At 36.5% G+C, this 72,089-nt stretch overlaps 3 protein-coding genes across 11 annotated transcripts; all 3 read right to left on the bottom strand.

Annotated features, from left to right (window-relative positions):
* Positions 1 to 5,843: 5,843 nt before the first annotated feature.
* On the bottom strand, positions 5,844 to 6,785 carry LOC109677370 (olfactory receptor 10D3). The gene has a single exon (XM_020153368.2). It carries the CDS (start codon positions 6,783 to 6,785, stop codon positions 5,844 to 5,846), a length of 942 nt encoding a protein of 313 aa, XP_020008957.1.
* A 22,625-nt stretch (positions 6,786 to 29,410) lies between these two features.
* On the bottom strand, positions 29,411 to 30,369 carry LOC109677371 (olfactory receptor 10D1B-like). The gene is given in 2 exon segments (XM_020153369.1): positions 29,411 to 30,246; positions 30,249 to 30,369. Coding segments are annotated over 2 exon segments (957 nt in total).
* A 14,747-nt stretch (positions 30,370 to 45,116) lies between these two features.
* Vwa5a (von Willebrand factor A domain containing 5A) lies at positions 45,117 to 71,236 on the bottom strand. 9 transcript variants are annotated; one of them, XM_020153364.2, is made up of 21 exons: positions 71,177 to 71,236; positions 70,167 to 70,208; positions 68,063 to 68,120; positions 67,744 to 67,946; positions 67,212 to 67,434; positions 66,918 to 67,093; positions 66,520 to 66,634; positions 62,837 to 63,006; positions 62,511 to 62,599; positions 62,214 to 62,358; positions 61,703 to 61,782; positions 55,432 to 55,546; positions 54,554 to 54,718; positions 54,191 to 54,291; positions 53,710 to 53,963; positions 51,831 to 51,911; positions 51,626 to 51,736; positions 51,064 to 51,194; positions 48,070 to 48,196; positions 47,421 to 47,535; positions 45,117 to 47,304 (listed from the first exon to the last, which is right to left on the bottom strand). In XM_020153364.2, the coding sequence occupies exons 3-20, from the start codon at positions 68,103 to 68,105 to the stop codon at positions 47,456 to 47,458; spliced, it is 2,409 nt and encodes an 802-aa protein (XP_020008953.2). In that variant the 5' UTR covers positions 68,106 to 68,120; positions 70,167 to 70,208; positions 71,177 to 71,236; the 3' UTR covers positions 45,117 to 47,304; positions 47,421 to 47,455. The 9 variants fall into 9 exon arrangements, 6 of the variants coding, with proteins under 6 accessions (XP_020008953.2, XP_073922523.1, XP_073922522.1 ...); XM_074066422.1 differs by having other exon boundaries at positions 51,638 to 51,736; XM_074066421.1 differs by lacking the exon at positions 71,177 to 71,236 and adding an exon at positions 71,020 to 71,157.
* Between the last annotated feature and the right edge of the window lie 853 nt (positions 71,237 to 72,089).

The raw sequence follows: 72,089 nt of genomic DNA, 5'->3' as shown, positions 1-72,089 counted from the left end.
TATCAATCCCTATCTCTATGCTTCAAATTCCTCAATTAAAAAGGCATAAAGGTTATTAAATATTTCTGAAGATCCTTAGATTCTGTAACAAAAATTAGCTGATATGACTTAAGTATTTAACACAGGCTAGAAGCTCTAGCATGTGATTTAAAGATACTTCCCAATGCAGTCTTCACAATCATTCAATAAAGTAGTAGATTCACTATCTTGATTTTCCCCGTAACAGAGCAGTTCTTGGACCCAGGTCCTTTTTTTCTTTACAAAATCTATAATTTACACATGATCTCAAAGATGGTGGTAATAAGTAAGAACCATGAAGGGAACATTTTAACCTAGTTCACTTGTTTTGAGCATCAGCTACTGTTGTGCCTCAAGGTAGTCCAGGTATGCTAACTTCTTAGCTGAGGGGATAAATTACTACTGACATCAGCAGCCTGCTGTTGTGTCCAGTCTACTCTTTTGCGTTCTTAGAGTTGGGACTGTGACTTGCAGAGTCTCAGACAGAATCTACTACAATGGGAATCATAGCTTCCAGGAGAGAAGCCAGCACCTGGGAGGAAATGTCAAGACTTTCTCAGATGCTGCATGAAACTCCTATGACCACTAACTTCAATTCCTATTTTAGAATACTTGTGTTTCTCACAGAGTGAGAAAACAGTGTCTTCTGAGGTCATGGGGACAGAGGCAAACTCTCCAAGGTAACCTGAGTGTCCAGTCCCTGCTTTAACCATCAATTGACCCTGAGACCTGGGCATAGTTTCCGTTGTCACAATGACACTATTGAGTATGTGGACTCTCACAGTGCCGTGACACAGGCAGAGCACTTTCCTAGCAAGTGTGAGGCCCCGAGTTCAATCCCCAATAACATAAAAAGGTTTGAAATATTCATTACCTGCAGACATATTTTCCTTCAGATAGTCCCTCATATGACTCAACCCAGATCTACTTATTCCCTTCTTTTAAAATTCATATAATTAGATGAAGTTTGAGGCAAGTATGGAAACAGAGTGACCTTCTTAGAGAAGCAAACAAGGATACAGATGAGAGAGATGATAAGAGATATGAGGGTACTGATGAGAGAGAGGTGGGAAACTGCCAGCATGAGGTAGTGTTATGAAATCCAGGAGTGAAGAGAGCCTTCATGTTTATTTGTTGGAAGAGGATGGAAAGAAAAATTTTAGTAGAATGGACAGAGAAGGATAAGGAGATCTGGTTTGGTAGTACGAAGAGGCTCAGAGATAACAATCAGTGGTCTCTGAGCAGATGACTTGAGGTTTTCAGCACTTTCCTCTGTCACATGTCTTATGAATATGTGTGTTCACCACATCCTACTGACTGAGAGAATCTCCACTCAAAAAACCAGAACATATCTTTACTGATTCTCTGTCATAGAGGTCATTCTGACTTTAGAGCATGCTTCCTTGTATTTGTTTCCTTAACCTCTAGTCACTATCACATAATACCTAGGAAGATTAGCCTGCACTAGGACTTAATCATGATTATTTAAATTTTGGAAAATTAATAACCCATGATATATATGAATTTGAGAGAAACAATATAATAAAATAAGACATTATTTATTCACATTTGAAAAAAAGATTTAAGCAATACATTCGACAGAATTTAGGAGAGAGAAACTAGAGTCCTTATCCAGCCCCTGCTATGAAGGTCCTGTATGACTTCAGATAACGGAGGACAAAAAATTCCTGGAGCTAAGTGACTGGACTGGGACAGCCAATATCTGATGGTGGAAAGATCTTTGGGTGTTATGGGTTAAATAATTCCCAAGGAAGTGAGAGTTCAGGATCCTCTCTATTCTTTTGATGAAGTACCCCTCCCACTCTGCTCTTGGCACTCAAACATGGAACTCTCATCTGACCTAGGTCATTCTCAGCCTCAGAATTTTATCAAATCTCCCTTGCCATGTTCTGCTTAACTTCGTAGAGAGGTAAGGTGTCCATATAATTTCTCTTACATATCCACCACAGTTTTGAGCATGTCACACTATTAAAACTCATGCATGATCTCTCCAGGCAAACATAAACATAAGTGTGGCCTTGCAACTGCTTACTGGTATGAAACGCTCCCAAATTTGATTAATCTCCCTTCCATCACCCTCTTCTCTCTCCATACTTTCTCACTCTTAACTTCCACTTTCAATTCTGGTTTTTCTCTCTTCTACCAATAGAGTATCTCCCAACATATTATATCTCCATGTTTCCACAAATGTCCCCTTCTCTCTGGTTCTGCTCAATGTTCCCTTCTCTCTTTGTCTGACCTCTACTAGCCCTTCAAATTCACTCTTTCCTCACAGCCCAGCTCACATGACTCCTTTTCTACAAAATCTTCATAAAGAGCTGAAGCAAAAATAATAGCTACTTCTCCCTGTTCTTATTGCTTCTCTGAATCAATGCTGCTGATGCTGTGATGAAGTTACTAAAGGAAAAGAGACTAGAGTTAGCCTGTAGGATTATTTTTGTGGCAGTACAGGGTTTTAACTCAGGGCCTCACACTTACCAGGCTCTATTACCTGAGCTACTCCGCCAGCCCTGGCCTATAAGTTTCTTAATTTTAGCCTTTTGAATTACTACCTGGGAAAAGTAGTACTTTCTCTTTACCTTGTTTTCCTTATGTATAAAATGAGAAAAAACTATTGTTAATACTTTTTGAGATTTTGGTCAGGATTAAATGAGAGCATGCGTAACTTACTTAAGAATACTTCCTAGCACAGGCTAAGCCCTAAAATGAAGTATGTTCTGTTAACTGTTGCATTTTATTATGAACAATTCTATTACATCTGATTGTAAGAACATAGATCTATCATTATATACTATGGTGGACTCCTTCAGGGAATTGGCCTTCTTTATCTTTATGGATTTAGCAAGATAACAGCACCTGCTATAAACAGGAATTTAGTAAATACCCACAGAATTACTTCTGCAGTGTGTCTGATAGGAAAACAGATTTGAGATAATTCTGTATAACATCCACTATAATATCTGACAAGTCATAAAGACTCTGTAAATGATCAACTTCATGACAGAATCAAAACCAGAAATCTGAATCACAAATTAGTGAAGCAGTTCTTTGAAACAATGGTAAACTTGGTGGCTCCAAAGAGTCATAGGATTTTGTAAAGAGACTGTTATGCAGGTGTTATGCCTAGGGCTCCTTGAGAAGGAGAATGAAGAAAACCGAGCAGCTGAATTTGCTGAATATAACAGTGAATCAGACAGCTGACTATTTGAAATTTCAATAGCACAGTGCTTAGAATTTTGATCAGAGGTACTAAAAGTTGAAATAAAATTATGTGTGCCTTACCCACTTAATATAATTGATCCAGCAAAAGGCAAATAATTGTTATTTTCTATGGCATTATAAATCCAATGCAGTGGTCCCAGAGGTCCCATGTAGCCATTTGTGAACAAAAATAGATGTGTTTGTTGCTTATAAAAGATATGAGGCAGTTGTACGAGGCAAGTATAATACTGAATATTTCCTTGACTCTTTTTGTAAATTGGTAGATAATGAAATGAACTTTGTGGTTTATATAGTCTAGCAAGCCCATGCGAATCTCAGAGAGATAAGGTTGAGATTCAGGTGTAGAAAAATGGCCCCACAAGGTACCATACAGATTACATGGTCCAGAGTGTTTTGAACTTGTTTCCATGGATTCTTGCACAGAAATATAATACATAAGATAAAAAGGGATTCTTACTAACTATAGTTAACATGAAAATCTTGGAAAAAAATTCACTAGATTCATGAATGCTTGCAAAGTGACTGGATTAATCCCATAATCTGACCTGACAATCACATGGTTAGCTGGTAGTGAGACATAAATGGATATAAGTACCTTATACTATTACATTTCATTTTATTTAGGGTGGGGCTAACCCTATTTACATAGGAACCTTGAGGCAAGAAATTAAGAATGGGCAAAGCATGGGATTGAGGGAAGAGCACCCTTAATGGAAAGTTTTTCCCTTTTCAGTTTGGGAGGAAGAAGAAAACATTTTATCTTGACTCTACAATTTAGTCTTATAATATTATTTTAAAAGATGATTTTATTAACTCTCTCAACCAGTTACTGAAGGAAAGGTAAAGAAGGATATTTTAGTGTATTTATTTGTTTGGTCAGAAAATACAACACCCTGATATGTATATGACTTTCAAACTTCAAAAAGAAAAAAAAAAAAAATCACATAGCAAAGTGATGAATAGGCAAATCCAAAATCATATTGAGGTATTTTACTACTGTTCTCTCAGTGGGTAATAGAAAAAACAGAATAAATAAACTTCACAAATATAGTAATATAAGTGAAGTAGGATGAAGAAAAATGGAATTTGCTAATTGGGATACTCTCAAAGTTCATCAGCCGTTTCATTAAAAACTTCCAAGGACTTCTTCTGTTAATGAATTCAAGTTGTTTCATCTTATTTGATTATATCATATTGATTTAAGCTTATATGATCTCTCAGACAGTTACTGAAATTTTTTTCTTCTGTTTTTTTGCCTTGCTCCATGAGCTTATCTCACATGTGATATGGAGGGTGTAAAGCAAGAAAAGAAGGGGAAATTGTATGATGGGAAGGACCTTCCTTCCAGGTACTTCAAAGAAGGCAAAATAACAAACAAGATTAACTAATCTGGAGATGGATGGAGAGGGAGAACCTAGATAATCCAACATTATAAAATACACAAGTCAGCATACAATAGAGATACTTGCATGATCATAGCCACAGACATGCAGATTCTAGAGTTTGTGATGACTGTGTAGTACAGAAGGTAACAGATGGAAGCAAAACAGTCATAAGACATCATGGTGTATCAGAAGCACTCAATGATCCCAAGGAAGTGGAAGAAAAATTGGGAGACACAATCTTGTTAGGAGATAAGTCTGCTCAGTCCCATAATGTAGAGCAGTATTTTGGGACAGGTCACAGAGGAAAACACTTGTCAAACACCGACAAGTTCCACAGGGAAAAAACACATTTCTGCTTACCTTTCCTCTATTCTTTGTTAAGATAGATTTGCATCAACTATGTCAGGGAATACAGCTGAAAGAGAAACAATCTTTTCATTGTTATTAGCGTTTTGGATTCTGCTTTTCATATTTAGTGTCTGTACATTTAGATACATATGTTTACAAACAATTTATAAATATAATTTCCCAATATCATTTTAAATTTTATAGAATATCTTAGAAACCTTTTTATATAATTATTATTGAGATCTGTCTTTTAAAGTTTTATAGTATTACTAGTATGGAAGGTTAACAATTTACTTAGCAATTTATGTGTAATTGAACCATTAGGTTATGTCTAGATTTTTTACAATAATGAACAATGTTGCAATGAAAATATTTTCCCCACTTTTTTCAGTAGGCATGTGGGGTTTTTCCTAAGGTTGATTTCAGCAAGGTAGAAAGAAGGCTACATACAGTTTAAAGTTTCTTACATGCATCCACATTTTTTCATAAAACTTCTTTAACAATAACATCAACATTTTTTTAACCATATGGTAAAGGCAGCCCTTTTTCCTACATTTACAGTCCATTTGAGTGCACTTTTCTGTGAATTACTTGTTTATATATTTTGTTCATTATTGTATTAAGCTGTTAGCCTCTTTCTTATTCATTTTAGAAAAATGAGTAATCATTAGTAAAATATGTATATTTGACTAATTTTAAAAAGGCAATGTGTTATGATAGAGTGGTCCACAGAACTCAGCATTTGCTAAAAATTCTAAGTCATTGCAATAGGTAAGGATTCTGGAATTAAATTTTACATCTCAAGGGTAAAAAGAATCCCAGGGTTATGTATTTACCCATCTGTGAATTTTAACTCTTACTAACTCTCATGAATTGTCCTGTTCTTTGCAATATTTTTTTCAGTGCTGTCTTTACTTCCTTATTCCTCAAGGTATAGATCAAAGGGTTCAACATTGGTCCTACTAGATTCATCAGAATTTGTACCACGGTTCCCAGCATAGGGTTGGGTGTGGGCTGCAGGTAGACAGTGATGATTGGCCCGTAGGCACAGAGGATGGCAATGAGGTGGGCACTGCAGGTAGAGAAGGCACGGCGACGGCCCTCAGTTGTACTGATACTCAAGATGGAGACTGTGATTCTAGTATAGGATAAGAGAATCAGGAAAAAGCAGACAAGAGATACCAGCCCAACATTTGTGAAGCTTACTCTCTGCGCTAAGGATATATCAGCACAGGCTAAGGGCAAGAGTGCTGGAATATCACAGAAGAAGTGATCCACTTCATTGGGACCACAGAATGGCAAGGTGAAGGTAAGGAAGGTTAAGACACTGGAATGTATGCACCCTAAGAGCCATGTGCCAGCAGCCAGGGCCACACAGATTCTAGGTCTCATGATGACTGTGTATCGCAGAGGGTAACAGATGGCAGCAAATCGGTCATAGGCCATCACAGTGTACAAGAAACACTCCATGCTTCCAAGGAAATGGAAGAAGAAGAGCTGGAAGACACAGTGTTGATAGGAGATGAGTTGGCTCTGTCCCATAAGGTAGAGCAGCATTTTGGGACAGGTCACAGAGGAGAAACACATGTCAAACACAGACAAGTTCCCCAGGAAGAAATACATGGGTGTATGAAGGCGAGTGGAAGAAATAACAGCCACCAGGATCGACACATTTCCCAGCAGGGTACATATATAGAAGGGCAGGAATAAGACAAAAAGCAGACTCTCCAATCCCTCTGTGTGTGGGATTCCCAAGAGGATGAACTCAGTCACCACTGAACAGTTCCTCATATCCGTGAAAGCCAGTCCTGGGGGATGAAATAAGTGGAAACAGAAGACATGGAGGAATCCCTCGCTTACTGCCAATGGAGCAGACATACTGGGAAATAAAATTTAAATGACTGTGTTCTGTTTCTAATTTATGAAAAGGGTGCTTGTGATATGTTATAGGGCATTATAACTGCAATGGAACATTCAAGTTAACTGAAAATTCTACAGAAAACAGTTTTGTTGTGCTGATTCCAAATGCAGATGTCCCTTATTAAAGCAATATTAGAAGAATATGTTAGAGAAATGATTTTCAAAGGAAAGGATAGGATCCACACAAATATATGCTGTTCCTCCCCAATGGTGGAGAGCTAGTGAGACTCAGAATCATTCTAGGGTTTTTTCTATACTACTGGAAATAGGAGCTACAACTTGAGAATCACTGAATTTGTTTTCCACAGTTGTTGACTGTTGTTACATTTTATCCTTTTTTTTTTTAGTGAGTCATAAATGTTGAACAACACTTCGTTACAGTTCAAAATGCTTATAAATCTCAATTCATTTAATTCTAACAGCAACCCTAGGCTGTAAATCTACAGAAAAGAAAGCAGGTGGGCTGTTGAAGTGCTATGCAACTCTTCTAAATTCAGGCAGCTAATGAATAGCAGAACCAAGGATGTAAATCCTTCATTTTTCTTTCTCTTAAGACATCAGTCTGTTCACTGACTGTGCTGTACCTGTGACGGAGTGCCAGCACTGCCGGCCTTCTCAAACTTTGCACAAAAGTTATCCATGTTCCCTCTCCTCCTCAGTAAGCAATGAGAAATCAGCCTGTCTTTCCAGCTATCTTCCATCCCTGTTTCCCCACACAAACAATTGTAAAGGCCAGGGGAGTAAATAGTTTTTGATATTCACAACTTTATCCTCTATGAAAAGAGCAGTTTGAAATAACTCACTCAATGACTGGCAAGAATTGCATATCCTTCATTTGTGTTTATAAGGACTTAATGGGAAACAAGCAAATAATAATCACTCAAGACAACCTTGTAAAGAAGCTTGATCATCTACCTACAACTTGCTCTTTTTGATGAATTTTGATAAATACATAGGTCTATTTATACCTCCATGGCATTTTGTCCTGGAGGAAGCTCTAACACTGTGCTATAAAAGATGGGTAGATCCAAAGCAATAGTTACACATAGTCTGTATTGCTCTAAGAAATTTTTGTGTATCACACATTGCAGAAAGATTAGAAATGAAGGGTTTTGAGTATAGCGTCATTTAGAATTTTCTTTCTTTTAAGCATTTTGAATCAAATTCAAATTCCTGTTTATCAAGGGAAATGATGATGGGTTTTGTGAGCAGCTAAGTCAGCATGAGGGGTTAAAAAACAAACAAAGCAAATAGTGGCCTATTCTTGTGCCCAAGAGCACAATGAAGTAGCATGGTAGTTTGTCCTGAACTCTGAGAGCATTTTTAAACCAAGAACTTCAAATAGCTCTTCACTAAATATATAAGACATAAAACAGGAGAACAAAAAATAGAAGAAGAAGAAAGGAAACCAGATATGGTGTGGATTAAGCCTGTAATTTGAGCTAGTAGATTATGATTCAAGGCCAGTTTGGACAAAATATTCATAAAACCCCATTTAACCGATGACTGAGATTGCTGGTGTGTGCCAGGCATCGCAGCCACACATGGAAACAGAAATAGGATGATCACAAAATGAGACCCTATCTCAAAAATAACAAACAATAAAGAGGGCTGGCAGAGGGGCTCAACTGATAACATGCCTGCTTATTAGCAAGCACAAGGTCCTGAGTTAAACCCCCAGCACTGCCCAAAATGAAGAGAGAGAGAGAGAATATGAGACATGAAGATGGCACTTACATGACATACAGGGAGGAAGTTTGAACTTCTACCATCTGTCCATCTGTTTTACTAGGATCTTGAATCCAAATTTGCCTTTGATATCAGAATATAAACCAGGGACAAGAATCTCTTCTCATGACCTAGAAAGCACTTTCTTCTTAACCAAATAAACTCAGATAAATGTCCTAAGGTTGAATGTGCATCTGCCTTCTGCAAAGATGCCTTCCAAGTCTCTAACATCTACATTGTGTTCATATGAAGACGTCTAAATGCTGTTAGAGCCCTTGGGATGCCATTCCCGGAAAACGTCCTATTCAAGCAGATGACTGAGCAAAGGGAATAATTAGAAGTTAGTAAATGGTCTAGTCAAAGTAGAATATGGTATTACCCTTGTAACATTGCTAAGTTGTAAACAAGATGAAATCATACCTAGACTTCATACTTTTACAGTTAACCTGGGAAAAAGAGAGAAAAGTTGAGGGGCACAGCCTTATCTTAGGACATATGTGGAAATCATTCCTCAATTTGAGAATATATTATTAGAATGAAAAATAACAAAACATTTGTCTCATTATTTTAAATATACAACTTGAAGTGCTTAAAGTTCAGCTTCACCACAGTTCTTGCTGTGAAATGACTTGTGTTGAAAATTTAGTTCACAACCCTCCACCTCAACACCACTAGACTATACTAAAGGCCTTCAATAAAGTTACTAAAATTAAGTGAGATTAAAAAAGTGAGGTCCCAATCTGATAATGATGGGGTTATTACACAAGAGGAATAAACACCACATATCTTTCTCTAGCTGTTTTTCCCTCCCTCTTTCCCTCCTTCCCTTCATGTAAGGACACAGTAAGAAAATGGCTACCAGCAAGCTCTCTAACTCAAACCCTACTGTGAAAGTTCCCTTGGACTATACAGTCTTTAGAACTATTAGAAAGTAAATTGCTGTCATTTAGTCAAGTAGTCTGTGGGAGGTTTTTATGACAGCCTTAGTGGACTTAGAGTTTTCTAATTCTTAGCCTATGTTTCCTACTGTTTGATTTTGGAAATATAGTTTATTAACAGACTCCTAAACAAACCGTTTTGTCAATTGGCAAAGTTGCCTTCCTTGAACTAGGAATTGTTTCTCACATGATATTTCCAGAATCAAATACAGATATATTGAAGCATCATTCAACAAATATTAAGGTCCTATACACCCATAAATGGGAAAAGTTTCCTGAACCTGAATCTAAACTTTCTTCAACCATTCTCAAGATTCCAGATGTTTGTAACCTGGAAATTGTTCACCTTTCATATAATACCAGATTTGTCATCGAGGAACTGAAAATATACAAAAGCATAAATTAGAGAAGACAAAAGAAATTAAAGCAAAAATTTGAAATGTTCCTCTATAAAGATAATTTCTGCAAACAATAGAGAAGTCATATGCAGGCATAATGAAGAATGAAAGAGAAGACAAAAACATATGTGCACTAAGCCGATGGGAGGAGATATTACCTTATTTGTCAGTAAATTTGAATGATCAATCAAAACAAATTATCAAAAACATACCAAACAATTTATAAAAACTGACTCAAAAACAAGCTATGAACATTCATCTGCATTAATTTCTATTCCTTGCTGTGTAACCAGTTACGCCAAATCATACTGACTTAGAGACATTTGCCCTCTCAGTTTTGTGGCTCTGGTATCTAGGCATAGCTTAAGCAGATGCTTCAGGTTCAGGATCTCTCGTGAAGTGCTGTCAAGCTGCCAGCTGGGGCTGCTGGAGCCCCAACTGCCCCACCTGGGGAAGGACCAGTTCTAAGCTTATTGACATGGTTACTGGCCAACCTGGGATCTATCCAAAGGCCTGATCCACAACAAAGGAGTGACTTCACTCAAGGCAATGAAATCAAGATGCAGCAAGATAGACAGTGCACACTAGATGGATGGCATGGCCATTTGTAACCTAATTTCTAAAGTGATATTCCTTTACCTCTGCCACATTCTATCACTAAATCCAGGCAACGATTACACAAAAGCTCGACTCTGGGAAGTGAGAACCTTTGGAGACATTATAAAGCAGAGGCAGAATAATGAACTATTAAATAATTATCCTGGGGCAATTGGATACTTATATTTTTTAAAAAACAAAGGGGAATTGAATTCTTACCTCAATCATAAATAAGACCTATTCCAGGTGGCTTAAGAATTGAAAAACAAAAAATAAAACCATAAAAATTTAAACACATAATTAAGGGTGATACAATGCTTTAAATAAAAGAAAATAATCTCTAATCTAAAAAGAAAGGTTTGATAAATCAACATTAAAAGGAAGATTTGCTTTTATCAAGAAAATACTTTAAAGTTAATAGAGGAGTTGCAAGCTAAGAGAGGATACTTGCAGTACATACCATCAACAAAAGAATAATATCCAGAATGTACACATAACTATCATGAATCAATTTCATTCAGAAGACAAAATATAAAAAAGGAAATGAGCTAAATAGTAACATAATTTCTCAAAGGAAGAAAACTAAGTGTCATTAAATAATAGAATATGTCTAACTTTATTAGTATTTAGGGATTGAAATTTTAAAATACAATGGATGTAACGATTTAAGACTACCATATTGGTAAGATATACAGTGAATTCTCATTCACTGAGGCTGTGAATGCATTTGTTCTATTGTCTCATTTTGGGGAAGCATTTTAGCTTTTCACTCCTAAATGTATCTCCTAGGGAAACTATTGTACCTGTGCACCAGAGAAATATCTCACTATCTGACAATGTTAGAATGAATGAAAAAATACACAAGACATTGAATTATTAGTACCTAAAGTAAGATATAAAATTATAGTTATGCCCATCAAAATTAATAAACACAAAAACAAGCTTAAAGGAAACAAACAGAATTGTGTCTGAATCTACTTTTTTTCATCTGTATTAAGATATATTCATTGTACAGGGGAGATGCATTGTGACAATTCTGAATAGCCTTACATTGCACATTGATTAGGTGGTCCCACCAGCTCCCTTCCCAACCCTTTCCCCACCCCACTTAAAGCAATTGCAAGAGCTTTCATCATTCTATTTCATATATGAATATGAAGCCCATCAACCACATACTCTCACCTTCTTCTCCGTCATTCACCCTCCCCTCTCCCACAAGTACGTCCACACATTGTACCTATTTTACAGTCCTGTCTTTCATTATTAATTCCGCAGTCAGTGTTCAAGGGATTTCTCTAAGTATCTCCGCTGAGAGTATACATTACTTTGGTGAGTTCAACCTTGAAACCTTTTTAAAAGCATGAGTGAAGCATGTCGGTGCTCTTCTATAGTCCCAGTGAGAGGCGAGGAGAAGGAGGATCGTGTGTCTGAGACTGGCCCCAGCAAAAGTGAGCCCCTTCCTGAAAAATAAAGTTAAAAGGGCTGTAGACATGGCTCAAGTCGTAAGGTGCTTGCCTAGCAAGTGAAAAAAAATCATATAATAAGTTAATTAATGTCTTATTCTAGGGATTAATATAGGTTGTAAATATATAAATAAAACAAAGGTATTTTCTTAACAAAAATTCAGACTGCTAAAACTGAAGTACTAAATCATATTCTATTTCCCAGACTAGTAAAAAAGTACAAATGTTTATTAATATTCACATAATATTAGTATTTGGTATTTGGTACTTTAAAAATTTGCAGGATATTTTAAATATTTAACAATTTTAATTAGATGTAGTAAATGTAAAAATGTATTACCAAATTTATTTAAAATGCCACAACAAAATACTTAGTACATAAAAAGATTTTTTATCTCTGATCAATTAAAAACGCAGTCTACTTAATTCATCTTGCATTAATTATGGGTAGTATAATTTGTTGGCATAACTTAAAAAGTGGTAAATAATGCAATATTTTATTTGACCACCAAATATAGATTAAAATTCCACTACATATTAAGGAACGAAAATTGAAAAAAACAATTTTCAAAGCTTATTGATTAGACTTTTATCACCTCTTACTTAGATAAATTAATAATGTTGGGTATCAACGGCTCATGCATGTAATCCTAGCTACTTAGGAAGCAATATGTAAAAATATCTACCCTAGTTACTTGGGAGGTTGAGATTGGGAGGATCATGATTCACAGCCAGCCTGAGAAAATAGTTTGTGAAACCCCATCTGCAAAATAACCAAAGCAAAATGGACTGGAGGTGTGACTCAAGCAATAGAGGACCTGCTTTGCAGGCAAGAAGCCTTGAGTTTAAACCCCGATCCCACCAAAATAAATAATAGTAATAATAATACAAATGTTAAAAAGTAAAGATCCCAGCTTCTATTTGTAAGCACTTATATATATATTTTTAAATACAGGTACAGAGTTTACATCCTCAGAAAAAGCAACTAAGAGCTTGGATATAATTGTCACTATATATTTTAATACCACTTTGAAATTCCAGTTTTTGAGGAGATGAATGCATTCCTTAAGCTCAATATGAACCAAAATGTAGTACTAATGCCATTCTTGTTGCCTTTATTAATTTTAATCTCAATAACATTTTTCTTCATGCTTTCTCTTTTTAAGCATTAGTTCAATATAGGTGTAAATTACATTTCAGTGGTTAAGAAGACAAACAATTTAAAACTGTCATGGTTAACATAAGCAGTAATTTTTACATATTGCCTCTAAATCAGTGACTAAAATACAAACCTATTTCCCCCAGATCCTCAAATGCACTCGTTCACTTCAACCATACACAGAAACATGCTCAGAAAGTTTTATTTAGAGGACAATAAAATGTCTTTCTTAGGGTTTTTAAAATTATATATCATTGTTATTTTTGATGACGTGAAGTATTCAGGTCACTTTTTGGAATTTCCTTTTAAATACTGCTTTGCACAATTCAGAACATTCTTTGTAACATTCAAGATCTGCTCCCACTTTCCAAGGACAACAATGTTACCCTTTCGGGGTGGACCATCCCATTGCTAACCATCAACTTCCATTTAAGTGTCCCCCTTGAGTTCTCTGGAAAATGTTCCTTGTTTTGCTGTTTACAACCAGCCAAATAAATATCCCATTTTTCCCTCAGTATCTCTTTAACAATTTTAGGTCATCAGATCTAAAATAATAAATCGTATAATTCTTATAAAATAGTTTAATTGCTAACAACTATTCCTTATATGTCAGATTCTGTTTGGATTCTGGGTATTTCACCATTTCAGATTGTCAATCTTCCCTTTACATGTCATCTCAGGCTTGAAGGAAATGTTACAGGTGTAATGACACTTAGATTTAACCATAGGAATACTCAACAAATGCTGATTGAATGAATGACTCCTCTTTTCTCCACTTACTGTATTTCTTTGTATTGGAGTCATTTTGCTCATCTGTCAGGGAATGTGATACACCTACACCATGTGACACTTCTAGATGAAAGCAAGAAAAATGACAGCTTGGCTTACTCCCTATACCACATTTTCTGAAGAATTATCTTTTCAGGCCAATCTTTTTGCTATCACACTTTTGCATATTAAAGTTGTATTCTTTTTCTTTCCCATAGGGAAGGTAATTTCATGAGGCAGACAGATTCTTCTGAAAGAATGATACCTGGCTTTATAAGTAAATCATTTACATGTTCATATAGTCATATTTATAGCCCTTTTGTTTCCTTTAATATCCATTTGCCAACTCATTTTGTTTTTTTAAAAAATGTCAGCCTATCACCAATCAGCTAAAAGAAATCAGAGAACAAAATTGTTTTGCTTAAATCAGGTTTGGTTGCCAATTGTTAGCAATAAGCTGTGCATACGTGATTGTAGGAATATTAAAGTGTGAAAGCCACAGAAGAAAATAAGGCATTTGTTACATAGTTGAGACCATTGTAGAATTGGAGATTTTCCTTCCCAGTGTCTAACCTTGGATACCCTTAGTTTCATGTTAATAAGACACAGGAAACTCTATCAGTCCCATGCTTCTAGGCACAGCATGTATCTCTGAGGTAAACAGCATCTCCTGCTGGGACGATGATATGGGTGACATGTGGTTGGAGAAATATGCAAAGTACCAGTTTCATATGAAAAGGACAGAGGATGGTACCCCCACCAATGAAGGAGGATGGGAAGCCTTGGAAAGGAGTGTTAAGATTCTCAACAGCTCAGTTCATTAGGGTGGGAGATGCTGAGTTCTGTGACTTCTGAGGTGAAAGGGTTTGCATTTATGAGCAAGAATATTGACCCTTTACTCTCTAAATCAATTGACTCATGCACACGATATGGCAAAACATGCTCAGGACTCTTGGAAGAACTACCAGATTCTTGAGAGAACATTCAACTTAGCACAACTGGACAAATGTTAGTTCAAATATTTTTCTTCTTTGCTCTTTTTTCAAAATTATCACCTATTGATTGTTCCCCAAACCAATAATTGCTGCATGAGAGCCAGAGCATAAGATTTTGAATGATAGGAACTGGGCTCAAATACTGACCATGTGATTATTGATACATGAGACTGTACCGTTTATACAATCGAGGATCATCAAGTTTCTTTATCAATATATTTTCTGGACTTGAAATGAGGTAAAGTGTATACAAGGTTTTTCCTTAAAAACTTAAATCTCTATACAAATGTGAAGAATTGACAAAATTTTATCTTTACTTTATAAGTACTATTTTAAAAGTTGGGAGACTGGCATGATAGTTCAGGGGCCAGGCATGATGGCTCACACATGTAATTACAGCTATTTGGGGAGGCTGAGATAGGATTGTGGTTCATGTCTAGCCTCGGCAAACAAGTTAGCAAGATCCTAACTCTACAAGTAAACTGGGTATGGTGGTACATGTCTGTAAGCCCTGCTACATGGGAGGCATAAGCAGAAAGATCTCTGTAAAAAACAGGCTCTAGGTGAAAGTACAAGACACTATCTGAAATATAACCTAAAGCAAAAAGGCCTGGATATGTGGTTCAAGTGGTAGAGCACCTGTTAAAGCACAAGGCCCTGAGTTCAAATCCCAGAACCACCAAAATAATTAAATGCAATAAACCCAAAATGTTACTATAATGTTTTAAAGACACTTGGGTTACTAGTATTTTAAACTACAGTTTGTTTAGATATAATTTAATTCTATGATAATGTAAATTATCTTTTTAAACTATAGAATTAAAAACAATAGTAAATGTTCAGTTTTGCAATCACAATCCAGTTTCAGAATTTTTCTTATCACTTCAAAAGGGCTGTTACCCATTTGAAGTTGTTCCCTATTCCTATCCTAACCCTAGGTATCCGCCAATATGCATTTGTCTCTTTTTTTTGTAGTAGTAGAATTTGAACTCAGGTCTAACCTTGAGCCACTCCACAAGCCCTTTTTTGTGATGGGTTTCTTGAGCTAGGGTCTCACAAACTATTTGCCTGGGCTGGCTTTGAACTGCAATCTTCCTGAGCTCTGCCTCCTGAGTAGCTAGGATTAAAGGTATGAGCCACTGGTGCCTGGTATATGTATCTGTCTTAACGGAGTTATCGTTTCAGATGTCATATAAACAGAATCATATGATATGTGGCCTTTTGTGCCTGGTGACTTCCTATTATTATAATGTTTTCAAGGTTCGTACATTTTAAAGAATCTATCACTTCTTAACTCCCTTTTGTGACTGTATAATATTCCACTGTATGAATAGACTACATTTTGTTTATCATTCATTGGGTTATAGGTATATAAATTTATTCTATTTTTAGAAATTAATAGTGTTCCCATAAAAATTTGTAAGTTTTATTTAATATGTATGTCTTTAATTCTCTGGGATATATAGCCAGAAGTGAAATGAATGCTGTATTTAAAATGTGATGAGTGAATTTGAAGTGCATTTGAAAAGGAAAATCACTCACATTGACTTTTGGACTTGTTATCAGAAACATAAAGCAAGATATACTCCGTTGCTTTCAATAATAAAACAAAAATTAACTAATGAAAAAACCCACTACAAAACTAGTAAAATTCAAACAAATAACATTAATTTGTTCTAAAAGATTACAATAGCTTTTTAAATCAAATAAGTGACTCTGAATTTAATAATAAAATATTTTTATTTGTGAGTCTTCTCATTGATGAACTGGATTACATAGTTCAAGGTATCCTTGACCATGTTGAGTCATCCTTCATATCCTTATTGTAATCTTACTTTTAAAAATGACTTTTTAAACTTCAAAGTATTCAAAGTATTTTTACTGGCTAAACAATTAAACCATGAAGGAAATACAATTTTAAAGGAAAAACAATCAACCCAGAGTTAATTTGTGATCAGAATATTTTCCAAGGGAGAATAAGTTAATGCCAGCTGACGTGGGGATAGATCCTGAAGACCCAGTGGCCATCACAGGATGGACATTAAACTATGGCTTCCCAAAAGAAACAGCAATGGTATCAGCTGAACCTCACACATCTCTTTGTGTGATCAAGGATCTGACCCTGTGATGACTGGGAGCAGAATTACGAGTTGAGGATAATATCCCCCATTACATTTAAAGGACTTAAAAAGTATTTGATCAGTGTGTTGTTCAGTGGCAACAATTGCACTGACCTTACTGCCCCAACTTCATTTCAGAGGGCCCTGTGAACTAGTTTTGGTCTGTCTCTGACTCACCAGATCCTCTCTAGAAACATTTCCATGGCAACCAAATGCAGAGGCAAAGAAGAGCACAGAGAGAGATAGCCTGTGAATTCATTTTAAGCCTGCTGTTTCCTTTGCTTTTTTCTGACAATAGACCCAATGCTTTCAGCATGGCCTACACCAAAGTCATACAAATCTGTTACATAATACCATGATGTGAATAATATGAATGCTGTAAAGTACAATCATATAATAATAGCATAGAACAAAAATAATGCGCAGTCACGAGTCACATAACAATGACGATATGTCCTGAAAGATTCATCTTCAGGAAGTTTTATCATTTTGCAAAGGACATTACAGAGTGTATTTATACAAACATAAATGGTATAGGTCCAGATCAAGGGCTCCATGTAGCTTCATGATGCAATTGAAATGGAGGAAAAAACGGGTACAGGAGAATGATGGAGAGGGCAAATTATGGTATGATATACTTGATATATTGTAAGAACTTTGGTAAATATCACAATGTACCCCCACAACTACAATAAAAAAAGAAAAAGATGCAATACAAATGAGATAAAGGTTGCTGCTGGTATAACACAACTTTGGTTTACAGTGAACATTTTATTTTTTTATTATTTATTTATTTTTTAATGCAGATTCCCAGTGCCTTGTCTTGAAGCATTTGTTAAAGAAGGCCTAGGGAAAGGTCCTACAGAAATATTTAAAATTTTTTTTTCAGTACTAGAATTTGAACTCAAGGCCTCACACTTGCTAGGCAGGCGCTTTATCACTTGAACCATTCCTCCCAGCCCATAAACTTTTGATTTTATAAGTGGAAGAAGTACATCCTAAAATACCAATAAAGCACGTAGTATGTAAATACTTAAACCACTGACATAGGTAGTCATTAGCACTATCCAGCGTTCTATACTGTACATAATTGTGTGTGATATAATTTATCTGACTGGAAGTTCACTATGTTTATTTATACCAGCATCACCACAAACATGAGAACAGTGTGTCACTTTTTAATGTTAAAATGCCTACAAAGTCACGAGATGATAGGAACTTTCCAGTTCCACTATAATCTTATGAGACCATATCATATTTGTGGTCTGTTGCTAACTGAAATTTTGTTATGTGATGCATGACTGCATATGCTCTATAATATTTAATGGTTAAATACTACATCAAATGTACTGTGCTATTAGATGTTCTACAATATCTTTTAAGCCAATGAAAATGTATTGGTATTTTTCTCATTTTCTTTCCATATCTGTGTCTTACCCCTCTTAGAGTTCTCCTCCATTGCCTAAAATTTTTTGCTTTTTCTAAATTTTCCCAAATCTTCAAATCATATCAGCCAATAAAACTTGATTTGTATGTTTTCCCCTTTTTCAGGCCTACTCTGACATTTCCAAATCAAATTAACTTCCCTCATTTAACCAACTTCATATTTTACAGGGTTTGTCACATGATTGACAACTCATAATTAATTTCATGGTTAATTTCATAAAGAATTCAATCTGATTTATCTTTTTACTTTCTATAGCTCTTAGTTAAATGACTTAAATCCTCAGTAAATGTTTTCTAAATTAATGCATCAGTTAATTAAAATAGATAGAAATCTATTTAGGCCTGGATTTCCTTGATGGAATGCAAAATTCTCAATTTATTGCACCAGTTTATATGCACTCATTTCAGGGCTTTTTCCTTGATTTGGGGAAGTGTTTGCATTAGTCATGTCTGAGTACACAGTTCTCATTCTAAGTTGAAAGTTTCTGTTCAATAATTAGGAATCAAAAATAAGACAATTATGGTGCATTCATGCTGACTTTAGTTTGGGGCCCAGTCTAAACATTTTTCTTTAGTTTTCATCACTATTGCATTGCAAGTGGTTGCATGTAGCTCTATAAGTTATGGAACTGGCAGAAGACTATGGGCTGGCTCCCCAAAGATATCATTTACAAGAACATATCTAACTCATTATTACAAATATTTAAAGACTTTCAGCTATGCTAAGACTTCTTGGGCAACCCATGGTGGGAGAAATGAAGATGGAGTTAGTGGTAAAAGGACTGTGGATGTGAACAGTGCCTATTCTTGGGGAATTTTCAGCCTCTGAAGTAAATAAGTACCAAGTCAATTATGAAATTTTATTCTAAAGTTGGAAAGATTAATAGAAGATTTAAATCTTGAGTTAGATTCCAATCCACTTCTTGGGTAGCAGTGTACCTCACTTTGTTAACACTTGTTTTGTGTTATTTTATGATGTTGTTTGACCTTTCTGTGTCCTGTTGGTTCATCACCTAAAATAATTGTTTTATAGGCATTCAAGAGTCTACCTATTCATTTACATCTAAAAGGAAATAAACATTTATTCCTCTGTTTTGACACGGATGTTTTGTTTATTATGTATCCTAAAGGATTTTTGTTAGGTTTTTATTCAAATAATAGATTCCATTCTATTTGTGTACTATTACAATCATTGTTATTCCCAGTAGTCATATTATATATATGCCTATATATACTTATGCACATACTCTTTGGATGTGTTTAAAATAATATATAAAGTACCATGAATAAGAATACAAACTTAGTGTCATGAAAATATGTAAGAATCTAAGCCAGGATAGGGAAGGAATGAAATGACGTATGATATGTCTTCATAGCATGTACTGATGGAAAGAATTAGCAAGTGTCTGGTTAATTCAGAACATGAGGACTGTCATAGTTTATAAACTGAGCCTTCTGCATTCCATCTTGAAATTCACTGAGTCTCAAATTGCTTGGCCTTGCCTTGCTGCTTGGGTAACTGCCTGGTTTTAATTTGCTTTCTGGGCAAAGCTAGTTCTGATTACTGAAACATAATTGACAAATTCCAGTGATGCTTCTTGGCTCTGAGAGGAGTCTGCACTCACAATATGTAGCCATTTGGAACTTTGAAATTAATAGCTCCATATTGTCACTGCTCTGTCAATACCAGTCAAAACTACTTAACTGCATTATAATTGTCAAGTGGCACTTTTATCACTAGCTCCTGTAAGAGGGGTAATGTCACAGGAAGAGTTTTTAGTGGTAGTTTAGGAAGAATCAGCTTTATCATAGAAATGCTGAAAAAAGCTGTTTATGAAATTGTCCACAAGCATGTGTGGGAATGAAGCTGTTCATTAGTGTACATATGTTACATTCAAGATTAGTTTTTCCCAATTGCAGAGAGAATCTAAGACATAAACACCTTAACAAGCTTTTGACATTACCAATCCCCAGTCTTAATCCACTTTTCCCCATGATACATCTCACAAATGAGGACCAAAAATTAGAAGGAAAAGTCAAAATCATAATGAGCACAAGAAGCATCTCAAAAGCTCTCAAAGGAGCGATACCTTTGAGATTAATTAATTTTACAAGCTTTCTTCTCAGTGATTCCCTTTGAGAGATATATTCGGTTGACTCAAGTGGTAAGAAAACTTTTTGCAAATATGTTTCTTATTTAGGAACTTTCCATTACCTAACTTAAGAAATAAGGACCATTTTCTGAGTTTCAGGAAACTAATGTTAACAGGCATAACTGAAGATCAAAACCATATGCTGTTACCAATAGTGCCCATCACGCATCACACATGAAAGGCAGGAGAACAGAGCAGGATTTGGAAGTGGGTTTAATTTAGGCCAGAATGCAGCAGAAACACATCACAGATTTTGAGCAAGTTGCCTAAGCTCTCAGTCTCATTTTTCCAAACTATAAAATAAGGATAATAACAATAAGATTGCATTTCATAGGCTTATTATGAGAATTAGATGAGATAAATGTAAAGGAGTAAGTGTAGAACTCAACTTATATTAACTGCTCTATACATTTTAGTTAGTCACAACAAAATTTTATATTTTTTTGGTGTTTGAAGCATTTCCTGGTGGTGGCTTTACTATGTCCTCTTCCATCTGCAGTTATCATTGAAGAAGTCTATAAACTGGTTCTTCTAATCAAAATATTATTTAATATAATATAACCTTTAATCTTATAGTTTTGTTGCTGTTAAATTATTTTGACAAATCCTTAATTTCTGGTAGTAGTTACAAGTCATTTCTGATGTTTCCTGAGAATTTGGGGCACTGGTGATCAGGGGCCTTTTCTCTACTTGTTTTACCTTACTAAGTCTTTGTATATATCTGTGCATAATTTGTTAGTTGTAGCTTAAGCCCAAATATGTGCTGTGTTGACATAACTGTAATTTCCATACTAATTCCGATACCTATTACTTTTATTGTGTCATGTGTTCCAGAATCGATCATTTCAGTAACCTTACATGAAGGAAAAATAATTATGAGAGCTCTAATATGAAACAGCTTCATCCAATTAATTAATTATTTTAAATTAAATCAAAATGCTGTATTATACCACTACTATATGTAGTGGTTAACTTTTTGAGCCAATTTGATTGGCTCAGAGTGTTCAGACACTTGGCCAAATATTTTTCTGAGTGTTTGGAAAGGTGTTTTCAATGAGATTAACATTTAAACTAGTACACTAAGTAAAGTACATTACTCTCCCTATGTGGGTAACCCTCTTCAATCTCTTGAAGGCCTTATAGTATAAAAATACTAAGTAAGAGAGAACTTTGGTGGTCTGATTGCAGAGGGACATGTTTCTTCTCCTGCCCTCAGAGTGGAACTTACACCATTGGCTCCTTTGATTCTCATGCTTTCAGGGTCAGATTCAGAGTTAGACTTAATTTATATTATCAAGATAGGGCTCCAGTTTGCCAACTGCAGATCTTGAGATTCATTAACCTCCATAGTTGTAAGCCTAATAATAATACACACACACACACTCCTCAATTTATGGTTTCAATAATGATTTTTAATTTGACTTTACAATGATGTAAATGCAACATATATTCAGTACAAGTTGTATTTTCATTTTTGAATTATAATCTTTCTTGGACTGGCAATATGCATTATGATACTCTCTGGTGATGCTGGAAAGTGGTAGAAAGCTCCAGCTCCCAGTCAGTAACCAGTCCACAAGTGTAAGCAACCAACACTCCACTGTGTTGCTACATTATAATGGTCAATTAGATAGGAATATTAAATGCATCTTCAATTTATAATACTTTCAATTTATAGTAGGTTAGTCACCACATAACCCTATAAATCTAGAATTTTATATATGCATAAATTGGATCTGATTTTCCAGAGAACCCTGACTAACATGACCAATATATTCTCTACTATTTGTTAATTTCTAACTATATGCTAAGCTGTGAACCAAGTTTTTGCATGGATAATATCATTTAATCCTCATGGTGACCGTCTGAGTTAGGTGCTTTTATCTTTTTAATCATTCCTTTAACAAGACTGTACTCTGAGAGTTCTCCAATGACACATAAAAGATAAAAGGCTGAGTAGGAACTTATCTCACGTCTGTTTTTGATTTTAAACCCCAACACATTCTTAAACAATTTGTAAACATTGTTGTATACCATTAGAATTCTTGAAGAGCTCTTTCTAAAGACTTGTAAGGTGAAAACTGCCTAAAGAAAAAAAATTTTTGAAAAATAGAGGAGACGGAAGCTACACATTTATCAAATCCTTTTTATCTTCAAGATACAATGTTAGGTACATTAAAGAACTACCTAAATCAATCTTTACAATTCAACAAATTAGGTTCAAACATTTCTGTTATATAGGTTAAAATCTAGCAATTTAAATTAGCTAAATAACTTGTAAAAATACTTAACATTCATGTACACTCACTTCAAATTCAGCTCTGTCTGCCTGGTTCTGTTACTTCTGTCAACATAAACTATCACTATTCTTCTCAAAGTAAAACATGAATCTGCTCCTACCAGATATTTAATAACTTCTAACAAATGTTTAAGTGACAATTAAGAAAAGCTGTCTGGAAGTTATACCTTCATTTATTCCTTTAACAAATGAAACATTGAATAATTCTGAACTGTGATTACCCATTTGTCATGTTTTTTCATCTCCTAGCACCTAGTTAACTGTTATGCTTGAAAGTAACATCATAAGTCATATTTTGACATGATATGATACTTTATCTATAATTTAAAACTAAAACACAGAGAAATTAGAACTTAACTATTTCTTTATTTATCAAATTACATTATTTTATTTTATTTTATGTTCTTTATTGTTGTTCTGGGTGGGGATACATTGTGGCATTTACACAGGTCTTACAATGTATCAAATATATCATACATGAATTCATCCACTCTACCTGTCTCCTTTATCCCCTGCTTCCCTGATTCCTGGAGTAGTTTCAATAGGTATCATTTTTGCATTTGCATACATGTGTACACATTTTTTGCACCATATTCACCTCCTTTCTCAACACCTCCCTCCTCCCACTGGTGACAGCTTTCTCCCTTGGGTAGGACTTGTTCTGCCCTCCTGTTCTTCGATTTTGTAGAAGAAAAAAAGAGAAAAGATCAAATGAAAAACATGACATTTTAGCTTGTTTAAGATAAAGGTAGCTACACAGGGAATTTCCTTGTGATATTTCCATGTATGTATGTACGTATTATAACCCCAGTTGGTTTATCTCCTCTAATTTTCTTCATTCTACCTTAGTCTCTTTCTTGTGGTAGTTTGGTTGGTTTGAGATTTCTATCTTCATTCTTGTTTTAGGGAGTATATCAACCATATTCAAGTCCTTAGTTTCCCATGTGTGACCTCCCCTTAGTGTGACCAGTGTTTCATATTCTTAACTGAAGTTAGCCAGACTCAGAAGGCCAAAAGCTGCATGTTCTTTCTGATATGTGGAATATAAACCTAAACAAATGCAACAATGTCATGAAACACTTAATTATTTCTTTAAGATAGGGAAGTTTTGCAAAGAAAATGACCTTTCAGCTTGGATCTTTTGGTTTTGTTTTGTTTTGGTGGCTCTGGGGTTTGAATGCAGGGCCTTGCACTTACTATGCAGGCACTCTACTGCTTGAGCCACTCCACTAGCTTGCAGCTTAGGTCTTGAAAAATGAATGGAAGTTTGTCCAGCAGAGGAGTTAGGGAAGAGCACCCCAAAATCTGAGAATAAATTTTATAAAAATACAGAATGGTGAATAAATCTATTTTAGATGTTTTCTGAAATAACTTTCCACATCTACACATGACTAATATTTTCTGCTTTCATTTTACTAGTCTACATTTTATATATTTTAATAGACATTTACATTTTATTTTATGTATTTCTATATCTGTCTCCCATGCTTAGCTGTGCAGAATATGAAAATAGAAGAATGAAACCAGTTGAAACTGTTCTAAGAAGGGAGGAGGGAGAAAGAAGAAGTATGATAGAGGGGGTAAATCTACTTAGGATATAGTGTAAGCACACATATAAATATCACAACATATCCCCCTGTACAATTGTTATACCCTAATAAATTTTTTAAGAGAAAAGGCTGAAAAAACGAACAAGATTTGTAGATCTATACAATTCTAGTGCTTAGCATTGTAAGAAATTAATAAGATAATGTTTTTTTATAAGAAAAAATCAATGAATGAACTAAAACTACAAAGTAGTATTTTACAGAAGGACAAGGAGGAGAGAAGTGTATATGTTCCTGGGGTCATGTGTGGATTTGAGGAGACTAAAGAGGTGGATTGGGTCTGATTATTGAATCCATAGCTATTATACTATTTTATTAAGCTTTTTAAATTCAACCTAAAAGCAACAATCAATTATTGAAAATCCTAAAGAATGATTACAATATCATGCTTTTACATTTTAGAGAGACACTACTGTATGAAATGATTTAATTATGAGCATAACAATTCTTGAGACTTCTGTCCACATCTCTTTAACCCACTTGAGATATCAACTTCAGAAAGTGTCTGTGTGGACTAAGAGATCCCCTTATCCTCTACCCAAGGGCAATCTCTTGTCTTTCTGATTTCTCACAGAAAGAATTTCAGAATTATATGATAATTAATACTCCCAAGACACGCACTGGTAAATTTGAGGTACTAATTGCTATAGAAATATCTCGGCTTTCTTTGCATGCTACTTGAACAATTTGGAGGTTTCTCTGCACAGTCTCTCAGGGAGTGGGATGGAACTCCAGTTCCCCTTGGTGGTAAGGAAGTAACTACTTGCTTAACTGTCTGTCCTTTCCTATGTCACTTTCCCACTCTCTTACCATGCTTCCTGGGGGCATCCTCCAAATGAATTGCTTATACTTAAACCTTTGTGCTTACTCTGGTAAGCTGTTGGAAAATCCAAACTAAATTAATTTTTTTATTTATCTTATCCCTAGAAGAAGGAAATCATAAGGAAATGTGACATCTTGTATCAAATGTATAAATATGATTGATATGAATAACTCAACAAAACATTATGGCTATCTAAAAAGTTTTCTTATAATTTGGAAATTCATGCTTATTTATTTGAGAATAAAAGCAAAAAACTGTTGATATAGTCATAGAATGGAACAAATAATGTCAAAGATGACCCATTTTTATACTGGACTGTAACACTTTGATAATAGTGAATTAAATTAATTTCAGACACATGCAAATAAATAACTATCAAAAAGTAATATTAAATTGAAAAAATAAAATTTCAGTAGAATTACATCAATATAAAGTTCAGAACATTGCAATCTGGTGTTCGAGGCACAAAAATATCAAGTAACATTCAAAACTCAGGAGAATGATGACTTCTAGGGGAGTGCAGGGTGTAAGATGAGGGCAGAATCTACTGGGAACCTCCACAAGCACTAACAGCCATTACTCTTTTCCTAAATGTGAATATTGGGACAGACATGTCCATTGTATCATAGTCTTTTATACTTAACGTTGTTTCTATCAATATTATTTTCTAATTGCTAAATATTTGATGCACACATATTTTTCTGACAGTTGAATTTTAACGGTGTCATTATATCAGTGAAACAAAAAACAATTTTTTAAACACTGCAATGTAAAAGGTAGAAATGATAAATAATAGGTTAGGTTGTTTCTCATCAATTTAGCATTCCAATAGTTACAGGCATCATTGTCCTTCAACCCTCAGTGGACTTGTACAACATATAGTAATAGGATAAGGCTTTTCTCTTAACTTAAATAATAATTTTTGTAAAGACAGAATCAGAATAATGACCAAAATATTTCAGGATGATTGAAAATATTCATTTCTGATTTGTCATTGACTAATTTCAACCTATTTGATATAGAACAAATTGTCAGGATCTCAGGGAGAGCAGGAAATGAGAACAGGCTTTAGTCCCTTGAATATCCTTTGTAAATCTCTCTCCACAATCTTCCCTATGCCGTGTCAGCAGCATCACATCAGTTTTGCTTCTAGTGATGATGTTGGTGTCATAGGTTCTAAGGAAGACCATATGATAGTTTTGCTCTCTGGGGGCTAGGCTGTAGGCAAAACAAAAATCATAGGTCTAATTCAGAACAGGCATCAGTTTTGTAACAAATCTGGGAAGGAGGAAAAGGAAGCATGGATGCAGTGTACCTTGGTATCTTGCAGAAATTACTGCAATGAACAGCAATGAACAGAGAGCTCTTTAAGAAAACTAGAATCTATGTAGAGTCAGGTGTTGGATGCCCCTTAGCACAGGCTTGAAGCCAATGTTTTAGGAAATGTGTCTGTTGCAGCCATCCTGAGCAAAAATGTCCTCTGAATTTCTGCTTCAATGTTCTTGTTCTTTGGCCTTTCTGGACTTAAACATTTATTCCTTGTCTTGCTTTGGCCCTATGAATTAAACATTTTCTTGGATGGGCTACCTGGTAATAGGTGTCTCTTACTAAAACTTTCTTTCCAAATGTTTCTAATGCTGCCCCCTAAACTGTAGTACCCATAAATACCTCAACTGACCACCAAATCCAATATGGACTACTATGTCCCACACCTAGCATTTTAGGCTCCTGCTTAGGTGGAGATAGACCTCAGACTACCTGAAGACATTACTGCTTCCAGTATTTCTCAGAACAAGTGGGACAAGCAGAGAAATTAATTTATTTAAGGAGATATTATTGAACCATTTTGTCCAAGTATTTCTCGATGGCAAGAAGAATGGAATGTACTGGGTAAGAACCATATAAAAAGAAAATGTAATGAATTTAATGTATCTAAAAAAATCATTCCATCCTAAATGGCAAATACTTAAGTGGTACCAGCCAAAGGAATTGTCTCACTCACCCCACCTCAGCCCCCACAATTGAGAAGTATGTTTCTTTTCCCTAAGTAATAATCCTCAGACAATCTTTATGTTTTGTTTGGTTTTGTTCTTGCAGTGCTAGGGTTTGGACTCAAGGCCTATACCTTGAGCCACTCCACCAGCCCTATTTTGTGATGTTTTTTTCCTAGATAAAGTCTCAAGAACTGTTGACCACAGCTGGCTTCGAACTGCTATCCTCCTGATCGCTGCCTCCTGAGTAGCTAGGATTACAGCTACCAATGCCTGGCTCTCTTCAGAAATTCTTCACCTGTAACAAGGGAACAAACAAACAACTTCAATTCTAAAGACCTCTTCTGTGAAATCCTTCCCCAACCCAGGAAAATACACTTCATACTTTCTGCTTTATTATATACCCCAGTCACAGCATTAGTCTCAATCTGCTCTAGTTACTTGTATGTCTGTTTATTTGCAACAACAGATTCTTACTGCCATTGGATGGGTCCTGTCATTGGATGGGTTCTGTCATTGTCACTGTTGGATTTTCAAGCCTCTGCACAATCATTCACCAAATGGCATCGAATGAGTGAAGATGTAAAAGGAGTAGGACGCCATCTTTTATTCTTGAAGATTATTGTGTTGTGTTTTGACTGCCTAAGCAGCTACAGCATAAAACTGAGGGAAAGGAAAAGATTATCAGAATATAGTGTGAGAGGATTGAAAAAGGTTTGACATACACTAAATTGAAATAATTTGAGATGCATTTCCAGATTCCCTTTTATGCTCATTTTTAAATGAAAAACAAAGGGAAAATGGCACCAAGAGGGGATTTTTTTTAGGAGCTTAAAAGTAGTGACCAAGTAAAAGTTTACCTACATTCAAGGAACACTTCCCAGCTCACCTCAGTAGCTGGAAGCAGAGACACGGCTTTACTGATTTTATCTGACACATTCCTTAGCTGGTCTCTGATTCTGAGAAGAGCAGACTGAAGAAGATTACTAGCCTATACCTCTATCCCCTCCTCTTCCATTACTTTCTTGCCAGTGTCTTTTCTTTCTTATTCCATTCTTAGAACAAACTTCATAGCAACATGCTTCCCCAAGAATGGTATATGGTTAATAAAATCAGTCATAAAATAAAAGCTTCTGGGATGGAAATAGTACATTTGTCATTTGAAGCATATTTAATCCAAAAAAAATCAAGAAACACAGGAAGGTAAACCAAAGTCAAACCTTTTCAGTAAACAAAGAAGCCAAAGACAAAATAGAACAGTAACTTGGGCCAAGTACCCACATTGTACTAAGCAAGACTAAGACAAGTCCAGATTTTAACATGGAACTATAATGCAATCACTTCTCCAAGGATTGTCTTTATTTGTTCTCTACTCATTCATATGCTATGTTCATAGCAAAGCCTTTTTCCGGGTCTATGCCCAACAGACAGGCTTTGTAAGTCATTAAGACCACCTCTGGTCTGCCTTAGATGATAAACAGAAGTCTTTCTTACACAACAGTATGACATATAGGAGCAAATCTTTTTCATAAAACTTCTTTGTGGTTCAGAATTAGCAGGATGGTACCTGAAATCGTAGGGCTGTACCTCTTTCATATTTCTAGCAATGCCTAGATGGGCATAACTTACCTAATGCAGATGTATGAGACCATCACAGCAGCCAAGATGAAAAAGCACCACAGTGAGAGGGAAAGAAGAGGAGGGAAGATGAAAAATGATGATGAAAATTAAGATTAGGGAGCACAGAGTCCATGTTGCTCTGCCTACTGGAAAGAGGTCCCTTCCTTCTTCATTTGATGTTCACAAGAGAGCACAGGTTAGAGTCAGAAATTTAATCCTAGAGTTTTCATTTTGCCTTTTGTTCTATACATGTCTTTGGACAATCACTTTAACTCTTTGCTTCTTGGTTCTTCATATTATAAAATGGAGACAGTAATAACACTTGTGTTCTCAAATTCAAAAATACTTTTAAGAATCAAATTAAAATGTTTTTATCAGTTATAAAGTGTAGTTAAATATTAGCTACTGATTTTTCTCTACAACTACTCAGGAAGAAGCCCAGTTGGTGTAGGACCTTCCTCAGTGAGGATTTCACCTCCTTATTCCTGAGGCTATAGATCAAGGGGTTCAGCATGGGAGTGACCAGGTTATTCAGGACCTGAACAGTAGCATTAAGCCAGGGTTTGGGGGTGGGCTGCAGGTAGATGAGGACAACTGGCAGGTAGAAAAGGAGGATGGCAGTTAGGTGAGCACTGCAGGTGGAGAAGGCTTGGTGTCGGCCCTCAGAAGAACGGATCTGCAGGATGGAACAGACAATGCAGCTGTAGGAGGTTAGGATAAGAAGGAAGCAGCTGAGAGGCATGAGGCCAACACTGATGAGCCCCACCATCTCCAAGGTTAATGTATCTGCACAAGCTTGCTTCAGCATCACTGGGATATCACAGAAATAATAGTCCACCTCAGTAGAACCACAGTAAGGCAACTGGAAGGTGAGAGTGGTTAGAAAAGTGGCCTGAATGCCCCCCAAAAATGAGGTCCCCATAGCCAGGATGGCACACACTCTATGGCTCATGATTATCGAGTAGCGTAGAGGGTAACATATAGCAATGAAGCGGTCATAGGCCATCAAGGTGAACAGGAAACCCTCAGTACAACCCAGGAAATGGTAGAAAAAGAGCTGGGACACACAGCCTGAGTAGGAGATGACTGGGCTGTTTCCCATGAGATAGAAGAGCATCTTGGGGGAACTCACAGAAGGGAAAAATATGTCAAAAATAGATAGCTTGCACAGGAAGAAGTACATGGGAGTGTAAATTCGGGTGGAGGAGACAATTGCCAGCATTAAAGCAGGTTCCCCACGAGGGTGAAGATGTAGAAGGACAAAAACATGACAAAGAGCATCGTCTCCAGACCCTCTGTGTGTGGGAAGCCCAGAAGGATAAACTCAGTCACCACCGAGAGATTCCTCATAGTTGTCAGGATATCTGACCTTGGAAGATTCCAGGACACCAAATTCTGTATGCCAATGTCACATTATGAAGATTTTCGCTGATGAACGTTTTGGCTGTGTTTTTTAGAAGCACAAACTTGACTTCTTAAGAAGGGAATGAGCAAGATCATTCTTAGATCATTCTAAGATCATTTCTTAGATAATAAGAAATTATTTCAGGGCTAGTCAACCCAATTCTTAGAAGCAATATTTTGTAAAGGCAAGTGACTGTCTCCTATAACAAGGCCAGAAGTTTAGAGATATATTCAAAACATTCTTCCAATAGATTTATTTTATTTATTTGAATTATTGTGATATCTGTAATTAACAAAGCCCCCCACTATACATTAACCCTCTGCAAAAGAACAGAATAATGTGTTAGAAATCAGAACAAATAATTTGAATCCTGATTATGGAATTATTAGCTAAACTAGTTAAAGTAAATTATACAGTGCATTTCATAAGCATGGTTTTATCACCTATAAAATGAAAAGCAAAATTATAACAGCAATAACATCAGCACAAATGTATCCTGGTATCCCTGTAAAGTGTGGGAAATGTCCGTGAAAGTGGGAAAACTGCAAATTCTAATGAGCACCTTCCTTTACTCTATATATCTTAGTTCTGTAAGTGTATTTGTTTAATGTTGGTATTCTATAATTATTTGAAAGACTTTTTAAAAAATCAAATAATGCATCAAGTATTCTTAGATTATATCCTCTTCAGATTACATCATTACAGACTTGAGAGTGCTAAGGTCCCCAACAAGATGCTGCTCTGGTTCTTCTGCTCCTTTTTATCTATTCTAAGTAGACTTTAGGCAACTCAAAAATATAGCCAAAAGAAACAGTAGCAGTAAGTAAGGTGCCACATTCACATTACTGTGATAAAATGGGAAATCTAGTGACTCATGTACGATAAAGGTAAAGTGCAGCATGAATGAGGTAGGCTATGCAAGTCAAGAAGAGCATACAGGATGGGAATGGAGTTCAGTGGTAGAATGTTTGCCTAGCATGCATGAGGCGCTGAGTTTGACTCTCATTACCACAAAAAATCAAAGAAGAAAAGCATTGGTTTCTGGTAGATACAAAAGCCTCTTTCTTTCATTATTTACTTTGAAATAATGATGGCAATATAATAATAATAACTATTATTATTATACACATAATAACTATTATTATTATACACACATACATGCACAGATATCATTTAACAAAGCTTTACTACATTCCAAGGACTGGATCAATATTTGAAAATATGATTTATTTTTGAAAAAAAATACCTATAAGAAGAAGTTAACTGTTACTATTAACATTCATATCTACAGATAAGAAACTGGAGCTATGGAGTAATAAGAAGTTGCCCAAGTTTGCAAAGCTAACACATGGTAGACCTGCCTCATTCCATTGTCTGTGCTCTGAACCATTAGGGAAATCTGCCATTTCTTTGACTGTGCTTTCTGAGAGATCCTGCTCTCCTCTGGGCAATGACCTTCTTCCAAAGGGTTATTACTGCTGTTTTATACAAAAGTAGAAAAAGTCTTATTGTCATACTCCTTCCTTTTCATTTACACTCTTGACTTTAGAGTTCACTTAAAATCTCACTTAGTTTTAGAGAACATATAGCATGTTTATCCCACCCCTTAGAGATGACATTTGGTGTCAATTCTAACCTGAACTTGAATGTTGTTTAGCCACATTCGACATGAGGTTCCAATCACAAGCTATGACAAGTGCCACTGAAAACTTCTCTAAAGGTAATGACTCAGCCACGAAGAGTCACACAGTACCATCTCAGAATTGGGCAAAGTGAAAAGAGCAAAGAGAGAAACAATGGCATACTAGGGGAGAGAGAAGGATGCAGCCCCTTGACCAACTCTAGTCACACCAGAGTAGTCTGAGCAACTCAAATTCCTGTGAGCTCTTCATCTCCTCTCCTTGTTTAGTAAATGATGCCAGAAGTCTCTAGCTCTTGATTATGTTCAGACACCAGCGTATTCTGATTCCAAATCTCAATTGACTTTTAAGTCCATTTCAGGAAAAGCAAGTCCCTAAGAATCAGGAAGGTCCCCGTGTGTGGACTTATGAGGGGCAGAAGCTAACAGTGAGACACATACAGAAGTTCAAATACTCACACAGTTCACCTGGGAACATGGTGAAGTTTTCCAAAGTATGATAACAAGACATGACATTTACTGTTTCTCAGCAGAGCACAATGTGCTCTAGCCAGAGGGAGCTTCATTTTCCTACTTACAAAGAATCATCTCTCATGAGATTTCTGCAACCAGGATTTGCACACATTTACTCTCTCTGAATTGCTTTCTCAGGACTTTTTTTTCCAATCTTGTTAAGCCCTACTTGGAGCTCAGTGATAGCTCTGGGAGAGCAATTAGATTGTCAGCTTTATTCACCACCCAATTATGAAATAATAGTAATGGTATCATTGGAAAGAGATGCTCTAAATAGAGAAATATGTTCCTTCATGATTGTTTGCACAGTAGAATAGGCTCCAATTGTAACATTAGAGCACTACTTGCAATGCTATCCCCATGTTTAGTTGCCTTTTACATCTTCAGGACTGTGCTTCTGACATTATTCGTCTCATCACTTTAAAATTATTCATCCCTCCATGTGACTATACAATTATCTCTAATAAATTCAAAGCAGAAATTAATCATTTAGTAATGTTTTGCTATGAATATATCCTTAAATAATCATTACTAAAGAGAAAGATTCACAGAGAAGGCCCATTCATAAGAGGATGACCAGAATAAATGGGCTATAAGCCATCACAAAACAAAAATGATCAACTAAATAACTAAATATTTACCAACTAAATATTTAGCTAACCATTCATTTTAAGTACATACCATATGCTAAGTGCTATGCTAAAATTTTAACCTCATTATGCCTTTCATCCTCAAAAGAAATTTTGTGAAGTAGATGGTGCTATTTGACAAAAACTTGAAAAATGCACTTAAATAATGTAAATATTGCACAGCTAGAAAGTAACAGAGCTGAGACTCCACTTTCAAAGTCAATTCTTTTAAGAACTATGTTTTGATGAGTTAGAGATTTTGGTTTTGCACCCAAAGAAGAGGAAGAGGGATAATGTGATTTTCAAATGTTTACAGAGCCTTAATATGAGTTATTCTGTGCAGAGACTCACGAATCTCAGACATATGTGACATATTTATCTTGAAATTAAAAAGGAATTATTAGAAAATATACATTGATGAAATGAGAAACCTTATGGTGTACTTACTTCTTTGTCACTGGAAATATCTAAGAGGATATAAAAAGAATCATCTTTCAGGGTTACCACCAAGGGAAAAAAAGAATATTCTCAATGTGAAGTTCTTCCTCATTTTGATTATTTTATTTTATTCATACCATTAAAAACTTTAATAATATTGATCTAATACAATTAATGTGGAGCTTTAAATTGATAATTTAACTAATCTCTGCAGCATGAGGAATTACAAGTACAACCATAGTAGTTACAAAAGTAGCTATTATAATACTCAGACTGTTGCTGTAACATTTTAAGACAGGAGAAACATGTGCATGGAGGTTGTCCAGGCAGAATCACACAGATCTCACAGGATGGGAGTGGTCTGTTGGGATGTTGTAGTTAGTTCAGTAGAGCACGGTTTTAATAATACCTTACTTTTACTATGAATTTGCTATATACTGGTATTGTGTTGAGGGCTCTGTGTGCATTATCTCTTTCCATTCTAACAATAAAATTATTAGGCAGGTAATGTCTCCCATATTTTTAGGCTCGAAAATTTACTCTCAAAGGGGATAATCATACTTAACAAGGTAACAGTTAAATTAATGACAGAACTATATCTTATATCGGAAATAGTATGTCTCTTTTCTTTGCATAACAAACAAAAACAAGTTCATTACTAATTCTAATTTTCAAATTGTCATTCCTAAGTAATTTCACACAGCATATGTGGTTGCTCTAGTTTCCCAATTACTTTCATGTTGGTTGGATTATTATCTAGAACTGTGTCAGGTGGATCATTTTAACCTCATTTTACAAACAAGGACATTGGAACTCAGAACAATTGTGACTTCCCTAATAGACAGTAGAGAAGTCCAAGCATTCCCAAGCTTAGCTCACTTTCCACTACATCATCATAGTTTCCTAAAACGACTCCATGCAGAAAGCAGCTGTCACTATCGGAGCAGAGAATTATTAATAGATTCATTTTAGAGATTTGGACAAATCTTCTACAAACTTCAAAAATGATAAGCAATACTAGAATTTGATAGCAGGTGCACTACAGTTTTCCATTGAAATAAAACCACGTTTTACAGTCAAGTCCCTTTTCCTAAAACTCATCATGGTAGGATTAAGTTTTTTTTTTTTACAAAATAATTCTAGTCTCATTATACTTGACCTATTTGCTTAACTACAACAAGAATGGAAATTTTATTCATATTTTTAAATATAACATTTCAGTCAATGATTTAGTAATATTCAAGGGGCCTTATTGTCTCCATAAAGTCAACATTAGTATTGCTTTTTAATTGATTTGTGATATGGAATCTCAAATTATCCCTTTAAAAACCCTCTCCTACTTAAGCAGCCAAACCAAGATCTTGCCCAAATATATCTGATTATAGAAAAATTCTTATTAAACTTATGCAAATGCTCATATTATCATGAAGATATGAATACTTAGAGCTTCTTAATTCTGAAAGAATCAGGTAGGGAGTAAAAGATAAATATTTTATTTTTGCTTAAAAAAGTATATTTTATCAAGCTGCAGTTTTCCATAATAGTTCTCATTATTTTTGCCCAGTTCAAAGATGTGAAATAAAGATATCAGTATCCTCTGTGTATTAGTCATTTTTATGAATCTCTTATGAATGTTATCATAGCTGCTGGCAAAAGCTCTCAGGAAAGCATCAGAGTAAAATTACTGCCTGTGAATAACAAAAACGTATAGCTTCCAAGATTAAAAATCTGATGAGGCCAGGCACCAATGGCTCAAGCTTGTATTCCTAAATACTTGGGGGACTAAGATCAGGAAGTTGTGTTTCGAGGCAAGCCCAGGGAAAATCTTTGTGAGATTATACCAGGATATATCAGATTTCTAGAATTTTCAATCAATTTGGGGAACATTTATTTAATGAGATATACATATTCATATAAGTGTAAACTAAATAGGATAAACAACATCTTTAGTTAACAAAGCTGCCATCCCATTAAATTTATAAAACATGCCTAATTAGTTTAACATCTCCTTTTGTAAGGAGAGGAAATAATGTTTTGTGTTTTTCTATGTGTCTTTTGTAAAATAACAAAGTTGAATTTAGGTTAAAACTTTTCATTTAGAATTTTATTTTGAGAATTTTGTCTAAAACATCAAAAGTTTAAAATACTAGATTAAATAGGATCACAGATTTTTGTGAAATAATTCTTGGTTATTAAGTATTTTAACCAAAGTGACCATAAATCTTTTCAAAGACAAATACAGAATGTTACATAACTGAGTTTTTTTCAAAAATTACTAGAGTCATTTAACAGAGAAGACTTGATATTCTTGAGGAAGGAAACAAAGACTTGATAAAAACACACAGTAAAGGAAATTATTTTGATAAGATAAAGAATCATTATTATCTAAGATTATTGAAAAGATAAAGCTAAACCATTTCTATGTCAGTATAAATAAACAAAATGTTGTTCTTTTAACAAAAATAAAACCAAATTCTGGCTTTATATTCATTCTTTATTCAGTTCATTGAAGAACATTTTTATAAATGTCTAGTTGTTTGACAACACATACAATTTTTGTTCATCAGAAATACAACTTCTCTATCATTTCAGCTCTTGTCTTACTCTTTTTACTCTCTTTTATTCTGGACCAAGTTATTATTTTGCCTTAAGATAAAATTATTCTCTTTTCCCTTAATGAAAAAAGAACTGTTTAAGGGCAAAACAGTCCCTACTTGGAAGCAAGGAGGTGGGGGCATGCGGGAAGGGTTGGGGGTAAAGCAAGTGGCGGGGGGAGAAGGAGAGAGTAATGACCCAATCATTGTATGCACATATGAATAAAGGAAATTAAAAAAAAAGAAGAATGCCAAAAAAAAAACTGTATAATTTGCCTTATTGAAAATATATTCTACTTCTTTTGTGCATTTTCATACACACTTATTTTCTTTCATTCTTTATTTATTTATTTTGTCTTGAGATTGGATTTTTCTAGAAAGTCCAAGCTTTCCACTAAATTATGATCCTTCTGTCCCAGTTTCTGAAGGGTCAGTATCACAAATGTATACCACCACACCTGCACTCTCTAGGGGTATTTTTGTAATAGCTGGATGCAAATTGCAAATGAGCAAAGGGTGGCTTTCCCTGCCTTCATGGTTTAGATCCCTTGAGTATCAGTGTTCAAGTGTCCATGGGCTAGGCTAACAGACCCAGAGACTTATGGCTTTGGCTCCTGGAAACTAGGGTCTTATGACTCCAAATTCTAGAAGTCAGAGACTTGCAGCTCAAGGTGCTCAGGTCAAAGGCTTCCGGCTCTGGGCCTTGATTGTCAGCGGCCCAGCACTCAGCAGCTGGTATAGCCCTCAGCTTTTGGCAACACCTAGCAGTAGCAGCAGTCAGCACTAGCTAGTGTTAGCGCTCCCAAGCCTTGGGTTTTGGGACCCATAGTTCCTGAGATTAGCTAGTGTCACAGTTCTTGAGCCTTGGGTATCAGAACCCTTGGCTCTTACAGTGATCGTTACAGATCCTGGGCCTTTGGTATGGGGACTGTCAGACTGTGGAGCTTGGTAGTTCCTGGGTAGCTCCAGTGACCAGGACCCACAGTCCTGCTGCTACTGCTGCTGCTGCTACCACTGATGCTACTTGCTTCTCCTGCTGCTATGTCCTTTTCATGTTACCAGCTCAGACCATGCTACTCATGACAAAGATCCCAAGTAGGCAAGAAAAGTCTGTTCAGGGAGAAGCCTTTTATTATAGTAATGTTATAACACGAGGTTGTAGCATGGGAGTTTGTGTCCTGGCTACCTGGAAAAGTGAGATGTAAAGTCTGCTTATGTAGCCAGAAGGATGGTATAGTGAAAGTATTTGGACCAATCACAGCACAGATATTAATACAAATTAAGGATTGTGCTTGCATCAATCAAAGTCCTTCTTCCTGTGCTACCTGAGGAAATTGATTCCTGTCTTGCCAGGGTGAAAATAGCTGTAGGTCCTTCTAGAGTTCAGAGTTAAAATGGCAACAGGATCATCTAGATAGAGTCCACCAAGACTTTTTTAGAGTGCTTCTTTCCAAGGACAGTGAAGACTCTCAGGAATGGGCATGAATGGAGCAATTCTTCAGCAAGGTTGTAGGGTCTTTATGACAGCTGGAGTGTCCTCAGAGTGATTTTAAAGTTTCTGAAACAACCAGCCTTCCATGAGGGTAGTCCAACTAGTTGCTAGTAAAATGGCTACTTGGATGATAGTTCTAGTTCCCCCTCAAGGCTGCCAGGCTTAAGGCAAGGGCCTGTCAAATGGCCTGTTCCACAGTTTCAATCATTACAGAAAGCATTAAAAGATTGTTTAAAATAAAGATGTAAAGGAAGCTCATCTAGAACTAATCCTTCTAATAGCATTTAACAGTACTTAATAGTATTTAAAAATGTGTAACAGTGCTAATGCTAATGTTTATGATAGGCCTTTATTGTAAGCACCCTTTTAATGCTTATCTTTCCTTTAACTTAATGAAAATCTTGGGGGCTAAGATGATTTGACTCCCTAATTGACAGTTATTAGACCCTTCCTTGGTGTCTGTCTTGAGCAAATGACAGTAAGTCAAGCAGTCAGCCAGACTGCCCTTATTGCAGCTCAGATGCTTTGAACACTCCAGGGATACTTAAGGAAGCTATACTGCAACCATAGCTGTTTGCTGCCAAAGCACTAATCTGTCCACCAAAAGGTATTATTCCAGCCACAGCTGTTTCAAAAAAGCTTACCTTGGACTTTTTGCCATCACAAGCCTTGGTGCATGCACAAATCATTTTTGCCTAGGCCAGAAGGGGACCATTTCCTTGTGCCCCAGAAGAAGCCTTATGATTGGTGTGAACAAAATTCTTCATTTGAATGGAGGGCTAGCCTATGTTTGGTATAAATCCCCTTGCCACACACCTCCTCTGGCTATGTAAGCAGGCTGTTCTGCTTACTTTTTGAGCCAATTGAGAAATAGCCTCCTGTGCTGCCCCTTGGTATTGCAACATTAGGACTATTTAAAGGCATCTCTCAAGTGTTCCTTTCTTGCCTAATTTTGATTTTTATCACTAGTCCAGCAGGATGAGCTGGTCAGAAGAAGAGGAGATGGCAGGAGCAGCAACAGCAGTAATGAGAATGAGAATGGCTGAAGAGTTCCAGAGAGAAGCCAGGGCAGCAATGATAGGATGCGATAGATAACAAGGGATGATGGAAATACAGAGAATGTGGAAGAGGGCAGACAGCCAAGTCTGAAGAAAGAAACAGTGGGCTCCAGTCACTGCAAGAGTTCTCATTTGCTGCTATGCCTTAACAGCCAAGGGTCCTGATGTCCAAGGCCCGAGAGCTGTAACACTAGTCACTGTTAAGGGCCAGCAGTACAACATCCTAGGACTGAGAGCTGTAGGTTAGCCACTGAAGGAGCTGAGGGTCTTAATACCTGAGGCCCATTCAGAAGCTGTAACACTAGCTGGCACTGCCTGATGCCACCTGCTGCTGATATTCACTGTCGCTGGAAGCTAAGAATTACAATGGCTTCTGTGTGCCAGGGCTGCTGGTGGTTAAGGCCAGAACACTAAATTTCCAGTTTGAGTACCTATAGCCATAAGGTGCAATAGGCCTGTAGCTCTCAGAGCTGGTAGCTGTCATTTTCTAGGTCTGCCAGTACAGCACTAGGCCTTGGTCCAGGTCTCTGGACTGCCAACATTAGAAGAGCTTCTCTTCACCTTCTCATGACTTCTACAGTGATAGAGCAAAAGGACCCAGGCAGTGACTTGGTAATAGGGGTTCCTGCTGCTCTCTCACTGGCAGACCCAAATACCTTTAGCTGCTTTGATAAGGAGCCAAAAATAGACAAGCTTAAACTTGTGATTATCAATTAATGTCTTAGTAGTTTTATTTTATTTGGAAATGATTTAGATATTTATTGAATATTCCTCATTTAGTTTATTTTATGACTTTATGACTTCAAGTCATCAAAAACATTTTAGAAACTATTTTGGAGTAGACATATTACAACAACAAAACTAATCATCATCTCAAGTTATTTGTCTTGTTAATAAATGTAATAAGAACACATGAATTTATTTGGATAGTAAACTTACACAGAATAAAGGTCAGATGTCTGCACTATATTTAAGGCTGACAATTCTGAAGGCTTATCCATTCCTTATTAAGGAACAATATTTTTATTTTTAAATATACCCAAGTCATATAAACTTTAAAAGCACTTGGGTTAGTGCCTATTTTGGTTTTATTGTTTTGTGCATGTGTGGGTATTTCTGAGAGAATTCTTAATATATATAAGTGCCTATTTTCCTTAAGTCAATTTAATACATTTCCATTATAAATTAATTTTATAATATAATTTGAAAGTAAAAGTCTACCATATATACTACACAAACATGACAAAAGAGGGAGAGGAGATAGAGACAGAGAGACACAGAGACACAGAGAAGAGAGACAGAGGAAGAGAGAGAGACACAGAGAGAGATAAAGACAGACGCAGATTTAGAATTTATACTTCTACTCTAATATTTCGGCTATGTGTTGGTACAATAACAGAACTTACTGGTTTGTAAGAGTACAACATGTGTACCTTCATGAGATGGGCATATACTGAGAAATGTATTGTTAGCACATTTCGTTGTACCTGCATCACAGAAAGTGTACTTACACAAACCTAGATCGTAGAACCTACTACACTCCTAGGCTGTATGGGATAACCTATTGCTCCTAGGCTACAAACCTGTATACTTACTATACTTAATATTGTATACTGTATTGTATTGTCTACTTAATATTGTAGACAATTTTAACACAGTGGCAAATATTTCTGTACCTGAACATGCCAAAATGTAGGAAAAATAAAATAAAAATGCTAGGCGATAGGAATTTTAGCTCCATTAAGAAATTATGGGACCACCTGTACATATGAGACAGGTCAGTGGGACTCAGCTCTCCTGGAACACCAGGCAAGAGTCAAGCATTGTTAGAGCCCTGTTGAATATTGTTAAATCACTCTTAGTGTTAATGATAGGTCTTTAGTGTAAGCACCTCTTTTAATATTTATTTTTTCCTTTAAATAAGCTAAGATGTTGGAAGCCAGGGCAATTTGACTCCCTAATTAGACTCCTTCCTGGAGCCCTGAATGCCTTGGGCAGAGGACCATCAGCCAAATGGCCAACTGATTACCTTCCTGTCAGTCAAGCTACTCAGAACACTCCACTGATGCCTTGAAGAAGCTGTACTGCAACCATAGCTGCTTGCTGCTGAAACACAAATTCAACTCCAGAAGGCAATATCTCAGCCATGACTTTTGAATAGCTTGTGCCAGAGCTTTTCCCACCAGGGGCCTTATTGAACTCTAGATGACCCTGTTTACTCTGAAGCCATTTTCACCCAAGCTAGAAGGAGAGCATTTTTCCTGGTAGTTGAGCAGAAGAGAGATTGGTGCAAACGTAGTCCTTCATTTGCATGAAAGTCTGCTGCGATTTGTCCAGACATCCTTGACATACCCCTTTCTTGCCATATAAGCAAGCTGTTTGGCTCAATGTTTAAGCCAGCTAGGAGAAACCCTTCTATGCTGCCCCCTGGTGTTGTAGCATTAGATCCAATAAGAAAACTTCTCTTGAATGGTCTTTTCTTGCCTATTTTTGACATTTGTCATTATTAGAGCAAGTTGGCCCCTTAACAAAAAGAGAGGATTGTGGAGGCAGCAGCAGAGTGATGACAGCTGTGAAGGTGGCAGTGGGAACAGAAGCAGTAGCAATGAAGGCAACTGAAGAGTTCCAGAAAGTAGCAAGGGCAGAAATATTGGGGAGCAGAGGTGACAGAGACAATAAGGGTTTTGAAGTTGAAGATGGAAAACTTTAGGTCCTGATTGCTAAAAAACAAAAGGTCCAGGGAGCTGCCAACTGTTAAGGCCTGAGGGGACCCAGCACCCAAGGCTTGTTCAGAAGCTGTCACACTAGTATGGACTGTCTTCTGCTCCTCACTGCTGCTAGAAGCTGAGGAGCAATAGCTGCCAAGTTCCAGGGATACTGTTGGTTAAAGACCAGAGCAATAAGCTTCCAATCTGAGTGTCTAGAGCCATAAAACTCTTCTAAAGCCTGAAGCACTAGACCTGTTGTTCTCAGGGTTTGAAGCTAAGCCTCTTGGTCTGCCAGCCCAGACTCTAGGACTTGGGTCTCAGGTCCTTCTGGCTGCCAACAGTAGAAGAGCTTCTCTTGCCTACTCACAATTCCTATCTGAATAGAGCAAGAAGAGACCAGTCATATGGTAGATAACACATGCAGTCTGTCATTGATCAAAACATTGATCATGTTTTCCCCCTCAGATAATAAAGTGCTTTACTAACATTTGCCTCAAAGATACTTAGTTGTTTTTTTTTTTTTATTTGCCAGGTTGTATCCAAATACAAACGTCTTTCCCTTTCTGATGAGTCATTTCCCTGAAGCCTTCATTTTAGAATAAGAGATGACACTCAGGTCCTTATGAAGATGGGACAGAAAGTCTGTTATCTCTCTGGCATGGAGAATGTCTAATTTTCTAGAAGAAGGAGTTTTAGGTTGTATTTTCATGCTGTCGTAGGCCAAACTTATGAAACTTGTAAACTAGGTTTTAGGGAGGCTGTCATCAGGAGACCTTCAGTGGCTGCCTGAATGTTTCCAGAGTCCTTCTGAGTAAGAACACAGCCTTCCTTCCATTTGAGTTTAGTATTACATGCACACCTTACAATGGCTCAGGGTATTGTGATGAACAAGATTTAAATTCAATTGTTGTAGGTTCTTGGCCTATTTGAGAATCTAATGTTTAAAGAATGCCACTGCCAAAGAGTATGTAATGTGAGTGAAATGAGAAATAAAGAGTACAGTAAGCACAGAAGTCGCTAGAATGGCTTATGCTTTCAGTCACAATGACAGAAAAAGGGACTTTTTTTTTCTTTTTGGTGGTACTAAGGTTTGAACTCAAGGCTTCGTGCTTATTAGATAGCCACTATGCAACTTGAACCAAGCCACCAGCCCTTTTTGCTCTCAATGTTATGGTCATAGGGTCATAGGGTCTTGCCTTTTGCCCTGGTCAGCATGGACCAGGCTCCTCCTATTTTCATCCTTCTCATTTTACCTGGAATGACTGCCAAACACCACCACACCCATTTATTTTTTCGGTTGAGATGGGGTCACACAAACTTCTTTTCCTCTAGTAGTCTGGGACCATGATCCTCCTGACATCAGTCCACCAAGGATCTAGGATTACAGGCATGAGCCATTGGTGCTCCGTTTGAGGACTGTTTTGAAGAGTTCACCCATAGATGTGGCATGGCTCAGTAAAGAAATTAGGCTGATAAACAGATTAATAGAAACTCCCTAAGATGAAATACAAAGACAAAAATAAAAGATAGGAAAAAAACAACTACCAAAAAATCCCAAAACAAGAAACAAAGAATCCCTCAGAGAACCTCAAAGACTTCAGACCAATTCAAAAGGAAAACACTTGTAATTGCAACACAAGAAAAAGAGGACAGAGCTGGGAAATAGTTGAAGTAATAAAGGTCAAGTTTTTGCAAAAATAATGAAAATCATAACTATAGATTTATGATGCTCAGACAGCACCAGAAAAAATAATTTTTTTAAAAAAAAGCATATTTACAAATATATTCAAATTGCAGAAAACAAATGACAAAAATCTTGAAAGGAGTAAGGAGTATAGGAAACACATGAAGAAGGATAGCAGAATTATTGCTAAAAGCTCTTCAAAAAAGAAGAAAGTAGAGCCTGCCATGATAGTACATGTGTGCAATCCCAGCTGCTTGAGAGGCAGAGACAGGAGGACCAAGAATTCAAGGCTAGCCTACAAGTCAAAAGAGAGGAAGAGAAGAACTTCCCAAAGAAATGAAGATTATCTTTTGTCACCAGGCCTGTTCTCCAAGAAATGTTTAAAAAAGTTCCTTAGGAAGAAGGAAAATGACACAAATCTGAAATTCAGATCTACATTAAGAAAGAAGAATATGAAGTAGGAATAAATCTATTTTTGTGTGTGTGTGTGTTTTTAGTTGATCCAAAAGCTAGTTTGTTAAAGTACGCAACAACATTCAGTTATGTATAGATAACTGAAACTTGTGACAGAAATACCGTAATGGATAAGAGGGAAGAAATTAGTATGTTCTGTCATAAGGTAAATGCAATGCATATAAAGTAGTACAGTGTTATTTGAAGGGGGGCCTAGATTAGTTATAAATGTATATTATAAATTCCAGTGCAACAGCTAGAAAACCTTTTAAGAGTGAATAAAAAAATGAAACCATATAAAATGCTTAATTAGAACCAGAGAATGGTAAAACAAGATGGAGAAATGTTAGAGAAGAAATGCAGCAAATAGAAAATAGTAGTAGATATTTACCCAATGATATTATTATATCAATCATCACCTTAAATATGAATGGTCTAAATAGACTTTAAAAGCCAGAGATTCTCAGCATGGATTTTAAAAAAAGCAAGACACAAGCATATGCTGTGTAAAAGAAACCCACTTTAAATTTAAAAATTCAGGTTAAAAGTAAAGAGATGGAGAAAGTATATAAACACTAATTAACAGAAATTTAGAGTCATGATATTAATTTCAGACAAAGCCAAATTCACAACAAATAAAATCATCAGAAAAAAAACTGGGGATTACTTAATAAGAAACAATTCTCTAAGTAAACATAATAATCTTAAATGCATATACACCTAAGAAGAGAAAATCTATACATGTAAGTTAAAAACTGATAGAACTCTAAGGAGAAGCAACAGATGTGGAGTTTTCATTATGTATAGATTGTCTTCTGGTCAATCAGATATTTCATAAATTCAATAGACTGCTCTCAAAGAAGCAATGGTTGAGTTGGAAAAGGAATAGCAGATGCTAAGTGATCCAAAGTATAACTGTATTAGAGTTGAGTATGACAGGCAACTGACTTCATCAAGTCTATGTACAACAGTGCTCCATCTCTTGGAGCTCCTGCACTCAGTTTAGTGGGAGAATCTTGAGGCAATGGTGTTTTCCACATTCTTACGGCCAGTTTGCAGCAGCTAGGAAACAAGTGCAGAATGAAAGAAACCAGGAGATGAGAATGGCTTCTCTTCTGGGCTCCTTGTCCAGACAACTGTCAGCTACTGAAAGCACAGGTGTTTCTTTACATTTTTCTCAAACAAAAGCACCATCCTTGCAATGGGTTTTCAATGAACGTGGCCAAAAGGCTACTTGATTATGAAAACCAACACTTGTTTAGAGTTGAAGAATTTCATCACACAGTAGCTAAAATAGAAAAATTAAGCAATGCAACTTAAAAATTGTACTTGGGGATCTAGCAGTATGGTTAAGTGGTATAGTGCTTGCCTCGCAAGCATGAGACCCTAAGTTCAATTCCCAGGACTACCAAAAGAAACAACAACAACACAACAAAAAACCCTATAGTGGGTTTTACATATTAAAGAAGACAGAAGACAAATGGTTTCTTGTTTGTTCTTTATTTGCTTTGGTTTTTTGCTTTAGAGACCCTGTACCAAGTCTCCAAGCCACAGCTAAGACTAGAGGCTGAAAGGTGAGAAAAGAGGTGAATAATGCAATAATAAATTCACTACAAATAAATGTAAAGTGACACATGTTTGTGAGCAAAGGGTACATCTATAAGCTTCACAGTCCTTAGGAAAAATACACCTTGTAATGTTACATAGACGAGAGATGTTAGAAGACTGACTTTGATACTAGTCAATTTCATGAAAGCACTAAGCTGTTACTTCTACATTTTAATGTAGCATACAAGTAACCAAGGAACTTTGTGAAAATTCTGACTTCAATACAGTGGTTGTTGGTATTGCCTAAAATTATTTCTCTAACAAGCGTCCAGTTGAGTCTACAGCATTATTCCATAGTTCACAGTTATATGCAAACTCAGTGGAAAACTCAAGATGAAATCCCATTACATAAGTCACATAAATCCTCATAATGTCAGTTTACATAGCAATTATAAGGAGGCACCCTCTCTTGGGACCCCTCACAGCTCTGGGAGCTCTACTCTTAGCTACTTTTTTATCTCAACAAACTCTCTTGCTTTAAACACACACACACACAGAGACACACACACACACACACACACACACACACACAGGAAACTATAAGGAACTCAGGACTAGACTGGCCACTAACAGAGAGTAAGAAACTGAGGTTCTCAAAATTCTTGAGTATACAAGATGAAGGTAATAACAGCATTCTAACATCCTAGTTTCTTAATGCCTTAGTTTACTTTTCTAAGGGCCTCATTATTACATAATTATTTATGTGAATGGGTAGAATCTAATTGTTTTCTGACTAGTGACCTTTTCTTGTTTGAGATAAGACAGCAAATCAGCCTACAACAGAAGATATAGGGACAGAGCACAGTGAGAACAATAGACACATCAGAAAAATTGGGACTTATATACATGGAAATGTAATAATGAAACTCTCTGTATAGATAAATTAAAAAATGTCTTTTTTCAAAAACAGAGGACAGGAAGGTAAAACAAGTCCTGTCTGGGGGTTGACACAAAGGGAAGGCAGATGATAAAAAGAAAGGATATAGGAGAGTGAATATGGTGGAAATATTAGGTACTCATATATGAAAATGGAAAAATGAGACCTGTCGAAACTATTCTAAGAATGGGGGAAAGGAGGATAAAGGAGAATGATGGAGGGAGTGAATTTAACTAGGATATATTATAAGCACTTTTGTAAATGTCATAGTGTATCCTCAGTACAACAATAAAAAATTTCAAAAAAACCACAAACAATAATACAATGAATCTAGGTTCAATGAATCAATCTATAAAAGAACAGGTTGAATAAAGAAGGAGAAGAAATAGTCATTTTAATGTTAATACGATAGTCACTTTTAAGGAATAATGGATTAAGTAGGATCATTTCCACTAGGATAAGGTATATGAGACAAGGGTCAAAAGTAATCATAGGGAGCTCCTGTCTTGCTTAAATGGTGAGAAATTCAGGTTCAGGTCTCAAGCATAACTGCCATTAACTTTGTCTTTCATTAAAGTAGATCATAGCCTGACTTAAGAGATCTTATGTATACAGGCTAAGTTTAAAATTTCATTAAATCCTTTTATGTGATGATTAGAAACTAAGGAGAATATCTGCCTCCAACAAGTACTACTCAAGCCAACTAGATTTGTCACTAAGAAGAAAACCAAGTAGTAGCAGATGACAAAGACCAAGAAGAACTAATCGAGAAGGTCCTCAACAGTGCCATGCTTCCAGTGAAACCTTGAATCTTTGTATCTTGAAGTTACATTGAACCTGATACTGGCTTTCAACTTTCCTTCAACACCTCTTTCTACAAATGGAAAACTTTAAAGCTTACCAATATGATCCTGGCAAGTATATAAAATAAAAAATGAATAGACAAAGACAATGCAGAGAATTTTCTAATTCAGATATTTCCTAACATAAGTGCTGCAGTCTTTGTGTGAAGTCCCTGTTCTCTGTTTTTCATCTGATCATTGGAAAAACCTACAAGGAGCATTAATATATGTGTAGTTTTTAGTACTCTCAATAATTGAACCACTCTAAGAAAGGGAACAGGTCTGGGACTATAATAACTTGTCATAAGCATCATACTGGGAAAAGATGATCATGTCCAAAGGGACCTGGAATAGAGAGACAAGGTTCTTTATTTAGTACTTTTATGGCAAGAAACTGATATGACAATTATGAAACACAAAAACATATCAAAGCAGAAAAGATGAAGGAAGTGTCAATATACCCAGAGAAAGGTCATTCTTTTTCTTGACAGACTCCTCAGATGGCAAAAATACCAGGATTCACAGATGACTTCAGGAAAGTGTTACCAACCTTCACAAGCATGGGTATGGTAGAGCCTATGAGAAGAGAAACAAGAATCAAGGATGGGGCACAGCAAACAATAAGGAAGCTCTTCTTTCAGTGTTCACTCAACCTCCCTAGTCATCTCTTCTCAGTCCTGCTTTATCTTTCCTTAGTACCTCTGATTTTTCTGTTCTTCATGATCTGATTCTCTTTAATCTCTGACCCCAGAAATATGGAAGCAGTGAGATAAAAAACACTTAAGCACTTAAGCAATAAGTGCTCCAAGTCTACTACCGACAGACAGAGAACAGCAAGTGCCAATTCATGTTGTTCCTGCATTAACACTCCTCATCCATGTCAATTTCCCTCTTTCCTCACCTCCCTCCAACACCCTTAATTACACATTTCACCCTCATCCTGTTAAAGAAAGGACTAGTTGGGAGAATAGAGAAGTTATGTTCCAGGATGTATTTGGAGTGACTATGGGGACTCTCTTGGTCTCCCTCTGCTAGCCCTTGGTCTCAGTGTCTGCAGAGATAATTGACTTCCTAACGGGGAAGTGAAGGTTCCTTGGATTATGCTCCTACCTGCATTTTTGCGAATCCAGGCCACAGCCTTCCTTTCCAGAAGGTCCCACTCACACTTCATGTCCTTACCATTGGCATGCAGCCAAAGCACAGCCAGGACTGTGGCCCAGGTATTGGAATCCACACACTGCACAGTAGACAGAGATGTTCTTGAAGTCCCAGGAAGAGGCAAGAAGCCCCTTAAGAGGATGCAATAATCTTCACCCCCTCCTCCCTTGCCATCCCCCAAATTACAATAAGGTGGCAATGCCTGGTCTCTCTATCTGTATCTGCTACCTGCAAGGCATAATGCTAGGCCCTGAAACTCAATCCCTGAAACAACAATCCATTGAGTCTTAGTCTAGAGCAGTCTAAGTTTTAAATCCCGAGTAACCACAACAATGAGGGAAACCCCTAAACACTCCATACAAGTAGTAACTCGCTTGTAAAAGAAGCACATGCATAGTTGCTTTCACTTTTTTTAACTTTGAGTACTCATCCTCTCTCCAGAAAACATGATAGGAAGAACAATTTTATTCACATGGAAGTGAAATGGCTTGCCGAAGTTAGCTTCTAGTGAATGATGTTTGGTCTGAAGGTCAAACATTTTGATTCTATTGATAATGTTAAATAGAAAATCTCACTAGTAAGCTTAAAATCACTACCTTTGAGTTTTCACACATCGTTCCCTAAAGCTTCAGGTTTTAGAGTCAGCAGATCAAGTAAGCAGATCCATTTTTTACCATTAGTTTTAAAATTTGGAAAGAGCAAACAGGAATGGTGGTTCATGCCTGCGATTCCAGCTACATGGGAGGTGTAGGAATCACTGCCTTAAGACTAGCTTGGGCAAAAAATATGAGAACCTATCTGAAAAATAACCTAAAGCAGAAAGTACAGGGGACATGAATCAAGTGGTAGAGCACTTTCCTATAAAGCACAAAGCTAAGTTCAAACCCCAACACCCTCTCTCCCTCCAGCCAGTCTGGAAATTTTTGTCGTGTCCTTTCTGAATAGTCTTATTTCAGATCAAAATTATCAGTTTGTGAAGTTCTTTCTTAAGAAGACTACTTATGTCAAAATAGTAATAAGCCCCATGCTTGTTCTTGTCTAAAAACAAAGATCACAAATTTTTTTAAAATATAGCTTGTGAAATGATCACATCTAGAGGTTAAGGTACTTGTGAAATTTGATGATCACAGCCCAAGAATGCAATGGCTTTTTAGATAATACTGTTGCTCCCATTAATCATGTTTGAAAAATACAGATTCACAATGCTTGTTGTCACACTTGACTTTTATTCCAACTATATTTTCTTGCTATTGCTTTCCCAAGAAAAGTTGCAACTCGAAGTTCAAAGATTTGGGATGTTGATTCTTTTGTCTAGGACTATCTAGCTGCAGCTCTGTCATCTACAAGCAGGAAAACTTTGGTCTACATATTCATTAAATAGTCATTGAAAACACAGATGTATATGAAAATTCAGAGCTGATGGGTTGAAAAATATTTAAATACTTAGAAATGTACCATTCTGAAATTGATTCATAGTTTAGTGCTATGAATTTTCAACTATTTTGTCCTTATCCTAAGTGTGCATATTCATATTCCTTACTGAAATGCACATTTACCAGATCTCTTGATGTCTTTGATTCATTGGCCTGGTTATAATGTCAAAGAAGGAATTGTCACTCTGACAAGTCTTGTTCTCAATAAATCTAAGTTTAAACTTCATGGTCCTTATACTCTCTTCTAAGATTTTTATAAATTATCCTTTCAAAATTTTTGTTGTATAATAGCATTTTCAAATAGAAATACAATGATAGGCACATATGTAATTTAAGATTTTCTAGTAGCCATATTTTAAAAAAGCAAAAATAAATACAGATAATAATTTTAATATTTTATATTATTTTGGTGCTAGGGAGTGTACCCAGGGCCTCTCACATGCTAAACACATGCTCTACAAGTGAGCTACATCTCCAGTTACTAATACATTATATTTAACCCAATATCTTAAAAAAGAATTATCATTTTTATATTTAATCAATATAAAATAACTTGAGATAAAATATTTTACATTTTTTATACCAAGTGTTTGAAATCAGTATGTTTTTCACAATATAGTACACCTCAGTTAACTAAAATTTGATTCCTTGTTTGTATTAGGCATAAAAACAACATAGTCACGTGTAACTAGTGGATAATGGATGGACAGTGCTATTTTACACTATAATTTTAATTTTAAATCCTTCTAAATTTTGAAAATTCAGAATAATATTTGTTTTTCATGTTTGTAGCATTTGTCTTATGGTTAATAATTTCTCTAGGAGAATTAGAGCATTCATCAAGTTACCTTAAAGTTGTCAATAGAGTTTATCCTTAGCAGTACACGTGAACACATTTGAAATTACTAGGTGGCTGCTACTAACACTTTGCCTATCCTGACTTCAATGAACTTTTCTAAAGTCTAAACCATAAACTTTAGTAGGAAGAGGGGCAATAATGGGGTTACTACAGGGTTCTGAAGACAGATTACCCTAGCATTGATGCCATTACTGCCACTGGCTGGCTCAGACACATTTTTGTACTTCTGCAAACTTCAGTGCTTCATCTACAAATAACAACACAAATAAGATCTAACTCAGTTAATCTATGTTAGCAATAAACAAGATCATAAATGTTGACGGCTTAGCACAGCATCTGGCAGATTAGTAGTTCACTAATTTTACTTCTACAACCAAAATTGTAGAGTATAATTAAAGTAAAAGAGGATTTCTTCTTTCCTTTTGTCATCCATCAACTAGCCATTGATGATGAATTCCTACTAACCATCCCATTAATTTCTTATTCTTTTTATTCTAACATAATCATGAAAATTTCAAACTCTTTTTATTAGAAGTTGATTTAGTTTATGCCTCCCTTATATACTCCTGTGTTCGGTGGACACACTCCAATTCTCTTTACTAACCTCACTGCGTCAAAAACACACTTACTCCTGTGTTTTACTTTGACCTTTACCTCAGCAGGGTGTGCAGCCTGAATGTCTTCCAATCTCTTACGGAGGACCTTGGCTAGACCTTCATCTAGATCCCAGGAACCATTTGCATTTTGGAGGTAAATCAGCTGCACGAGATCATTTGTTCCAAAGACTTTAAGGAAAAATAGAGAGATACAAAGAAAGTATAGGAAATGATGAAGCTACTGGCTTCTTAGTATAGCTGGGATAGGTTGCTAAATTCAAAGACAGGCTGTAGCATAGTGCTATAGAGAGAAACTTGTCAAATTACTTCCAGATCTATCTTCAAATCCAATTTTTAAAAGGATGACCAGTTGATCAGGGGTTCAAACAGGATGTTAGCAGAGTTCTTAAGGGGCAAGGACATGCCTATAGGCAATCTTAGGCAAAGGTGGCAAAAAGGTTCTGTTAAACTGATGGTCAACCCAGATTCCAGTGGAGTAGAAGTTTTCAGGGTCCTATATTATAGTAGTCCTAAGTAAAGAAAGCCACAGGATAGCAAAGCATAGAAGATTATTTCTTCAGTCCTTGTAGATAGAAGAAGTAAACCGAGGCCCATCTCACCTTTATGGTTACCTTGTAAATTGGTCATATTGGTGGAAGAATAAGTTGTTCCCATCTGACGGGTGGAGTATTGGAAATTCTTCTTGGCATGACTAGGAGCTTGTGGTTTGCCTATAAGTGTGGTGGGAAAACATTAATGAGAAAACATCCCTGGGAAGATGCTCACATAGACTGTAGAGGTCATTTGATTCATAGACATCCTAACCATTCTGCTTGTATGTCATAGTTGCGCAGCAAGCCACATTCCTTGCATTCCGAAATGAAGACGAAGAAGTCAGTGCCAAAGCTGAAAAACATTGGTATAGACATTGAGAATGAGGAACCCCTGATGTTTGCAGCAGACAAAGATAATAAAGTCTGATGACTTGCAACACACACCTTCCCATCCAGATCAGCTTTAGTCATCACCCATGCTTCTTTCATGAACTTCCCTCCTTCACCTCCCTCAAAGTCTGAGCTATCTTTCTACTTTCTTTTCTGTTTCTTGAAATTCGTAATACATACTAACAACTTCCTGAGTCTTTAGATTAATTACAGAAGGATTTTTCCAAGCAAGGCTTAACTTTAAACAATTCTATCTCCCCACAAAATTGTTCTCTTTCTTGCTGGGCTCCAGTGGTTCTCGCCTGTAATCAATCCTAGCTACTCAGGAAGCAAAGATCAGGAAAATAATAGTTTGAAGCCAGCCCTGGGCAAATAGTTCATGAGACTCTATCTCAAAAATATCCAGCACAAAAAGGACTGGTGGAATAGCTCAAGTGGAAGGGAGACTGCCTAGCAAGCATGAGGCCCTGAGTTCAAACCCCAGTACCATCACAAAATAAAATTGTTCTCTCTCTATCCCTCCCAAAAGGTTGTTGATGAGTGTATGCTCTCCAAGCTCTCAGGCACAAGAGGTGAAGTTGGCAACTTCCTCAACCCCATATCATTGTTCTTCCACCCTCACCTGGGTTACCTTCCACATGTCACCACTGCTGTTTGCTCTCAACCTTTGTTGTCACTTCCCATGATGTACTGAAGTATCTGCAAGCCAGACCACAGACTTTCACTACGTTTAAGGTTTGCCATCATCTTGAGAGACTTCACCACCTATGTTGGTAGTCTATCCAATATCCTAATGCAAAGCTTATTGATTTCCTAGTACCTAGTCACTATGGCTCTATTCTACTTATCCACAGCTTCCCAACTCACAAAGATCTTGTTACCACACAGAATTTTTCCATATGTAACAAATTCTTGAAGATAATCTAACTTTTAAAATATAATACCCATTTTTGCAGAATTTACCTTAGAGATTCTTGTTTTACCTGATGTTGACCACAACTGGTCCACTTAAGTCCTTCCTTGATGTGTCTATATTTTTTCTACATATCAACTTCCATTTTCCTTTATTCTTTTTTTGCCTGCATCTCAATCCAACAATCTGCATCATTTTATCAATCTCTTAAATTCCCTACCCCTAATTTCCATTCAGGACACATATCTGGCAGAATCCCAGTATTTAAATTATGCTAACCTTCCATCTGATCATTCTATCCCAAAGATGCTGAATATAGCTGAAATGAACTACATAAGCCATCACTCTCTTTAGTAGTTTGATCCCACTAAAAAAAGTGAAGTTAGCCAAATTCACCAGACCCTCAACTCTCCTTGACAAATGACTGCTTCCTCCTGTTGACTCTACTTTCCAAGGGTCTCCAGTTGATCTTTAAGTCTTTACGTTTTCCTTAAATAGTTTCTTCTACCCCTCTCAGCCTCCAGACCATTCTAGTTATCAACCATATATATGTGAAATCATTAACCATCTAATTGTCACACAGATAAATCAGTTTCACATTTAACTATTTGACAATTCAAATATGCCTTTTATTCTCTCCCTCTCCCAAACCCCTGATTTTTAATCTCTTTCCCAGTGAGACATATTCTAGTTTCTTAAGAGAGAAAAGTTTAACACTATTCCACAATCCAAGATTTGACGAAAAAGAAGTGCACTCAAGAACATTTTGATACTATTTCCCTTACATTAATTGCTCAGATATTCAGAACTCCTTATTCTGTAAGACTCTGAATGGGATAAAACTCACCTTGACTATATTGTTTGGACCTCAGAGAGGTAGAACATGACAGAACTGGTCTTGGAATTTCCCTGTAAGCCAGAGACCCCTGTAGTGGCTGATTGAGCTCCTTGTTTATGGCAATGAATGCTGTGAAGGAGCTCATGACTCCAGATGCAATGCTGAGGTTCATCACCTCTTTCTTATCTCTTGCTGGGGTCTCTCTGAAGCCCAAGTCTTTGGTTTGGATTAAGGACTTTGCGGCAAGACGATGAATGGTGAGACTGAAAGGAAATTCCTTTGACTTAAGAAAAAGAATCTCATCCCAGTTACTTAAGACTCTTAAAACCTATGCAGAGTAGAGGAGAGGAAAATCAGAGAAGATGAGATATAAAACTTGAGTGGGTTAAAAGGAAAAATGATTATAAGGAAATCATTTGGTTCAGGAATCCAATCAACAAAGATGTCAGAGAAAGAAAGAAGGGAAAGGAAAACAAAACTGAATTCTTACTTGGCATCCAGCTTGGGTTGCACAGAAAATTTTACCTTTTCTTCAAAACTCTTGCCCTGGAACTTGTATTTGAGGCATACTTCTCCTACAGCCTCAGTGTCCTACAAATTAGTGAAGAATTAGAGAAGTGATGAAAAAGAGGGATTGACATAAAATGAGTACTTCCCAGCTCAGTACATGAAAATTCCTGATTAGAAATCAAGTATCCTATGAAACTAGAGGCCAGACATGATCAGGAGACAGTAGGCTGGCTCTACCTGGCCAACAATTTCTTCCTGAAATCCATTGCCATCTATCAACTCTAATGAAATTGCCATACTGTTTCTACACTGAGAAAAGAAGCTAACAAGAATGGAAACTCACTGGCAGTATCCCAGTTAGCTGGGCATAGGCGATTAACCTCTGCCCACTAAAGATGACTGTCTGTTCTGGGGAAATCATACTGACAGACAGATCAGGAGGCAAATCCCAGCTCAGAGAGATGTCCTCTACCACGGACTGAAGAGAACGCTTCAGACTCCTAAGGGCCTAATGGAGGAAACAGAACAGAAAAATCATAACCAAATAAGAATGACAATGATAGTTATTATTATTTAACTGAGTATTATTTATCAAGAATATGAGATATAATACTTATGTTTAATCCTTAATCCTATATTGTGAGAGGGCCATTATTTCTCTTGCTTCACACACATGGAAGATAAACTGAGAGATTTTACATAAATGTGAATGCAGAAAATTTTGGGGAAAGGAGGTCCCTAGAAAAGGGAATTTGATAAGAGACAGCATCAGATGGGAAAGAGGGGCTTAGAAATATAACCAGAGATATTTGTTTGTGCATACAAATGAAATAGAATATCAATTGTTACCCACATCAGCATCTTAGACATATCGTACTTGTTCCTTCTCCTTTCCTTTGTAGCATTTCCATGGGGGACAGACTATGGTACCAAAAGAGATCCTGAAGCAGAGAACTGGAGTCTCAAACTTGATGCCATGACTTGTAGCTTCTCATTCTCTGGTTTAAATATGAAAGCCTTCCTGCTACTAGAGCCAGATGCTATTCTTCAGATACTATAGTGGACCTCTTTCCACAAGGATAAATGCACCCACCAAGTAAATACCCTGAGCCTTGGAGACATGGAAAAATGTGTGTTAGGGCAAATTTGGATCCTGCCTTTGCAGCAGTGTCCCCACCTTGTCTGGATTTCCTACCTCTGGACATATGCATTGACCCTCACCTTGGACTGCATTCTGTCCTTGCCTGTGATAAATTCTGAAGTGCCCCCTGATACCCGGGCTATGTTTTTTATTAAGCTGGTAGAGGCACCTTCTCCAATACCAAATGAGAAGCATCTGCAATTGTAAAAAAAAATAAGAAAAGATGAAGATTAGAGACAGGTACTCAAGAGTACAATTATGAAATAAACATCAAGGAGCCAATACCTGAAGAGAGAGCATACTTCCTTACCCAAACAGATTTTAATTCCAGTGATTTAACTACAGTCATTCTCTATAAAGACTATTGCCTGCCAGAATTGTTTGTGTATAACATTTCTAAAGATCTCATGTATAAAACTACAACTGTAAAATTTTTATTGATGACTGATTATATGATTAGAACTCACTAAACTGTTTCATGTGGATGATAATAAAGCAAAAGTTATAATAATTTGAAAATTTCGTATTATGTGTTAATTGCAATTTGTGATGCTTTATGTAGTTTTATTCTGTCAACTCTCACAATAAATCTATAAGATCAATACCATTGTTGTAAGGCCATTTTCAAGTGAGGAAACTAAGGATTAGAAGAATTACTTAATTTTTCCAAACATCTAGAAAGCAGAAGTACTATGACTTAAAGATATGACCTCTTAATATGTTATTACTTTATAAGTCTTAAATATATGACTCAAAATAAAACACCCTGTGTGAATTCTGCCCAAAGCAATGCTAGAGTGACTAGTTTCAAGCTAGTAGAATATTAGAGAAGCTTTATACAATATTTTGATTTTTTTAAATAGAAAAGACAATAAGAAAATTGAATTGATTATCTACCAAGACAATAAGAAGCTTGAGCCAAGACCTGGAAGAGAAGGGAAACCAACAAATATGAGCTTGGCACTTGGTGTCCACTTTGAGGATGATGTCAAGTGCAAATGAATGGCTGATAACCAAAACTCTACCACAGAGTTAGAGGGAAAGTAAAGTAATAATTTGGGATTCACAGGGCAAAGGTATCCCTGAAAACTCTTCAGGTGTGTTGGACAGAACTCAATAGTAATGCATCTAAGAAGTAGGTGTGAATTAGAAATAAACTGGCCATCACAAAGAATGAAGTTCATTAGATCCTAACTGAGTAAAGACACTCAGCTCCCATTCTAGACCCATTAGAAGGAAATAGCAAGATCTCTCAGAGGGAAAATACCATTTATGGACCCAATTTTTTATATAAATATCTGACAACTAAAAAAAAGGATAGGAAACGCTCAAATATCAGAAAATTAGGCAAGTACTTGACAATCACAGACACTTAAAAAAGAATTCAAAATAGTAATTGGAAATAATTCTCCAGTAGCTGCCAGTGAAAAATTACATGTCTGAATTTAGGATTCAACTACAGATATACTGAGATGTGTAGCTCTGAAAAGACATACTAGAAAACAAATAAATATAAAGATCAGCTACCTAAGTATCCATCCACAGAGGAAAGAAAAAGAGAAGCCAATAAACCCAAGGACTTTGAGAGAAATAAAATAATAAAGATAGGAACAGATATTAATAAAAATTTAAAAATCATACTGTAGGGAAGATGAGCAAACCAAAAAGAGATTTTTGAAGATTATTAAAGTTGGTAAACTTCTATGTCAAAAAAGGAAACAGAGAAGGCAAAATGAACAATGACAAGAATAAGAAGGTAATGTCACTATAGATTCTACAACATCAAATTACATTGTAAGGTACTGTCATATATAATTTGATGCAAATAAATTAAAAAATTTAGATAAAATATTTTTTCCCATGACAACAAAAATATAGGAAAACATGAATAGTTAATAAAAAATTCCTCCCAGTGCCTGTCCAGACAGCCCAATGACAACTTCTAATAAACATTTAAGAAAGAAAATCTTTTAGCGAGACAAGGAAAAAATGCAACATTTGCAGCCCATTTTATTTTGCCAACAAGTACTGATATAAAAACCCAATAAGATATTTGTAAGAAAAGAAAATTCATGCATTATTTCTAAGAAAATAGATTCTGAATCCCAGTAATTATTAGCCAATTGAATCCTAAAATATATGATAGAGGTAATGTGTCTAAAGTAATTTGGGTTTATTTCAAAAATGCAAGGTTAATCTAATATTTAACAAGTATCATTACAATATATACATTAAAGGAACAAAGTATTGAAAACTTAGGGGCCCAGCACACTTCTGCTGTGCAACCAAAGTATAAAAATCTTAAATTCATCTCAATGGTTTAAAAAGTATATATTTGATGAAATTCAACTGCCATTTGTTATTCAAACAGACAAAACAGAACTCTGAAAATATACATAAAAGGGAATTTCCTTAATCTGACTAAGGATGACTACAAAAGAAAAACAATGACATTATATCTACACTTAAAGATATAATGTTGAAAATGTTCCTTTTGAAGTCCAAAATTAGCTAAGGATGACAGTCATGACCACTTCTATTTAGGTATGTATAAGAAGCCCTCTGAGGGTCAATTTGGAAAGGAAGAGAAATAAAAATGTAAGAATTCCCAAAAGAAAAAAGTAAAACAAGTTATTAAAAACATAATTGTCCAAACAATATCTAAAACAATCTTCAGGGCTGGAGGAGTGGCTCAGGTGGTAGAGCAACCCTGAGTTAAAATCCTAGTACCACCAAGATAACAGCAATAAATGGATAACAATAAAATAAAGTTCAAATATACCATTAGAATTAATATCTAAATTAAGCAAAATCATTGAATTAAAATGTCAATGCAAGCAAAAACCACTATACAGAAATAAACAAAAATATTTAAAAGTACTATTCAAAGTAATATATATATATATAGGGAAAAATAATGAAAATCTTTACATAGAGAATTATAAAACATCACAGATTGATTTTGAATGTATTGTTACAGTAAGACATAAGCAAATCTACTGATTTTGTGTGAAACTTGGTTTGTCACCATGGAAGAAATAAGACACAAATATGGACTCAAAGAAAAAGAGAAAGAATGCTCTGTGATCACCTTAGAAGCAGGAGATCAGTAAAAAGTGAAGTATTTTCTCCAAATATTTTTCAATTTTGTCAGCTGAAATACAGGCAGAACAAATAATAGCCCAAAGCAAAGAGCACATGTAGAGCACAAGTATTGATATCTATTGAAGACTTTCACTAAGAGGAAAAGGATTTCTCATAGAAAGGACTGACTGCAGGTTGGGAAAGAAGGATGGGTGAAGTGAAACATTTTGTGCAGAAAGAGAGGAACTATTCTTCAACCACGGAGACAGAGGGGCCACTGTCCTAATCTGGACGTTTTGAGAATCTAAGTGTAACAGCAGTGAGGTAATTTAAATAATGAAAGAATCTGAGAGTACACACTGATACAACAAAAGGAAAGAAGAAAGTGGGAAAGAAGGAACAAGAAAAGTGTTTCTTTACTGGAGGTTGCCAACTAAAAATGTAGGAAAATCACCATTTTCTCACCACTGATAATAACAACAAATTTGGGCAATTGTTATCTGTGAAAGATGAAACTACTGAGTAAACATTTGTGGAAAACATGATGTTTAAAAGGATAAAATCTGTCTTTCAGACACTACCCTTAAACTAAGTTTCAAACATAACATCACCAGGCCAATTATATTTTAGGAATGCTTCTGCCAAAAATATTCAACAGGAACCTAAATATGAACCTAGACAAACACAAACTGAGATTCTTAAAAACAAAAGTGTCTCACTCTCTCTCAAAATGTCAGTGTCATGATTTTTAATGAAAAACTGAGGAACTATTCTAGTAAAGACTAAAGAGTCAAAAAAATTAAATAAAATATTTTTCCTGGAACAAAACAAAAACTAGAAACTAGTTTACCAGCTTTATTACTGGAAAAATTTTCAAACATGGCCAGTAGTTAGCCACGGTATTATCTCAACATTAAATGTTCTTAATTATGTAGTTTTACAGTGATTCTTTACCAAAATGTTCTTGTCCTTAGAAAATAAGTGTGCAATATTCACTTTTGAAAGCCATGGTATCTGTGCTTTCTCTCAAGTGTTTTTAACACAAAGAGCTACAGGAAAAGCAGATTGTTCTCCCTTGTCATTCCTCATAATGATACAGTATGGTAACTAGTCACACAGCATTGCACTGAACTAGGTATTGTAAGTGATATAGAGATAGTGTAAAGTGTTATGGAGAATGTGTATAGATTACATGCAGTTATTATGACATTAAAATTATGTCTTTAACATCCATAGATCTCAGTATCTGTGGACTGTCCTGCACTCAATCCTCCATAGACACGAGGAATGAACATACTATCTAAGTACACCATAATACTCAGTATAGCAAATATTAAACCCCCCCAAAACTGATCAAATAAGGTCAATGCAATTCTAATTCATATCCAAAGGAGCTAATTTTAAAATACAAATACAAAGAGCTGAGTATGACTAAGGCAATCTTGAAAATGAACAAAGACTCAAATTTAGGCTTCTGGACACAAAGATTACTCATAAAGCTGAATCAGTTTATGTGGTGTAGTCCTGGCTCATTCTAGATAAATAGTTCAATGAGTGGAGCAGAAGAACTTGAAAGAATCCACACAGGTATGGATACCAACTTGTGACAAACATGGCACTGCATGTCAGTGAGGGAAGGATTCACTTTCCCATAAGTGGTACCAGATCCATTTAATATCTACAAAGGAAATGATGAAACATGACCCCTACCTCACACAAGGAACAAAATAAATCATAGGCATGCTGAATTTCCCAACATAATAAAAGAATAGAAAATTTCTTGAAATCACCAAAAGAGAATTTTCAGGAAACAAAAATGCACTAATCATATTAAAAAAACCCTATAAAGATAGAATTACATTAAAATTGGAATAACTACTATTCAAAAGATGCAACTGTCAGAGTGAAAAGAGAACATCTGTTTCAAGAATACATGGTCAGCATGTGCTTTCATGCAGACAATAAGATGAACTATAACTCAGTAAGAAAAGGAAGTCAACCTAATAGAAAAAACAAATAAAAACAAGATAGACCCTTGAACATATATCACAAAAGAGGACATCTAAAAGGCCAGTAAATGTGAAAAGGCATGTAAACTCAAGTTACATAGAAAATGTCAGCTAAACCGTAATGAGATGCCACTTCACACAACCAAAACTGGCTATCATTTAGAGATAAATATTATCACATTTTGGGTAGAGAATGAGGAAATTGGAAACCTTCTGTAAAGCTGGTGTGAATTAAATTACTGTGATATTTTGGAGTACTATTTATCAAATCACAGAAATCCCAAAACTCAACCAGATCAAAGAAATAAGTATATATATATATATATATATATATATATTTGATATACATATACAGTCGTCTCCTGGTATTCTAATGGGATCAATTTTAGGACTTCATGTTGTTAACAAAAATGCAGATGCTCACATCCCTTAAATAAAATGGTATAGAACATTTGCCTGTGACTTAGAAATATCTTTCTGTAAAATTTAAATCATCTGATTACTTACAATCATCAATCCAATGCATATGTCTTTTAAATATTGAATATGTGAATGTAGAACTCACAGATATGGAGGCTCTATTATGCACATGTGTGAGAAAAAATATTAGAATCAATATGAATTATTGTAGTCATTAGATAGAATACTGTATACTAAAGAAAAGTAATTAGAGCAGCCTGAAAAATACATTTGTATCTCAACACACTATTAAAAACAAAAAGAAAAAAAGACCTAAATACAGAACTAAAAACACATCATAAAATTCTTTTATTTTAATCTAAAAACAAGCAGAAAAACCCCACAGGGTTACAGATCAAGAGAGCTGTAAATATGTTGAGATTGCAAATAAGCATAATGAAAGTATAGAGGGAGAGTTCTGATATTCTAGTTCTAGAACTGGCATGCAGGTTGCATAATGCATTCACTATGATAGTTCATTTGGATGGATATTTATGATTTGTGTACTTTTATATGTTTAAAGTCTCTAAGTATGTTTATAGTCAAAAATAATTTACTCTTCAATTCTTCCACTGTGGTTGAAGAAAATATAGGTCAATGAATTTTTAATGTTGGTGATATTACTTGGAAAGCTGCTTTTAAATTTTATATAAAAAAATGAATTTTCAGCTGGTAAAACTAAACTTCTATAATCATTCTGTCATCTGCAGGCAGTGTCAACCCTGGTATCATGTGGTACAGATACAGGTGGCACTACTGCAATCCAGTCCCTATAGTGGAAATAACATTCTCCTCATACCTGTGTTTCTTGCTGTTGAACTTAACTTCTTTAATTACACTAAAAGTGTCAGTCACTTCTCCATCTGTGAAGACAAAAACCTGTACAAAGAAAGAAAACATTCATTAAGCCTCTAACAAGTTCATGCTAAGACAGCAGAATCCACTTTTGAAGAGGCCAAGTGTTTCACCAGAGGCCCTGATGCCTCTTCAAACCACTATGGGCTTCCTAGAATTCCACTGTCACCTGCACTATGTTGGCATAAGATCTGTCCAGACTCCTGGGATTTCAGGCCCTCCCCAAACGCACCCATTTAGGCACTCAATGAAAGAACTTCCATGGTCCGTAGCATGTAGTTAAGAAAGAAAACAAATGCTTCTTGTCTTTATTTCTCTTTAGTATATGATAGAAGACTAAATTATGTATCACATTTTCAGAGTCCTGTAATGAGGCTCAGGATCACAGATTCTTGAATGGAGTTTTCACTATCTCTGTCCCTTCTGTTAATTCTCTCTTAAGAGAGAGTTCTTACCTGAAGGGGGTGGCCTGGGATGGAGGGTCCCCTGTAAATGTCCTGGAGTGGTGTTAAGATTTCAGTGCCCCCTAGATCTGCTGACATAAGCTTGACTCTCTCCACTGCCTCCTCCATTGTTTTCTGAGTATACTTCACACTCTCCCTGGGAGAAACAAGCACCCCTGGTTACATGGTGATGACTCACATATTGGTTGCCCCAATGCCCACATCAATTCTGCACTAACCCATTTATTAATATGTTCCTTTTCTTTAAAGTATCCTTTTGGCTTTTGTATAGTCTTTCCAGAAACTTACAGAAAGAATGCCTCATATGAAGATCCAAATCCATAGATGTTGAAATAGCAGCCCATAGGTAAACTCTTCAGGAGCAGAATCAGTGTTTCCTGCAGATGGGAGAGGATGAGGAGACAGAGTAAGAGGACCTTCCCAGACACACAGACTCCAAATTAACTCTTGAGGGTGTGGCCTGTCACCCTGCTTCATGCTACCTTGTATTCAAAGGACCCCCTCAGAACTCAGACAGAGGACACCTCTACAGCTCCAAATGGAACCCAGTTGAACCCCTCAGAGTCATCCACACTTGAGCATGTGACTCATGAAAAGAAAGAAGTTGGTTTTACCTTGGCAGCATCTATGCGCAGCTGAGTTCTATCCTGTTTACCCATGGGGCACTGCATGCTTCCTGAACGGTCCATGAGGAAGACAAATTCTCCACAGGCTGTTGATGCTTCAATTTCCGGGATATCTGGATAGAAACTCACCATTGCACATGGATCTCCCATCAAAGAATCTAAACAGAAAGGATAAACACCTTATAAGACAAAAGGGAACTCAAGAATCCGAAAAAGAAACCAGAGAATTGATTGTAGTGGACTCTATATTGAGCTGGGAAAATCTGAAACCCTGGGTTTGATCCTAATCTGCATGAAAAGGGCTGGAAGTGAGTTGCAAACATACAAAAGTGACAGAAGAAGAGCAGATATTAAAGAGAAGAAAGAGGGAAGAGGTTCACAGGCACAAACAATAATAGTAATCAGCCCTGAATGCTAATTTCCTGGCAGTTCAGCAAATGAGGGAGACACATTAGGAATCACTTTCCAACATTTGCCCAAGGAATCTGACAAATTTATGTGCAAATGTACACCTTCTTTTCTAACTAAATTGATGGGAAATTTATCACTGTAGGCAAACTCTTCAGCAGTAGAATCAGTGTTTCCTGAAAGTGAGAGAGATGAGGCAGAGTGAGAGAACTATCAGAGAACACAGAGCCCCAATCTAATTCTTGAAATGACCTTGCATTCCAAGGACAGTCTCAGAGCTCAGATGGAGAACAGCCCTATAGCTCCAAATGGACCCAAGTTGAACATCTCATCCTTTTCAATAGCAATTTTTTAAAAATGTGATGTTCCTGAGTATAATTCTCAGGATGACAACTAACAAAAGCATTGATAAGCAATATATACACTATCGTAATTGCATCTATCTTGGTTATGAAGCATTTAATAATAATCTACTGGAATTCCCATTGACCTCTAAGATCCTCATTTAAACTATGGGGAAAGAGAGATCAAGGGAGACTAAACTATCAATTGTCAGAATAATAACTGTGATTTTCTCTGAGTAGTAAAAGAAATTTGGTTCTGCAATCAAAATACTAGTATAGAGATAGTAATTTAATGAGAAGGCTATAACAACTCTTATACAATAGCTCAGAGAACACAACTGGGCTCTATTTGATCCCTTATCCATTAGAGACTCCAATCATCAAATAGGCTACTTAAAAAAGTGGGTGATAAACAGAAGACATTTGAAAGAACTCTAGTCAGAAAATAAGATTTGCACAATCCAAATTTCTGGGTGTTCAATGCAAGGTAGCATTTTTGATGTGTAATATAGATTCCTTTCCACACTGAAAAACAGCTGGTTATAATAGGACTGGCAATGTGGAGAAGTCAGAAGGGCTGCCAGAATAACGCTGGGAGTTAATCTATCTGAAGTGTTCAGAAGAGGCCAGGTCCCTTGTAAGCTCTCTGTATATGTAATATATTATATTCTAATCTTTCAGGTTGACTCAAATTATTTCCCCTCCACAAACCTCAGGTTCCTAGTTTTTAAATGTGCCATTTCACCTTTTCAGCACCTCTCCTTGTTAGCCTCAGTTTCCTCCTGTGAACAGTAATAGATACTATATAAATATAGTATATATACTATAGTATATATAGATAATATATATATTTATATATATATAAATATATATATATAATTTATATAGATACTATATAAATTATGTTAAGGTTTGAGTATATAATACAATTAAAGGACTTATTTGTGGGCTGAACTCAGATTAAGCTCTTAATAATTTAATTAAGTTTGTCTGACTCAATTTTTATATATTTTTTCATTAAATTGTAAATGTAATTTTATAGTCATCACATTCTTAATATAGTAAGTACTTCCATTTTAAATAATGGCTTGTGTTTTTGCCATGTAGTGGCATGTTTCATGTGACATAACACTAAAGGTTTTAGTAAGTCAAACTGACACTTTGGGTTGTCATTTGCTTATAGGAGGACAGCAAGTCATGTGGAAGTCAGACTTGAGCATCCTGCTAGAGGAAATTCACAAGAGTGATGAAGGTCCCCTGTGTGTACCCCTGTGGTCTACAGAGCTGGTCACAGGGAGGAGATGAGAAAATCTGCATGAGGCCAAGGGAAAGAAACTGAGATCTCTGCCCTTGTCTTTTGAAATCCAAAATTATGAAACCTTCTTTCTGTGGTTTAAAACATTCCTGAATAAAGACTAGCTCATGGCTGGAGTATTTCACGGGTATCCAAGAAGGATTTCACTATAAATAAGGGACAAAAAGAAGTTACTAAAGAACAAAGACAAAGCACAGATCTCCATAGGAGGGGAGCCTGTTTATAGCAAACATGGTGCAGGCTGAGAAACCCACAGTGACCTCAGTGTGGACAGCTGTCTCCAAGAAAAGCTGGATGAACACTGTGGACAAACTCATAGTGCCTACTTGTGAGCTCAGGATGAAGATGCTTTGACCAATCATTTGCCATGTGAGTCTGGGATGGGCTATGGAAAACCAAATTCAGGGAAATGTCATCATAGCAGTTGTAGTTATGGAAGCAACAGCCTAAGCCCACTGTGAATCTTGCTGCTCCCAGGGATGCTTACACCACACCAAAGTGGAAAATGTGAAAAAGGTAGCAATGTACCTCCTGCCAAGCCTGACAGTTCCAGCATCACAGTGATTGGCAGCCTGGGATGGCTTAAGAGAGCAAAAAATTGACAAGTGCTATGCCAATTTTAATTACAAGGAAAAGTACATATATATTCAGTAAATTTAGAAAATAAGATACACTAAAAGTAAGTAAGCAACTTAATCTTATTAGGAAGCTGAATTTAGTCTTAGAAATTGAAAACCTAGGACAAGATAAAAAAGTTTTAAAGATGGACAGCGGTGATTGTTGCACAATATGATTTACTAAAAGACACAGTAATGTGCACACTTCAAAACAGGCAAAATATTAAATTTTATTACTTATATTTATCATGAACAAAAACAAAGAATGAACTGCAGGTGAAATTACATGTAGATATGTAAATCAGTCATTAAAACTTATTTATTGAATAAAAAAAGATTAAGAAACTAAACTTAGTGTTAAATTCAGAATCACTACTGGCATATTTTCTTCATTTTTAAATGTTTTCTCCTAATATATAGGTTATTTTGATAGCTTACTAACATTTCATATCATTAAAATAATAGAGAGCATCCACTGAATATCCCTATTCACCTTAAGATTTGTTTTCTAATGTAAGATTCCAAAAAGTGGAATCAGCAAGGAGAATATTTATTTTAATACATATGGTGAGAATTCTCTTGAAAAGGCTGATACCAAATTATTTTGCTTCAAGTGTTCTGTGAGAAGGCAAATTGACCACATCTTTTAAAACATACAACATTATCAGAAATTTTTAATCCTTTGAAAGGGAAAATGTTACATGAGTGTTTTTTATTTGCATCTTTGCCAAGACTGATCACAGTCACATGTTTATAGCTGGATGTGTTTTCTCTTATTGAAGGACATTGGCTCATGTCCTTCAACCAATTTTCCTACAAGCCATAAGCACCTAATCATTTTTGCATGCTATACTGGAAACTAATTCATATTTCACATGCATGTTCACTGGATCCTGGATAGTGGGAAAGAAAAGTGAGAATAATATGAGAGCATTTTCAAAGCAGAGTTGCATCCTAGCAAGTGACTACAAAGGGAGAAGCCAATACCTGGATTCATGTCAGGCATCCCCATCTCCACAGCTACACTGGGGCTGTGCACCTCACTGTAGTAAATCAGGAACTCAACGTCCTGATCAAACTTGTGTCCTTCAGCCAAGGAAACCTGAAGTGGGAACCAGTAAAGGAGCCACATTGGAATTGTCACTGTTTGCTTCTTAGGGCTGAGGTCAGAGCTGAGGTCTACAGACTTCTTCCACAATGAGCATGATCAGGGGCAGAGGTAAACTAGAAGAATCTGGATCTTAAACAGGGTGGGCAAAGAACACAGCATAACTCCCTCTAGGTTAACAGGGAAAGTTAGAAAATTCTAGGAAGGGCTGTATGAAAACTAGGACAAGACCCAAGGAACAGATGTTCTGGCAACAATAATACCTCTTATGGATTACCTGAGCAGAAGTCTTATCATTGCCATGGTACAAAATAGGATGCAAGGGGCAGTTGGATTGGACCCTCTCAATGCCATGCTGGGAAGTGATGGTGGCATCCATGCTGAGTGTATAGGGCAGGTCCTCTAAAGCGACTATAGGGGTCTTCATATCCAGGCAACTGTCTTCTGTCCTATCTACAAAAATTTACCTTAGTTCTGTTTTCCTTGGCAACACTTTTTAGCACATTTATAAATTTATGGGGATTTCCGAAATTATAATACCACTAGAACTCAGAGGGAAAGAAAGACTCACCAGAGAGATGGTATCTAGGATTCAGGATAGCTGGGAGCACATAGCGCAGGGCCCCATCTGCTTCCAGTGGCAGCTCCTGCACATACCTCAGTGTGAGTGCCACCTTTGACCCAGGCTGGAGGTTCCCCACATTGCAACGGAAGACATCCCTAGAGCATGCATCCTCTTCCAGTAAGTAGGCCTGGTAGCCCTGGGCAAGGGCATCCTCATATTTGCTGTGGGCCTAAGAAGAGTAGGATGATGGGTAGAAAGGAAAAATGTGACAACAGATGAAGAAACAAGTAGTGCAGAAAAGCAGGACTATTGGGGAGGGAGACTGTAATGGTTCTTGTCAAGTTCACAGCTATATTCTGAATGCTTCTAAATTTTTCTCACCATCTCAAATGATTTCAGGAAGGTAGAAGTTAAAAGAAAGTAGTTCAAGAAAGAGCTTTCAACACCAGAATCTTTGAGACATTCTATTTGGCAGAGATTTAAGGAGTATTCATTAAGGAAATAGAAAGGGAAGATGTAATGTACTCAACCACAATACCTTTATCTTGTCCTGTAATTCTGCCACAATTTTCTTTCCATCCACCAAGGCCTCAAAAGTAAAGACAGCAGAGTCTTCATCCATGGGGAATACGAAGAAGGCCTCCAAAGGGACTTTCTCCTCATTCTCATAGTTTAAGGTTGCAGACACACCAGCCACAAACTCATTGATGGATAACATCACAGAGATGCTTTTCAATGCCACTGAGGTGAGACAGGGTTCAGGAGTTCAACAAGCTTTTGTAGACTGCCTCTCTCAGGCCAGGAACTATGCTAGGTGCCAGATACCCAGGCAAGTAAGACTCATGAATCAGGCTTACCTGGTTTGTCTTGGCCAGTGAGTAGGCCACAGGCACGCACCATGGTGGCACAGAATTTCTGTGGAAAAAATACACTGTGAGCAGAAGGACGGGTAGGGAGTTATCTACTTAACTATCACCACCTTATGTGCTTCTCTCTGGCACAAGAATAATTCAGGCATAGTGTTTCAGCTGGACGGAAGAAAGGTAAAAGTGGATAAAGATGCTAATAATAGGGTTCCTATTTAACTAGTACCTCAGGCTGTAAGAGTCACTGTGTACCCACTGAACAGGAAATTTTTCAAACACTGTGAGACTGTTTCTTATACAAATTGCACTTTTTCAAAAGTGGATTTAATGCACCCCTGCTTGGGTATATTGATAGGTATAATCTTAACCTTTCAGAACCTCAGTATAGTCTTTCTAACCTATAAACCGTACTACTTCCATATCCCCCATGAAATAATATATGTGAAGTTCCTAGAGGGCCTGGCCCCATAAGACATTTAGTCAATAAAAACTGAGATCAGTATTGCTCTTGTTGTCTTTGTTACTATTATTAATAAGCCTCTGCTGCTTTTCACTTTGATCATGATCATGCTATTCAGAATACCTGCATGTAAGAAGCTGTGTAATTCAAAATGGATTCTTATATCATACTACTTTACCTTGTGGTTTTCTTTTTTTGGCATTTATTTTTATTTTATTTTATTTTCTGTTCCAGGTTCTATTTTTTATTGTTGTACTGTGTGGGGGAACAGTGTGGCATTTACAAAAGTTCTTAAAATATATCAAATATATCATGCTTGAATTGACCCACTCCACCATTCCCCTTTTTCCTCCCTCCCCCCACTCCTGGAACTGTTTCAACAGGTATCATTTTTCCATTTACATACCTGTGTACACAGTATTTATACCATATTCACCCTCCCATACCCTTTCCCCACCTCCTCCCCACTTCCACTGATACCAACCACCCCTCCCCCCCCAGGCAAGACCTGTTCTCTGATTTTACCTTGTGATTTTTCTTTTGGAGCTGAGAACTGAAACAAACCACTATTTCTTTTCTGTGTGCAAGTTTTCTAATGTATGTAAATATTATGTTTTCAATATGCTCTCTATTTTAAATCTGGAGTTCCTAAATGTACTTTCCGGGTTTTTTTATAATCTTTGGCAAACCATAGCATATGATAAGGAAATAAACATTTAGATTTTATGTATTTAAGTTATAATTTGCATTATTATTTTATTCAGGGAGTCAATAGGTGAGTTTCATTCTATTGATGGACCCTACTGGCACTAGAAGCTATTCTGGAACCATTGTGAACTGAATTCTGGGTGCTAATTTGTCTCTCCTCTTCTGACAAAGTATGAGCAAAGCTGCAAACTCCAGCACCAACAGGGAACTTTTCACTTAAAACCCACCTTAGCAAGTGGAAATGTCATTATTTGGAGCATAGAGAAAGCTGAAGAAAAATGACACTCATGTGCTTATCTAGAGACTCAGAGGCAGATGAGTCACTGGAAACCCCACCTTCCTTGGGATAAATAGGCCAGAGAAACAAGGGCTCTTGACAAGACAGCTTTCCTTTCTAGAAAAATTCCATCTGAGGTTTTTGACAGAACTATTTCCAGGCCACCTAACTCAGTCCAATCACAATTAAAACTCACTGCAGGGATGGGAATGTGGCTCAGTAGTAGAACATTTGCCTAGCACTCATGAGGTCATGAGTTCAACCTTGCCCTCTCTCACCCCAAAAAGCAATGTCCATACTGATCACACACTTGATATTCCAGCCCCCCTTCCACAAATCTGCACGCATATTCATTCAGGCTCATCATTCCACACCTGTTATACTGAGCAATTGAATAAACACTGAATGTGGTGAAAAGTTCCTGCTTTGACAGCAACACAGAAAGTAGTAAGGTGAAGGGAGAGGAAACCATGCTGAGGAAAAGAGCCTCCATGAAGACCAATTAATGGGGCCAGGAGAAGAGGCTGGAGCTGGGAAAGAATTTCTAATAACACCAGCAGGAAGCTTAAAACAGGGGGGACTCTCATAGGAGCAAAGCAGCTGAAGGATCCTGTCAGGCAGACAGAGCTCTCAAGCTGGGGAATACTCACCAAGGACGGCTATCAGAAGAGAGAGAGGCAAACTGGGATCTCCTACAAAGAAACAATCTTTATTTCCAGATTCTATATCAAGAACCAATCCCACATGGAGGGAAATTTATGATGCTGCACCCTCTCCCTCACTCTGCCCAGTACAAACAGAATTTGTTTGTGTCAAAATTACTTCTGTCTCAGGATGGAATTCCAGAAAGGTGCCTAGCAATACTTTGGGTAGGGCAGCCCCTGAAGTGACCAAGTGCAAAGCTTTAGATCTGAGGAAGCTGGGTGGTTGGAGGGCTTCTCACTGGCCTAGGGATCTGCCTGTGGTGTAGACCCTCTGGAATGCAGGAGTCAGGGCTCTGAATAGCTCAGTCATAGGCAGGGAGAGGGTGGGGGAATGAGTGGAGCAGCTGGTCACACCCTGCAGCTTGTTGCAGGGAAAAAGTGATGAGCCTGGGATGGAACCAAAGAGGAGATTTAGCTTTCAAAGAAACAGTGATTTAAACTCTACATTTTCAGTCCTTAATTTTTCCATTGCCCAGGTATTTACAAAAAGAACAGCGTCAGTCTCAAATTTCTGGATAAAAGATTTGGGTGGAGACCTAAAGCATTTCTACAGTACAAACATACATAAAATTGAGAAAAACATCAATGAGACACACACACACACACACACACAGAGAGAGAGAGAGAGAGAGAGAGAGAGAGAGAGAGAGAAAGGTCCTTGAAATTATTAGGACCCCACTCTTCCTGGCATGGGTCACTCAGGAGTATTTAAATGTTCTCTGCAATCCCTCCTCCCCACCACCACCACCAAGATTTCTGCCAAACTGCAGAACTTGCAGGAATCCCTAGGGTAATATACCAGGTCTAATTCTCCACCCCTTGGGCTTGCAGTTAGAATAAGTCCCAATAGATTCAAAGACTACATTGAGGAAAGAAGATAGAATGCTAAGCTCTCAATTCTTCAGGATGAAGGGATTGGAATCCTCTTCCCCAGTGTGGGAAGCTCTGTCACTCACCTTCTGAAATCCTCAGTGCTCTGAGTCACACTGCAAAGTGAAAACAGCTGCAGTAGATATTTCCTGGAAGACCCCGCCTCCTTCTAGGGACCAGTTATAAAGTAGCAACTATCTGACTAAGGGACCAACTGAAAATTCTTAAGCAAATATTAGAGCATCTTTTCTCTGCATGGAAGGAAATGTCTTCAGCTTTAATACCTTTGCATTTTTCCTCTTCCTGGCCTCTGCAAAAGTGCAATTAGAGGATAGGCAAGGATTTATTTTTCAAGGAGAAATGCTCCAACAGTAAAAACAATACAAAAAACTGCATGCTTCTGTAATAACCAAGGGCTTCCTTTGTGCTAGCCCCTACTAACATAAATTTTATGGATATTCTATCATTGACTCTTCATCTCTAATTTGAGTGTTCTGTCTTCATATTATACCCAGAGACAGGGCAGGCATACACTTCTACTTTAATAGAACAACATTTGGTCACTAAGGACCCCGCTCTTCCTGGCATGGGTCACTCAGGAGTATTTTATCTGGATGCTAAAACCAAGTGTTTGAGTCAACAATGTAAGTACCTGAGAATATTTATAATCATTTTCCTTGCTAAAGAACAGTGGACGCTGTCAACTTTGCTTTATACTATTTCCAAATGACCAGTTAAATCTGGAGCTTAAAGAAAGTCACAGTCACTTTTGAGAGTCTGTTTGAAAAAAATAACAATTTTGTATAGAAAAGTCAGCTTGATTCTGGTCGATGTCATTTTATATGTTGTGGAAATTTTTTTCTTCCCCAATTTTTTGTTCTTGCAAGTATAAAATGAAGAAAACCGCACTGGCTTGTTTTTAAGATCTAATGGATCTTAATGGATGTGAAAGTCTATACATAAATGTATATGCACATATACAGTAAAGAACAATGTAAG

The sequence above is a fragment of the Castor canadensis genome, chromosome 2 (genome assembly GCF_047511655.1).
Source record: "Castor canadensis chromosome 2, mCasCan1.hap1v2, whole genome shotgun sequence".
NCBI classification, from domain to species: domain Eukaryota; kingdom Metazoa; phylum Chordata; class Mammalia; order Rodentia; family Castoridae; genus Castor; species Castor canadensis.
The sequence above is the reverse complement of the archived record's forward strand: the minus strand, read 5'-3'. Positions and strand labels throughout refer to the sequence as shown.

Excerpts from the sequence above, each read along its gene's own strand:
- LOC109677370 (XM_020153368.2), bottom strand. The coding sequence starts at position 6,785 with ATGAGGAACTGTTCAGTGGTGACTGAGTTCATCCTCTTGGGAATCCCA.
- Vwa5a (XM_020153364.2), bottom strand. The coding sequence starts at position 68,105 with ATGGTGCGTGCCTGTGGCCTACTCACTGGCCAAGACAAACCAG. Across the intron at positions 67,094-67,211 it reads TCCTAGATACCATCTCTCTG|ATAGGACAGAAGACAGTTGC; the intron begins GTGAGTCTTTCT and ends AAATTTTTGTAG. Across the intron at positions 66,635-66,917 it reads ATGATAAGACTTCTGCTCAG|GTTTCCTTGGCTGAAGGACA; the intron begins GTAATCCATAAG and ends TTCCCACTTCAG.